Genomic DNA, 53898 nt, shown 5'->3' on the forward strand with positions numbered 1-53898 from the left:
TTTTCCCTCCTTGCAGTCTAAAGCCTGGTCCCCAGTCCCAGGTTTGGGGCCCAAGCTGTGGAATTGGAGGTTAGGAGGCAGAGACAGCTTTCCTTGATGCTCCACCTTCTTCTCTCAACAGTTGCCTGGTCAGGTATGGAACTATATCGCGGGGTTGCCCCCCCTCCACACAGCCGTGGGCTCAGGAGGCATTAGCTCACAAGCGCCTGGGAACTGTCATCCCTACTGTGCCCCCTCCTCACACCCTACCCCCCAAAGAGATTCTTTCCAGCTACAGAAAAGCTTCTCCATGAAGAGGAATTATGGGCCTCCCTGGTGATGCGGTGGGTTGAGCACAGCGCTGTCCACAGCCTCTGCAGTGCTGGTTCGATTCCCGGTCAGCCAGAGAGAAACCCACATGGCACAGCAGACCTCTCCTGTCTTGCCCGCTGCTCCCCTCAGCAGTGCTTTTGGTCAATCTGCCTGTTCTGCTCCCCACTCTGTCTCTGGTGAATCCTCTCACCCTTCTGCACCTCTGGTCTGTACCCCAGTTCTTATATACATAAATAAATAAATCTTTTTTTAAAAAAAGAGGAATTATGCCCTTTGCAAAAATATCCTGGCCTGCCTGTCCTTACAGAGCCACTTTTCTGATTCCCCTCTGGTATTAAAACCCTGGGCTTGAGGTTGAGCTATTCAAGTTTTGAAATCTGCCTCCAACCCCTCCTGTTCTTCATCCTGTCTCTTCTAGCTTTCCAGATCTTTTCTCCCTGTTTATAATATATTTACTGATTTGCAGGTTCAGAAAAATGGAATTTACAAACCGAGTAACCTTTGGCATTTCCTCATTTCCAAGGCTGATTCCACATGGTTTCTTGGTTTCTAGACTTCCCTCCCCAATCTTTTTTTTTTTTTCCTCCCTTCTAGTATACCCCTGATGAACAGAGACACAGAACTGCAGATTTCAAAGAGGAAAAAAAGCAAGTTTGTTGTTTGTAGGAGGGCATGAAGGGGACGATTCTTCACCTTCCCCAACATCTTGTATAGATGGAGCTGGGAGGCAATAGAAAAGGCAGTAGATGGGGGTGCATGCCCCACTCTGTACAATATAGAAGAATCTGATATAGATACTTTGTATAAAAGCCATTTGTCCATTTATGTCCTCTTGCTGGCTGGCTGGGTTGGGGGCCACTGGGGGACAAAGAAGCTGGAGTAGTGGGCCAGGACACAGGAACACCTCTTGGTCCTCATCCCCTGGCTGTCCCCCTGTGGGGTCACTTTGGATCCTTGGTGGGAGCATAGCAGAGTTCCAATGGCCGGGACACCTTCCAGAACTTCTCGTTCACCAGCTCCAGGGTCAGAGAGCCATTCAGTGTCTACAGGCGGGGGGAATGGAGAGGCGGAAGAAGAGGAAAGAAGAGTTGGAGAAGATGGCAGAGGAAATGAGTGAGAGGTAAAATGTGATGAAGGGAGAAGGAAAGAAAAAAATAATAAAAGAGATGGCGTTTGAAAAGTAGGGGCACAGGCAGTGATAGGAGAGGAGAAAGGAACAAGGAAGGGAGATGGGATATGCAGAGGGAAAAGAGGGTTGGTGGGTTAGGAGGGGGGGATCCTGAGTTCTCTGTGTCCCCAGGCAAGCCTCCCACCACACCCTCAGGCGCTCTCACCGTGAAAGCTCCGCCCCCAGGGGCAATGTAGATGGTGTACTGCTTTTCGCTGACACCTTCCAGACTGGGCAAAGCAGGCTCCTCAGGGCCGTCACCTCCTCCAGTGCCTCCACCCTCCCCACCACCCCCATCAGGTCCCCCAGCATCAGAGGCACCCCCTCCAGGCCCTCCTGGCTCCCCAGCCTCTTGCTGCTGCCTCCGCTCAAGGGCAATGCGCAGGGCCAGGTACTTGGAGAGATGATCCACCGTGGCATTCCCAGTTGTCTTCACATATCTGGAGTGGGAAAGAGGGCAGGTTTAGAGCACAGGAAGCCTCAACCAGAGAAGGGAAATAGGGGACTTTCCAAAAGGGCCTCTGGCTTAGGATTTCTTTCTGGGTTTGGGCGAAGCCCACTTCTGATGGAAGTCTAGGTGGTCTTTGTTTTCTCAGTGGTCTGGGGACAGACAGGACTCTCACCTAGTCTGGCAGTATTCTCCCTTCTCCACGAGCAGGGGGTGGGGCCGGAACACGAGCTCAATTTCTCCACCTGGCTCTGGGGGACTGGGGGCCCCAGGAGGGCTTGGGGGGCCCAAGGTTCCCCCTCCCAGGGTCCCACCCCTGTCACCAGAGTCTTCAGAACCAGCACCACCACCCACCCCGCCAGTGCCACCTCCCCCTGTCCCTACACTGCTCCCCCCTGCACCCCCAGGACGGGGTCGCTTGGGAGCAGGGCCTGGGGCAGAGTCAGGGGCAGAATCTGAGCTCACATCCTCTCCATCCCCCTCTCCCTCCCCAGGCTCTCCTTCCCCCCCACTCATCGTGGTGGTCTGATCTGACCCGGGCATCGGCCGCCTCACACGCTGGGCCCTGTAGAAGAAAACGGTCAAGGTTAGAAAGCACCAAGGATAAGGGGTTTAGATTTTAAACTTCAGAGACTAAGAGATCAGGGAAATCTTAATGATCACACCTAACATTTACTAAACTGCTAACTGTGCGCCAAGCACGCTGCTAAATGTTTTGCACTGATCGGCTCACATCACACAACTCCTAGAAACAGCTAATTACATTCTACTTTATGACTGAAAAACTGAAGTTTAGAGATGTTAAATAACTTGTTTGAGATCACAGTCCTTCACCTCTCAAATTATGATCTAAGAGCCGGTAGCATAGGTTTGTAGGGATGCAGAATCTTAGACTCAATTCTAGACTAACTGAATCACAATATGCACCTTTAACAATACCCTTTTAATAGGCATACAGATTAAAGACTGAGACAGGCTGGCCTAAGAGGTGATTTAATTCCCAGTGGTGTGAATCTAGAGTTTATGCTAAAAACCACTCAACTACTCTAATTTCGAGAAACTTAGAGGGTGAGCTATTTTTTAAGAATAACAGTGCCAGCAGCTAAGAAGCTGCAATTTACATCCATGACTACCAGGTCTGCCAATAAGGCTGGTGTGAGCTCTTAGGATGGTAAGGTAAAAAGCTGGCTGGCAGTAAAGGCAGCACCAAGAGTCTGACCCACAGATCTGTCCGATCAGCCCTGTTGCTGCCTCTCTCCCAGCCCCGAACCTGTGCATGGCCTGCATGCGCAGCCCCTCCTCAATGCTGGAGCTCAGCGCCTGCTGGTTGTGCAAGCGGCTGAGGCGGATGAGCACCCGATCTTGGTGGGCCTCATATTCCTCTCGGCTGGGATAGATCTTAGAGATCAGGGCATCAAAGTTGGGATCTGGTCGCAGAGACCGCTTGGATACCAGCTTCTTGCGGCAGGTAGGACACTCCTTGTTCCTGTGGTAGGAAAGAGGTATCCCTGAGCAGTCAGTCACTGAGGTTCCAACTCTGTGGCCTTCACCCCATCTCAAACACATCCCTCCTGTTACCCGCTCCTCAGGGCGGTGACAATGCAGTCGGAGCAGAATCGATGGAGGCACTCCTTGGTGGTCATTGTATTCTTCAGCATGTCCAGGCAGATGGGACACATGAGTTCTGAATGCAGTGAGCGAGGAGAAACCGCAATCTCTGTGCCATCCATGATGGCTTCCTGGAGGGCATTAGTGAGTGAGAAAGGGGTGGTAGGTTGGGGGGGGGGGCAGATTTTAGAAACAAGAAGTCTGTTATATGGGAGTTTTGGGAAATACTCCCATGTTGGCCACTTGGGGAAGATTGGAATTCTGAGATAGAGAGACTAATGACCCGGAGAGAATGGAGAACAGAATGGATTAGCGTCCACTGAGTAGGAGCTTTCCAATAGGAGGATCTGAGGTGTTGTGAGAGTTATGGGGATAGGGGAGGCACAGACAAGTGATTTAGGGAACTAATTCTACAGAATTTCTTCAAGTGTGGGCCTGGTACTATCTCTATCAGCATCCACTAGGATGCCTGTTCAAAATGCAGATTCTAGGACTTCCCATTACTTGTGTCAGAATGTGTGTGTTTAAGTGTGTGGGGGCTGAGAAACTCCACTTTACAGTAAACTCCCAAGGTGAGTCTGACATGCACTGACCTATACACTGAACTGAGAAAAAGAAGACAATTTCTGTCTGTTCACTGTCTTTCCAACGAGATAGTAATACTTGCTCTACCTCTCTGGCATGGCTGTTTTGAAGTAGATATGAAAAGGCTGAGGTGATTCAAGGGTAGGGCAAGGGAGTCTGTGAAGTCGGGCAAGGGTGGCAGAATGGGGCAAAAAATGGAAGAGGCTGCGAGATGGGGGGTCTGAGGCCTGAAGGGCCTGTGGAGACCGCGTAAGCTGTGGAGGGAGACTCCCTGTCACCTGCGGGGTCCGGTGCAGCTCATACAGACTCAGTTCCCACGTTTTGCTGGCATTCTGGGCATTCGCCGGCGTCGTCATGGTGACCGGGCACCGACCCCCCCACCAGGGCTCCACAGCCGCGGAGGAGAGGTAGGCTGGGGAGAGGGGAAGGGGGAAGGGGAGGAAGGGCGTTTAGGGGGGGCCGCCCCTCGCGCAGACCCCGCCCCTCCGGAGGCGCCCCTCTCAGCCCCCGCCCCCGCGCGGCCCCTCACCCGGCTCTGGCCGTCCGCGCTCCCGCGGTCGCGACGCCGCTCCCTGGGCCCAGATGCCCCGGCGGAGCTCGCTCGGTCGGCAGCCGCGGCTCAGACCGCAGCAGCTCCCGCCGCCGCCACCGCCATGGCCGGGCGCTGGGACCCTACGTCACTTCCGCCTGCCCCTGCACTCCACTCCCCCCGCCGGCGGAGACGTCACCCGCCACTCGCGGCGCGGGTGGGACGCGACGTGGACGCCCGGGTTCCCCCGCCCTCGGGACGCGCCCGCCCCCAGTGAGGAGCCGGCGTCGCCGGAGCCCCGCGCCACGTGGGGGCCGCGGTCTCCGCCCCCAGCCCGGCACCGCCGCGCCGCGTCACGCGGTCCCCGCTCCCCGCCGCGGCCCCCACCCGGGCCTCGGCTCCGGAGGGCGGGGCCTGGGGTCGCTCAGACCCCCGCGGGGACCCTGGCTGGGAAAAGGGCCGCCTCCCCCACTCCGGGTCCCCTAGCAACTCGGAGGGACGGCTTCCCCCGCCCCCCAGCGCAACTTGCTCGGGAACCCCAGGCCGGATTCCGGGGGGAAAACGCTGCCAAGGATCCACGGCCGCTGCACTTCTCCAGTCCTGTGGACGCGGCCAAGTCCCGGCGCGCCCGGGATGCCCGTCTCCGCCCGGGGGCTTGCTCCACCCTCCGCCTTGGCTCTCCCTTGACCCTCCGACCCGCTCTCCCCTCGAGGTTTGGAGGCAGCGGCTCGGGACGTCCAGACTCAACTCTCGGCCGGAGCCATAGACTCGAGAATTGCGTTTGGACAATCAAGAGCCGCGGCCCGGGGCGGGGGAGGGAGCGCACGGGAGGAACGGGGGAATGGAGACACCACGCGGAAGCAGGGACACACACAAGATGGGGCCCCTCTTGGGGAGGGGGTGAGCGCATGTGGAAGGGGCCGAATGTCTGGAGTGAGAAGCGGGCAGCAGCGTTCTCCAGGACTTTGCAGTAAAGGAAGGAGACAGGGAGGAAGAGAAGAGGAAGGGGCAGAGCGATCCCCATTGAGGACAGAAGATGAGAGGGGTGGGGTGGGGGGCAGAAACCCTGATGGGCGTGCTGTCTCCTCCAGCTTGAGCTGGGGCTCCGGGACGTGGGCTGTAGCTGCCAGGGGTGGCCAGTTTCTGGAACAAGGCAGCAGTGGGTCCCCTCGCCCCCTCCACCAGGTCCCCCCTACTTCCCTGTCCTCTCCTTCAGTCCGTGGCCAGTCCTTATGTGGGCTCCAGAGTCGATTAGCGCAGACCCCCTCCCCTTCCTCCTCCTCCTCCCAGCCCCCTCCCTTCTGCTCTCCTCCAGCCCCTTTCATCGGCGGGCCCATTCCCCTAATCCTGGCCCCCTCCCCTAATCCCCCCCATCCGACCCCTGGCCGGCTGCAGCTATTGTAAGGTGGAGAGAAAGGGGAGGGGGGAATTCAGAGAAAGGGGAGGGATGGGGGAGGGCCACCTGTTCCAAGACCCCCTCCCAAGGCCAGACAGGACACCGGGATGGGGCCATGAACAAATCACTCTTGAGGGCCATAAGGACTCAGGGAATTGGGGGGAGGGGACTGGGGCTGCGGGGCCAGAAGAAGGGGGTGGGGCAGAGACCCCCCCCCCCAAAAGACCTAGAGTGTCACGCATACACAGTGTCACACACTCTCTTCTCTCACACCCGGCGGCTGGGGTTGCCCTGGGAGACCAGGCAGTGAAAGGGAACAATCCTTAGGGAAAGGGAAGGGAGGGGGAGGTGGGGAAGGGTCTGAGGGCTTGGACACAAGAACTGGAGGTGGCAGGGAAGAGGATTTGGAATTTATTAGGGTCACAAGCACCCCTGCCTCCCGAATTCAGCATTCCTGAGTCATACACTGCAGCCCCTTTTGTTGCCTGGGAATTTTGAGTCCTCATCCACAGGAGGTCCAGCACAGTGGTGGGGGAGTGAGTACAATCCAGGGTCCTTGAGGCAGTTACATGAAAAGACCTCCTGGGAGGGGCAAAAACAATTGGATAGATGCATAGGAGGAGACACATGGGCTGGGGAGTGCCCACTTTAGTGCAACTTTTGCCCTTCCCTCAGTGACTCCAGTGGGTCCCACCTCTCTGCCATCTCCCACAATGGCCTCATACCAGTGACTTCCACTGAGGCCCCTGTGATGTATCCACTGTCTTCAGATGCCAAGAATGCAACCACATCTGCCACATCTATAGGAATGGTAGGGAGAGGGTGCCTTCTTACTTACTCCATGGGTCCAAATTGGCTGTCATCCACCACCAGGTACATTCCTCCCCCCAAACACAGACCCCCACCACCAATCCTTGTGAGACCCACTGAGATACCACAGACTTTGGGATCTCTTCATTCAGGCCCTCTCTCCAGGGCCTCCTTGCCATTCAGGCTTGCTCACCCTTAGGGTCCCCCATATGTCCCATCGGGATCAATCCAGTCACCTGTAAGAAAATACTCATGTGGGTGAAAATTTCTCTTATGGGTAATTTTTTTGAGACTAAGTCTCTGACCCTTATTTTGTCTTCATTTCTGGTACACTTACTGAATACCTACTATTAGCTAGGCACCATGCTCAGCAGTCTCTGTCTCTGAAGACCAGAGGTCACGTCTTTGAATGATTCTGCCCTTTGCCTTCCATCCACAGCTTCCTACCTTGTCCTGCACCTTCTGTGGCATCTTCTGGGTCATTGGTGTTGTAATGAACCCTGGGAGGACAGAGTTACAGCGGATTCCATGTCTGTGGAAGGACAGTGCCTGTTGACTCTAGGGACGTGTGAACACTGACCGTTGCCTCCCACCTCACACATGGTTCAGTAAAGCTCCCATCACCCCCCATGTGTCTGACCAACCGTCCAAGCTCACGGGCTGCAGTCTGGGTCAACCCAATCACACCAGCCTTGGATGCTGCATAGTTGGTCTGTCCCACGTTCCCCACCTATGGGTGAGTCAGAGATTCAGGATGAGTCAGGAATTCCAAAGAGGGCCTATACTCTATGCCCACTTGGCTGGCTGGCTGACTTGGTCCCACATCAAACTGACCTTCCCCACAATGCTACTGATGTTGATGATGGAGCCATGACAACCACTAGTCACCATGGCTTGGGCTGCAGCCTGAGTGACTAGAAAGATGCCCTAGGGGGAGAGAATAACAAGGCAAAAAGAATCAGCTGGGGTGATCGTCCTTCTCCAGCTTTCTCTCCAGGCTAGAGGGGCCAGAAGTCACAGGTTCAGGGGTCACCACCTTGAGGTTGACAGCTATGACTTTGTCCCAGTCATCTTCAGACATGTGGAGCAGAAATTCATCCCTTGTGATGCCCGCACAGGACACAACAACAGATGGTGGGCGAGAAAAGCAGGCCTGTGGGAGGGGAAGTCACACACCAATAAGCCACGAAGAGCCAGGAGAGTGGATGCAACCTTAGCGCTTTCAAGGGGGAGAGGTTATCTCCATTCACCTGCACTTGTTCAAGCAGGCGCCTGGCAGCCCCCGCCTCAGAAATGTCAGCCTGGAAGGCCGCGTGATCCCCACGGGGCGCCCCCTCTGCGCTCTCCGGACCGCCCAACAGCCGCACAGTCTCTCGTGCCGCTGCCCCGTCCAGGTCGCAAGCGGCCACGGCGGCTCCCTCTCCGGCCAGGCGCACACTGACCGCTCGGCCGATACCACTACCCGCACCTGAGGTGGGAGAGAACGCGCTGAGCGGACCCGGGGCCCCGTGGAGTGGGTAGGGGCCAGAGGTCAACAGGGCGCAAAGTCAGTACATTTGGAGCAGGAGCCAGAGGTGACAGCACCTGCAAAATCCTGCGTGGCCCTGACATGACTCGGGAAACCCAGCCCGCCCTAGGAGAGCAGCCCCTCAACCTGTGACCAGAGCCAGCGCGGAGCGGAGCCGGAGCTGGGACGCCATGGTGGGCGGTGGGCAGGCGGACGCCCCAGAAATAAGCCAATCCGAGAACAGAGGGGGCGTGGCGCGAGCACAGCCGGGCCAATCGAAGCCCGGCTAGCGTGGACAGCCAGAGGCGGCCGAAGGCGCAGGCCGCCCGCCGGCGCGGGGGCGGGGCCAGGCACCGCCGCGTGGGACGTCCGGCGCTTGGGACCCGGGGAGTGAGTAGTCTAGGATTCCCCAACCTCACCCCAAAAAGACAAAGACAGCACGTGGGGCGGGAAAATCTAACGTTTTTATTTCCGGTCATCACCCTCCCACTCGATTCAAACATTGATATAAAAAGAATAGAAACAAATAAAAAATTAGGCCATGAGATTAGCAACTAACGCCCCCTCCCCGCCAATCACTCCCAAATCAGGACGCACGATTGGTGTTTATCCCCACTGCTACCCGCTCGGTCCTGGGCTCTGATCTTCCTTGATGCTCAGCCAAGTGGGAGGAGCCTGTGTGTGCCGGCTTGGTCCTCTGAGAACAGGTGGTGTAGGGGACCACAGGTAGGCTGCCATGACCCCTCCCTCTTCTACTCTTCATGGCCCACTTAGCCCCACAAACCCAACAACATGGTCAGCACATGCCCAACATTATGGTCCCTCTGGCCTCTCAGTCTCACCTCTGAAGTCCCTTAAGTCTGGCAAACCTTGAAGGCCCTTTTGCCAAAGTCAACACTTCCCAAGAACAACTCCTTTCTTGGCAGATATCTCTAGTCAGGGCCCCCAAAATATCCACAGACCCCTGACCTGCAGGACTTGGGTTAGAGGTTTGGGGCCATGGTGGGGGGATTTATCCAATCTCTCACTCAAGGTGGGCAATCAGCACCATCATGAGGACTCCCCCCAGTAGGCCCAGCACCTCCAGAAGTGACTGTAAGGGTGAAGCCTCCCTTAACAGCTCAGGCAACACGGATACTGTTGCTACATAGATAAAGCCACCTGCAGTGAATGGCAGAACCCAGCCAGGACCTGCACCACCTGCAACTTCACTGCCCACTGCTCCTCCTTCAGTTAGGAGGGCACAGGCTGTGCCTGCCAGTGCCCCTATTGCTGTCAGGAGTTGTAGACGCATCGCCTAGTGAACAGAAAAGAGAGAGAGGTGGGATACAAGTGTATATATATGGGTAATGGGCATGTCTTTGCAAACGAAAAGAGTAAGGCAAAAAGAGGGGAGGTCTAGAATAGACATTTTCTGAAGAACCTTAGTAATCAAAGAGATCTTTACCACACATCATCTGATTCAGTAGGTCAGGACAGGGAGCAGTGAAAGACCCCACAAGCCATTTAGAGATGGCTTATGAATCTCAGTTCAAAAAATATTGAGTCACAGGACAAAGGACTTCTTCCCTTTCATTTCTATGGGATCTGTTACCAGTAACAGTGTGACTTGTGTGGAATTAATGAGAGGCAGTCTTGGGTTTGGGGTGGATGAACAGGGGTTAAAAGTTTGGGGCAACCATGTTTGGTGCACATCATCACTAACCTGCTTTTTGCTGCAGCCAGACTGGACCAAGATGGCAAAGTCCCCAACTTCATGGGGCACTTCATGTAGCAGGACAGTCATTGTGGTCAGGATCCCTAGCCCCCGACCCCCTCGAAATGAGGCACCAATGGCCAGACCATCAGTGAAGTTGTGTGCAAGGTCAGCAGCCAGATTCAGGTACCCCGATACACGTAGGTCTGGTAAAGGAAGATGATTAGAGACATCCATCACTCCTAGTCCCAGCAGTAGTCAGCCATAAGCATACTCCCAGACCACTTCACACCCAGCGCCTCCATGTTTCTCAGACACCTGCCATTACCGACAGTGCAAATTCCACGTGACTCACAACAACATCCTTCACCCAAGTGTATCACAGGCTCCAGCTCTCACCTGAACCTGCTTTTTCCTCTTCAGAATTCTGAGATCTTACTGGCCCATCTTTGGGCCCCATGTTTTCTCCTTTCCTCTTTTTTAACCCCCCTGCATCCTTTTCTTCTTCTTCTGAGCTCTGCTTCTCCTTCGAAGAATGCTCTGAGGAAACAAAGAAGTTGATAACAAATGTGCCCATATATCTTCAAAAGAGAAGTCCCTTCCCACGTAAAAGCCATATGATAAGAGGATTCTGAGGCAGGCAAAGAGACTTGTGTTCTTGGGCTTACCCCGTTTTCCATGCCCGTGACTTCCATGTGTGTGGCTGTGAGCATGTCCATGACTGTGTCCATGTCCTCCTTTCACATGTCTTACAAATTTCTCCACCACAAGAAAGGCGACAATTCCACCAAGGACCCACAGTCCAACAGACAGAATGGGGCCTTGGCCTGGGAATGAAGGCATTGAGATATTAAGGGAGATGGGGATTCCATACTCCTCTGCCACAAGTGCAGAAGAATAGGGAGGAATAAGCCTTCCTTAGCACCCCAACCCTCATCATCTTCTGTTCCTTCCTCACCACTGTGGGAGTGTCCATGTCCCTTTGGTTGCTCCAGAACATGGTGAGAATGAGGCTCTGGAAGAAGGGGGAGAAAAGGTCAGACATGGGCATACCGAACTCCATGTGTTATGTATTTGGGAGAAAATTGCAAATTAGGGATTACAAAAGGGGAAGAACCCTTTTGCTCAAAGAATAAAACATACTAAGATTTGAGGTAGAGGCAAGAGATCACTTACCCAGAGCATGAGGGATCAGGTGCAGGAAGGCATCACCCAAGAGCCCACCTGAAGCAAAACTGAGCAAGATCTGGAGCAAAGAGCGGTGCCGGGGGGAGTTTGACTCCACCGGGATAAGGAAGAGGACAAAAAATGGAGCTGCAGAGATCAGCACTGTGGCCCCCAGTGCCTATTGAGAGAGAGTCAGGGTCAAGTGGTGCTGGGTTTGCCAATAATCCAGAACCACCCTCTCTCCCCCATCCCTTGCGGACTCACATAGGCCCAGAGAGTGACAGTGTCCAGGTCTTGCTTGATGCCTGGAGCCCCAGACTCCCCATAGCCTCCATGGCTGTGCACATGGCTATGACCATGGTGCAAATCCTCATGTGAATGTCCATGGTCGTGACTGTGAGTATGCCCATGCCAGATGCTCTCGTGAGTGTGGCCATGGCCATGGGCATGGCTGTGTCCATGGTGGAAATCCTCATGTGAGTGCCTGTGGCTGTGGCCGTGGCCATGGAAGTCCTCGTGCGGGTCCTCGTGCAGCTCGCCATGACCCCCGTGTCCGGCCACTAGCAGCCCCAAGGCCGCCCAGGTCAGCAGTCCCACTGCCACCCTGTGGGGTGCCCCGAGGCCTCTGGCCATCACGCTGACCAGAGGGACAGAGAAAGTGACTCCACTTGACCCTCAACTCTATACTTATGCAGGGTCCGCTTTATTTCGCTCACGCCCTCCGTTCACTTCTATGGGTCGCGCCCCCCTTCCATACTGTTCCCACCCACATTGTTTCCAGGACCCGTTCTCTTTATCCCGTATCCCCTCCCGGATGTAGGGCCCCGGGGGGACACCGCTCTAGGCTTGGATCCCCCACTTTAGGGTCTCTCTGGGCCCTCGTCTCTATGACCCCCCAGGTGGAGAAAAAGGTCTAGAAAGGATGGTAGGGGAAAGCAGGGAGTTCTCACCGGCTCCGGGGTCCTCTCCTTTCCCGGTTAGGTCGGACGTGGCAGTCCCGCCTCCAGCTCCCGCGAGAGCAGGAAGTCCCGTTCTAGCCCCGTCCCAATACCTTTACCAACATGGAGAAACTCCGGTAGAGGCAAAGCGGCCTTGCCGTGGCGCGCGTGCGCGGACGCGGAGGTTATTTGAGGGGAGGCCGGGCGAGGCCGGCTACCAGGCCCGAGGAGACCGCCTCCTCCGTTTCCAACTAGACGAGGGGGCGGGAACTAGCGCGGAGACTTCCCGTCTATACCAAGATGGCTGCCACATCGGCGCTGTCATTTTGGTACAGGGCAGAGCGAAGCCCTTAATTCGAGCCGGTTCAGGCCAGAGTCTTTTTCTCTGGGGCGTCCTCGTGCTCAGCTAGTCCCCCGATCAGCCCTTGGGCATCCCTGGTATACCTCCTCGGCATCCCTACACTCAGGCAGGAATCATGTCTTGGGCTTCTCGCCCGCCCTTCCTCCCCCAGCGGCATGCCGCGGGGCAGTGTGGGCCGGTGGGGGTGCGAAAAGAAATGCATTGTGGGGTCGCGTCCCGGTGGCGGCGGCGACGGCCCTGGCTGGATCCCGCAGCAGCGGCGGCGGCGGCGGCAGCAGCGGCGGCAGCCGGAGAACAACAAACCCCGGAGCTGGAGCCGGGGGAGGCTGGACGGGACGGGATGGGCGACAGCGGGCGGGGTGAGTGTGCCATGGCCGACGGACTGGCGGGCCCGTGACCGCTTTATCAGCAGCCCCTCCCCCTCTCCCCCGGCGCTCTTTCCCGGCCGCTCCCGCCCCCTTGTTTGTAAACACGCGTCCCCTCCCTCGCGAGGGCCCCAGCGCCCTCCCCCCCGGGGCGGGGCGGGGAGGGGGAGCTTCCGCCTTCCTAGCGGCGGCCACTTGAGGCCTTGCGCACCCGAGGCTCCGGGCGTGGGACGCGGTCCCTCCAGCTTGAAGATTCTGGATGTTTGAAGGCAGGTCCTGCGTCCTAGGAGGGTCTCTTCCAACTCTCTCTGCCCCCTGCGCGCTCCAGCTACAAGCTGGGAGTGGAGGGCCTGGTTGCTCCCACCCCACGTGCTGCCTCACCCGCACGAGATGCCTCGGGCTCGGGGTGACCAGATGCATTGTTTGTTTTTTTTCTCACCTGCACAGCCCTTCTCTGTCATCTGCTACACCTCTCACCACAATTAGAAGTTAAACTGTTTTGTGATGACTTGGGGATGGATGAGGTCGGTGGGGTGGGGGGAAAGTGGGGGATCAGAGAGAATTAAAGTCTCTAGTTGAGTGATCAATTGAAGACTCATTTTCTCTTTTTGTCTCTCCTGTTTGTGTCTCTCTGTGCCTCTTTGTACCCCTCTCTCAGACTCCCGAAGCCCAGATAGTTCCTCCCCTAACCCCCTCCCCCAGGGTGCCCCTCCCCCTTCTCCTGGGCCACCCCTCCCCCCTTCAGCAGCCCCATCCCTTGGAGGCTCTGGGGCCCCACCCCCACCCCCGATGCCACCACCCCCACTGGGTTCCCCCTTCCCTGTCATCAGCTCTTCCATGGGGTCCCCTGGCCTGCCCCCTCCAGCTCCCCCTGGATTCTCCGGGCCTGTCAGCAGTCCCCAGGTGAGAGGTTGTGACCAATTTACTGCCTCTCTTCTTTCATTCCCTGTTTCCTTGTGACCCAAGATCCTTGTGTGAACTTCCCCATGGCTCACTGACTTTCTAGTACTCTAATCCTGGCAGGCCTGTGGTCCTTTGAGACCCCTTACCCTTCCTGAGGTGACTAATCTTTCAGTGCATGCTTCCTTAACAATCCTAGGAAAGAACCCTGATATTATTGATGTCCCTCTCATCTGTCAGTGATTTTCTGCCCTTTTTGTCCCATCTGCCCTTCTGAGATAAGTGCCCTTCAAGGCTACTGTGTTGCACAGTTTCAAGGGGAACTGTATGTCTATTTTCTTTGGGATTGTGCCTCAGAGGTGGTCCTTTACATAGACTGCAGTGTAAGTAATGTCCTCTGGAATGTGCAATGCAGGGCCCTGCCTGTGTGGTAGGGATTGATTTCTGTCACCCCCGAGAGATTCTCCTTCCCAATGAGTCCCTCTGTGACTCCCTATTTCCCCATCCCAGATTAATTCAACAGTGTCGCTCCCTGGGGGTGGTTCTGTCCCCCCTGAAGATGTGAAGCCACCGGTCTTAGGGGTCCGGGGCCTGCACTGTCCACCACCTCCCGGTGGCCCTGGGGCTGGCAAACGACTTTGTGCAATCTGCGGGGACCGAAGCTCAGGTATGGGACCTAGAGAAGAAAAAAGAGAATCTGCCTTTTACCATCACCTGTGGGGTTCCTGGGGACTCATGGGGTTTCTCTGGGGGAGTGAACTGGGGGGGGGGGGCCCAAAGAAAACTAAAGAACCTGAAGCTCAGATGTGGGAATGGGGTGGCCAAAGAGAAGTGGGGCCTGTTACAGGGTTTTTTAAAGTGAGGAAAGTGGGACTGAATCATCTCTCACATCCTGGTTCTTTCCTCTGTATTTGACACAGAATGAACTTACACCGAGTTGCTGAAGGGAAGTTGGCAAGGGATTTAAATGGCAAGGGGTCTACAAGCACCCTTGTTACTATTATTTCTCTCCCCCCACCACATCTCCAGGCAAACACTATGGGGTTTACAGCTGTGAGGGCTGCAAAGGCTTCTTTAAGCGCACCATCCGGAAAGATCTGACCTACTCGTGCCGCGACAACAAGGACTGCACTGTGGACAAGCGCCAGCGGAACCGCTGTCAGTACTGCCGCTATCAGAAGTGCCTGGCCACCGGCATGAAGAGGGAGGGTAAGGGCGTGCTCCTACCAGAATTCTCACTCTGAATCTATTGGGGGGTGGGGTAGAAGGACCCCTGAAACCCAGACTGTGCACCTCTCAGGACTGGACTGTTCCCTCCTCCAGAGGGCAGTGTTTGAGTTCTCTTCCCTCCTCATACTCTCTTCTCCTTGGTGCCCTTCTCCCAGGTCTGGTTGGTCCCTTGAGTTTCTGTCTTAATGATTCTGTCTTTGTGGCCCTCCCTGGTCTGGGAGTTTTCATTGGGCCTCCCCCAGTCCGCTCCCCCAGAGAAACCCAGGAACCCCACAGGTCTGGTGCTAGGGTAGGATAACTTGCCCTTCCCCAGGATGGCTTTCTGTCCCTCCCCTTTTAACACCTAATAGTCTTTTCTCTCTTTGACCCAATGCTTCCTCTCTGATCTGTTTCCTTGTTATCTGTGGTGTGTCCTGTGGGCTCTGACTTTACCTTCTTCTGCAGCAGACCTTTCTGAAGACCTTCCTTTTTTAATCTCTGTCTTACCTTCTCAAGTCCCATTCTGGAATTCTGAGCGAGAACCTTTTCTTGGTCAAAACCCTCATTTTAGAGATGCTGAGCCTGAGACCTGGCTTTCCTAAGGTCATGCAACACGAGAGTAGCAGGGGCGGGATCCCATCTCTAGAGACCCACCCAGGCCAGTGCTCCTTTCACCGCCTGTTTGTTTATTCAGAACACAAGAATTATAGTCAGGTGCTCTTGGATTCAAATGTATGATTTGCCATGTATTGTGTGAACTTGGCAAGCTAATTCACTTCTGATGTGAAGGCCCCAAATTCTTCATCTAAAAGAGGGGGTCCAAGAGCTCACAGAGTGCTTGTAAAAATTGGATGAATGTTAAAATATGTTTTACACATTTCTAAGCTTGTAGTGGGCCCTCAGTGGATATGTAAGCTTTCCCCCTAATTCTTTTACCCTCCCTCTTTCCTTTTCTTTCTTGGCTTATTTAATCTGACCTTGTGTAACCCCTGCTTCCAGACTGCACGCTCCCCTTCCCAATCCAGTGTTGTTTCTAGTGACTATAAATATCTCCTAAGGGCCATGAGTCCCTGATAAGGCCCTGAGGACATTTGGGAATCCCCTCATTGCTGGCTGCTGACTTTTCACTTTTTCTCCCCCTTTTGCCCCTCCCCCCAGCGGTACAGGAGGAGCGTCAGCGGGGAAAGGACAAGGATGGGGATGGGGAGGGGGCTGGGGGAGCCCCCGAGGAGATGCCTGTGGACAGGATCCTGGAGGCAGAGCTTGCGGTGGAACAGAAGAGTGACCAGGGCGTTGAGGGTCCTGGGGGAACCGGGGGTAGCGGAAGCAGCGTGAGTGATGGGGTTGATCCACTCTTCTTCCTGATGGGGGGTGGGAGCGGGAGTCTAGGTCTGTTCTACCTCCTCTCTCCTCCCTCCCCTCACAACCCTCCTAACATTGCCCGAGACTGGAAGAGCTGCCAAACAAGGTCTCTCAAACATCTGAGGTGGGTGTGCTAGCTTCCTCTGACCTCACCCCAAAGCAACCCACTGGCAGAACCACAGGCAGCTTCCAAATAATTGTTTTCATGAATGGTAGAAGAGAAGTCTGATTTATAGGGATTGGTTCAGATGGGACTTGGAGAGAGACTGCACCTAATGAGGGATGTCTAAAGCCTCTTACTACAAGGGGCGGGGGGCTCACAGTGTACCTCCAAATCTTCCATAACTCTTACTCCCTGTCCCCTGCAGCCAAATGACCCTGTGACTAACATCTGTCAGGCAGCTGACAAACAGCTGTTCACGCTTGTTGAGTGGGCGAAGAGGATCCCACACTTTTCCTCCTTGCCTCTGGATGACCAGGTCATATTGCTGCGGGCAGGTCAGTGACCTTGAATCCCTTTCACTTCTTGACAGTTGACCCCTCTTTGACTTCCTGACCTCCAGTGACCCCAGTGCATGCTGGCATACTCAGGGAGTTAAGCTCATTGACCTTGGTGCCTCTTCTCCTCTTCCCCGATCTGCTTTGAATCCCATGGCCTGCTCTCTGGCTCCTGACCCTTGCTGCTCCCCACCCAGGCTGGAACGAGCTCCTCATTGCTTCTTTCTCCCACCGATCCATTGATGTCCGAGATGGCATCCTCCTCGCTACAGGTCTTCATGTGCACCGCAACTCAGCCCATTCTGCAGGCGTGGGAGCCATCTTTGATCGGTCAGTGGCCCTCGGCTAGGCTGGCCTTAAGGCCTGTAGGTAGATGGGGTGGGGTTATAGGCTGGTCCGTGTCCAAGGCTGGCTGAGCTGTGACCTTTGAGTGACCTGCAGGTCCCTCTCCAGGGTGCTGACAGAGCTAGTGTCCAAAATGCGTGACATGAGGATGGACAAGACAGAGCTTGGCTGCCTGAGGGCAATCATTCTGTTCAATCCAGGTAAGAGGAAGATCACCCCTGTTTCTCGAGACCAAGGCAACCTTGGAGCCTCCTCTTCTCCGGAGACTCCTAAGTTACCCAACTATCCCCTCAGTAAGACCCTCAACCCAGCTGACCAAGAAAAGTCCGCATGTACTGATATATTCCCTTTTGGAGCCCATCCCAGAAACCCAACACATCCTGCTTCCCTTGCCAGTCATCTGGGGGGAAGGGGCTCAAAAGGAACATTGTGTGGGCCACATTTCTGTGTTTGTCCTCATTTGATTTGTCTTCCTTCCTCTTCCTCCTGTCTTCCCTGCCATCCCAGATGCCAAGGGCCTCTCCAACCCCAGTGAAGTGGAGGTGCTGCGGGAGAAAGTGTATGCGTCACTGGAGACCTATTGCAAACAGAAGTACCCTGAGCAGCAGGGACGGTGAGAGAGTTGTGGGGTGAAGGATTGTGGGAACCAAGGTCCCTTGGGGGTGTGGGGTGTGACAAGGGTATATTCAGGGTCCGTGTGAGTCCAGCTCTCACTTGTTTCTTCCCACCCCCAACTCAGGTTTGCCAAGCTGCTGCTACGTCTTCCTGCCCTCAGGTCCATCGGCCTTAAGTGTCTAGAGCATCTGTTTTTCTTCAAGCTCATTGGCGACACCCCCATCGACACCTTCCTCATGGAAATGCTTGAGGCTCCCCACCAGCTGGCCTGAGCCCAGACCCAGATGAGGTGCTCCTCACACTTGAGGAGTGAATGTCGGACAGGGACTCCGAGCCTTGGGGCAGGGTGGGGAGGGGCCGTGTTCCTAGAACCTTGGTGGGGTGAGGAGTACAGGGCATAACTGAGACTTCCGAGGGGCTTGTTGATATCCCAAGTCAGAGGGACCCCAGAATCCTGTGAGGGCTGGACCTCTCCAGTGGCCTTGAGTCTCTGAATTTGTCTGAGTTTCCCGTGATTTGGGGTGACTTCTTAGCCCCTACCTGGAGTAATCTCCTTCCCTCAGCACAAAGCACTGGCCTCGCTCCCAGGATTTTGCTTTCTCCTCATCTTGTCTCACCAAGATCCCTCTCTGAAGAGTGGAAATGGGAACTTCCCCAGAGATAGATTTGGGGGGCAGGCCCCCCAAATTGATGGACATGGGAGTAATGCTCTGACAGACCTTCCTCTAACCAAGCCCAGCAGATGGGGGCGACTCTGGAAGAGGAAAAGGGGGCCGTGCTGTCTCCTGTCCAGAGTCCCCGCTCACGCTTCACCTGCAATCGGACTGAAAAATACAAAGGTGGTGGGAGTTAAGGGGCAGGTGGAGATTTAAGACCCATCTGCTATTTTTAATTTCCTCTAAGGATAGAGACTTGCAGTTAGACTCAAAGAAGTACTGTACTTTCCCAGGCTGACTAAGAGATGCCAGGGGTGGAGGTGGTGTGGGGAAAGGCAGGGCCTTGAGGTGGTCTGTCCCCTCCCCTCCCCCATCTCTTTCTATCTAACTTGGAGAAGCGGCCCCGGCAGACGTGGCTGAGCCATTAGGGGATGGTTTGGCGTGTAGTCCTCAAGCCCTTCCCTTCACTGCTCTCCCCCGGCCCTGGGTACACACCGCGCAGGCTGGGCACACAGGATCCTGGCCTGAGTATTGAGGGGAGACGGCCGGCTCGCAGAGATGGGTGCCGGGGCTGCATGATTTTTGCCCTGCAGCTCTTCTCTCTGCAGTTCCCTTCCCCTCACTTTTACTCACACATAAAATCGCTTTCAAATTAAAATCGATGTTTTCTGTACCGAGGTGACTCTTGGGGGGGTCGGGGGCAGTGGGGTAGCGGCGCGGCGTTGCCCTGGGGGGGGGGGGTATCCGGTCGGGAGCCCTGGCCGCCGCGGTGGCCGCCGAGGTTCCCCGGGGCCGGGAGGCGGGCGCGGGGTGGGGGACACAAGGCGCGCTTTGTCGGGGCGGGGGGGAAGAGGGTGTGCCAGGCTGGGGGCGGGGCCGGCGGCCCGAGGAGGGGGCGGCTGCTTCTCAAAGGCGCCTTGTTCGCCAGCGCCCTCCCAGCGCCAGCGGGCGGCGGCGTCTCGGCTCGCGCGCGTCTTCTCTCCGGGCGCGCCGCGGGCTCCGGGCAGACCCGGCGCGGTGCCCGTTCGTGGGGGCGCGCTGGGCGCCGAGCACCGCGGACTCAGGCGTTGCCCGCCGGCTGGCGGCCGCTCGTCCCTGAATGACCCTCTTTCCCCGGGCTCCTCCGACTAGTGATGACTACTCATTTCTTCCTCGGGTCCCTTTCCACCTGGGCGCCCGCACCCCCTTACCTGGAAGCCCCATTTTCATCGCCTCGGGCCCCAGAAGCCAGTGGGTCTGTCTAGTCTCTGGCCTCTCTGCCTCTTCGCCGGCTCCTCTTGACTCCCTCCCCCCGCCCCCCGCTGCCGTCGAGTGGCGGGTCTCGAGTCGCTATCTATAGCCCGGTCTATAAATACCCCAGCCCCAGGCCCGGCTCTGTAATTTTACCGGGCGGGGCGAGGGGACGTAATTATGGAGATCTGGTGTGTGAGGGGGGCGCGGGGGAGAGTGGGGGGGGTGAGGTAGAGACCCTCAGGCCCGCCTCTCTCCACCCACTGACTGTGCCCGAAGTCCCGCCCAGGACTTTGCAAAAAGGGGGTTCTGGCCTCCCCAGAGGTGGTGAACTGGGGTGTGTGGGGGGACGTAACTGGACATCCGGGCCCTAGAAAAGGAAAGGGCTGGGGAAGAGGTATTGGGATTACCGAAAAGAGAATTTTAGGGTGCAGGACACTGATCCTCTGCGGAGAGCAGGGGCGAGCTGAACGAGGGTCAGCGAGGGAAGGTTGTCGCCCCGCCTCCCCAGGTGGAGATCGAGGGTGGGGTTTCCCCTCCGTGGCTGTGGGCGGGCGGCTGGAGGCGGGGGCTGGGCCGGGGGCGGGGGCGAGGTAGGGGCTCTGGGCTGCCGGGGTGGCCCGGGACACACAGGAGCGGCGGCCACCGAGGAGGGAGCAGCCCCGGAGCCCCGACGGCGCCTCGTTGCATGGAGCTGGGCGGCTGAGCGCTGTCACCACCCGACAGCCTTTGATCTCGGGACCCAGGCGTCCGCGGCTCACAGCCTGACTCTCCTGTCAGCCTCGAGGTGCCCGCAGCCTCAGGGCCCCTGGGACCCAGCGTTCCGGTAACCAGTTATGGAGCGGTGCAGCCGCTGCCATCGCCTGGTCCTGCTGGTGCCGCTGGTGTTGGGGCTGAGCACCGCCCGGGCCTGGGCAGGTAAGAGGTGTCCCGATGCTGGGGCTGCCAGAGTCCGACTGGAGCTCTGAGTGTCCCTGTGGTAGGAGACAGCCGATGCCTGAGGCGGAGATTCTGAGTCTCAAAAGGAGTATGGGGGAATGTCAAGGTTCCAGGCTGGAGGGCAGGACACCCTGGGTCCCTCAGAGCCAGGATGTGACTGGGGGAAGGCAGGTAAGGCTGGAGGTGGGAGTGCCTCTTAGTGCACCATGAGAGGACCTGGATGCTGGGGCCTTCTACTAGAACTTGAGATGGTCAGGGCGAGTGTGGTCCAGCACTGCTGGGGTGGGTGTGGGGTAGATGCCAGTGTCCACGGGTGCAGCGTATGTACATGTCTTCTGCGCTTTCTGTATATATCTCTCGTATAAGGGGGAAGCATCTGTGGGCCAGAGCAGGTCCCAGTAAGCAGAGAAAGGAGGGACACCTGAAATATTTGTCCACTGGCCCCCCCCAACAGAATCCCCTTCCCCCTCCCTGTGCCCTCGATGCTGCCACGCGGCTGGCTCTGGGGAGCACTGGGGCTGGCTGCCAACAGGACGGCCGCTGGACAGGCCGGGATCAGGTGTCTCAGGCGGGAGCCAACTCTCTGCATTCCTGCCCCACCCCTCCCCCTCTGGCCAACAGGGCTCCCGTGGGACCCTGGTGTCCACAACCCCAATCCTTTCCTTCTTTTTCCCAGGATCTATAAGGCCTAGCTCCTAGGAGAGGGAATTGATGTCAGAGAGAAGGGACTGGGAGCACTTAGGTCCTAGGTAGTTGGGGGAAAACCCCCCCCCCCCCCACTCCTGGAAATTCTGGTGGCTGATTAGCATATAACTTAACTTCTCATTTCTTCTCTGCTCTGGAGAGGAAATGGTCAGGATATCATCATAAAAACTTTAGATTACGGAAGGAAGAATTTCCAAGATGGAAGGACTCTGAGGTTCAGGGATAGGAAATTGAAGTCTGTAGACTGTAGGTGTCTTTCTGGGGGGAAGGAGACCCTCTAGCATGGAGGCAGGGGCATGGCTGAGATGATTGTCTCTTATTTGGGGGTTGAGTGGGCAGAGGGGGGGCGCCATAGGGAAATGGGTTAGTGTGAAATTCACAAGGGGCATTTGGCGGCCAGGGGTCTAGTATTGGGGGTGATGGGGTAGAGCCTGTGGGGCAGACCGGGGCTGGAGACAGAGGGGCACATAGGTGGAGTGAGTTGGGAAGCGGGTGGGCAGACTTGTGGGTAGGTTGTCTATAGGATGGAACTGTACTTTCCTGGGCTTTGGTGGAGCTCAGGGGCCTCTGAGGTCTCCTTGGCCTGGGGTCTCTGTGAGTCTCTGTGTCTCTGTCTCACTCACCCTTCGTCTTTCAAAGCGGCCCTTGTGTGTTGGTGTTTGCGGAGCTGCCACACGTGGGGGCCAGGCTAGTGAGGGGGGGCGGAGGGGCAAGGCCGTGGTTTCCCGGCTCCTGGACTCAAAGGGCCTTTTCTCTGCCTGCCCGCCCCACCTCACCCACTCCACCCAGCTCTGCTCTCCTGATCGCTCTGGCCCTTGCCCTACCCCACACTTCTATGAAAGTCTTGCTGGAACTTTCTTTGGGATTTTTCCAATCTGGAGCTGATGGTGTGAGTAGTGTGCGTGTTGGGGAAAATGTGAGGGGTGACTTTCATCTTCCTTGGAGTTTGAACCTTATGAAGCTGAATTCTAGGTGGACAGGGCTGGTGGGGGGCTGTGGGGCAGGGGAGAAGTTCCAGGTGCGGGGAGCTTGCCTGCATTTTGGGCAAGGATGCTGATGGGATCCACAGATGTGTGGCTGGAGGCCCTGGACCAGCTCTGGTTCCGCGTGGCAGCTTCAGTCTTCCCACCCCCCTGCTCATCACCTAAGCCTGGGGCACAGATTCCTGGGGGGTGACTTTGTCTTGTATCTACTTCCTCATCTGGTGCCCACCTCCCCAAATTCAAGAAGCAGGAAAGTTTGAAGCCGTTTCCCCATGGCCACACTGCCCCTGTGCTCCCTCCCTGGCGACGCCCCCCTGCTCCTCCTGTGCCCAGGGTGATCGATTGCCCAGATGTTGTTTGTGCTGGAGACACGGGACACGGGCCAGAGACTGAGAGACTGAGAGATAGGGAAAAGAAGTGAGAGAGCGGGAGAGAGACTGGGAAAGAAAAAGTTAGAGTGTGAGGACAGTGGGGGAGGACAGGGAGACAGGGAGACAGAAAAACCAACACAGAGACAAAGAGAGTAAGTGACACACAGAGGCGAGATCTGAGGAAAGCTGAGAGAGATGGCATGGAGTGAGTCCAGAGCAGGGCTGAGGGAGACCCTGGGAGGGGGAGGGGCAGGACGGGGCCTGGGACTGAATGTGGGGGCTGGGGGAGGCGGAGCACCACTGCTGCCTTTTCCCAGGTGACTCTGGTTTCCTTTCCTCTGTTCAGGGCCATTCCTGAGCAAGTAAGGAAGAGGTCATCTTTACCTCCCAGAGAGTTTGAGCCCCAGGAAACTGAGTTCTAGACCCCAAATGTGCCCTTTCTAGACTCACCTGAGGGTGTATCCCTTCCCCTGACCCCCTGGACTCCCCCAGGTACAGCCCCTGTGGATGTGCTCCGGGCCCTGAGGTTCCCCGCCCTCCCTGATGGTGTCCGGAAGGCGAGGGGCATCTGTCCAGCTGATGTGGCCTATCGAGTATCCCGACCTGCCCAGCTCAGTGCACCCACCCGCCAGCTCTTCCCAGGTATGGTTGATGTGGGAGATGAGGGGGAGCTGGAGGAGGTCATGGGGTGGGGTCTGGGACCAGACTCTAGAAGGGAAGGGGTTTATGGCTCTCTTTACCAAGATTCCACTGGTGTGTCTCTCTCGGGTACTAGGAGGCTTCCCCAAAGATTTCTCTCTGCTGGCTGCTGTCCGGACCCGCCCTGGACTGCAGGCTCCCCTCCTGACCCTCTACAGTGCCCAGGGCGTCCGACAGCTGGGCCTGGAGCTTGGCCGACCTGTCCGCTTCCTGTATGAGGACCAGACTGGACGGCCTCGACCCCCAGCTCAGCCGGTCTTCCGAGGCCTCAGCCTAGCAGATGGCAAGTAAGTCAGCTTGCTCCTCTGGTCTGCTTGGCCTACACTTTCAGGAGCTCTCTTCTGGATCCCATCCTCAGAACTCCCTCAACTAGGAAACCCTGCCAACCCTTTTGGTCACACTTCACCTACCCACTGCCCATACTATTTTGTTTCCTTCTAGCCCGAAGTCTGGACTTTATTTTTATTATTATTTTATAGATTTTTATTTATTTATGCATACAATACAAGAGCTGGTGTATAGGCCAGAGATGCGGGGGGTGAGAGGATCCACCAGAGACAGAGTGGGGAACAGAACAGGCAGACTGACTGAAATACACCGTTGAGGGGAGCAGCGGGGAAGACAGGAGAGGTCTGTCTTGCCATGTGGATTTCTCCCTGGCCGGCTAAGGATCGAACTCATGCTACAGAGGCTGTGGACTGCTTCATAGTGCAGTGCTTAACCCCTTGCGCCACCAGGGAGGCCCAGCCTAGACTTTAGATTTTAAATCTTTGCATGGAGGATTCTCTGTACCTTGGGCAAGTTACATGACTTTTTTTGAGCCTCAGTTTCTATGTCTTTAAAATAGGGATAATAGAATCTTGAAAATCAAATGGGAAAATTATCTCATGGTACCTGGTGCCTTGAAAGCACTAAAAAAGTGTCTTGTGATTGCTGCTGTATTTTTGGCTCCAAACTTTCCATCAACTGCACCCTAACCCTTTGACTTTTCCCCCTATGGTCAGTCACTTGAACCTCTCCCCCATGACAGGTGGCACCGGGTGGCTGTGGCTGTGAAGGGTCAGTCTGTCACCCTCATAGTTGACTGTAAGAAGCGAGTTACCCGCCCCCTTCCCCGAAGTGTTCGTCCGGTATTGGACACCCGTGGAGTGATAATCTTTGGTGCCCGTATCCTGGATGAAGAAGTCTTTGAGGTAACCAGAGCAATCTGAGAGTGGAGGGATTTCTGGTGCTATAATTTGTGTCCACTCAACTTTTGCCTCCAGTATTCCAACTTCCCATGGCCTAGTCCTTCATTTTTCCTGTATTTTATTTCTATTTTTTATCTTCAAGGTTAATTTTCTCTCTAGGAAAACTAGGGGTCCACTTATGGCAGGACCATCCATAGTCACGTAGTCTGTCACTCAGTCTTCATTAGTTCGTTTGTTTGTTTTTTTTAAGGTTTATTTATTTATGCATACAAGAGCTGGGGTATAGGCCAGAGGTGTGTGTGGGGGGGTGAGAGGACTCATCAGAGACAGAGTGGGGAACAGAACAGGCAGATTGACTGAAATACACTGCTGAGGGGAGCAGCGGGCGGGACAGGAGAGGTCTGCATCGCCATGTGGGTTGCTCCCTGGCCCACGGGGGATTGAACTCGTGCTGCAGAGGCTGTGGATTGCTTCATAGTGCGGTGCTTAACCCCTTGTGCCACCAGGGAGGCCCAGTCTTCATTATTTTGTCCATCCATCCATCTTTTCAACTGATCTATCTATCCACCAGTCCAGTTACCCATCACCAAGTCATAGCATCCATTTCACACTCACCCAGCATTCAGGCTTGTATCCACACACCTGCACACTCCCTCCCCGCCCTCCACCCCCACTCTGCCCCTCTCTACTTTATTTTTTAATTTTTTTTTGAAATTTCTTCAGTTTTATTTTATTTTATTTTTTAAAGATTTATTTATTTATTTATACAAGCACTGGGTACAGTCAGAAGTGCAGGAGGGTGAGAGAATTCACCAGAGACAGAGTGGGGAGCAGAACAGGCAGACTGATGAAGCACACTGCTGAGGGGAGCAGCGGGTGGCAGGAGAGGTCTGCGTGCCATGTAGGGCCCTCACCCAGTGGCCAGGGATTGAACCGGCACTGCAGAGGCTGCGGGCTGCCTCGCAACCCAGCACTCAACCGTTGCGCCACCCGGGAGCCCCTACTTTACTTTTTTAAAAGATATATTCATTTATTCATACAAGAACTGGGGTACAGGCCAGAGGTATGGAGGTGGGAGGATTCACCAGAGACAGAGTGGGGAACAGAACAGGCAGACTGACTGAAATACACTGCTGAGGGAAGCAGCAGGTGAGTCAGGAGAGGTCTGCAGCACCATGTGGGTATCTCCCTGGCCGGGGATTGAACTCATGCTGCAGGGGCTGCAGCTAGCTTTATAGAGTGGTGCTTAACCCCTTGTACCACCAGGGAGGCCCCCTCTCTTCTTTGAACAGCCCATCTAATCTTCTAAACCCTCCATCGTCTTTAACCCATCCCTCCATCTATCCACTCAACCATTCACCCACCTACTCCATCTACCCATGCGTGTAAGCGTTTATGTACCCGCCTGTCCATTCACCTTCCTATCTCCTCATTCACTGTCTCCCCATCCAACCATTCATTCACCCACAGTCACTTCCATCCACCTACCTACCAGTGTGTCTCCACTTACTCTCTGCCTTCCATTTATCTACCTACCAACCCACCCCTACATACATTCATTCAAAATCCAGTCAGTGTGTCCCTATTTATCCATCCATCCATCCATCCACCCATCCATCCACCCATCTACCTTCCCATCCATCCATCTATCCATCCATCCATCCATCCATCCACCAATCCACCCATCCACCCACCCATCTACTCATCCATCCATCCATCCATCTACCCATCCATCCATCCATCCATCCATCCATCCATCCATCCACCCACCCACCCATCCATCCACTCACCCATCCATCCATCTGTTCAGCCCACTCAGCCAGTCTACATTTACTGAATACCTGCTATGCCATTGCCATTGGGAACACAGAGTAACACAAGATCTCAATTAGCCCAAGGAGTTCCCAGTTTGACTCTGGAGATGAGGTAATATCCTAAAACTATAAAACAAGACAGGGTGTGCTAAGCACCATGTGTGGGCACAAATAAATGGAATTTGGAAGTGACTCCCTGGGCCCCCATTTCTAGAGGTCCTGAGAATTCTTATCATCTCTGCCAACTAAGCCTGGGCCTCTGTCTTCAGAAACTCCTGTGAGAAGGCTCATGCATGACCCACTAGGGCAGGAAAGAGGCAAAGTCTATTGAATTTAGAGTTGGAAGGCCTGAATTCTACCTACCACCGCAGGTGACCTTGGGCTAGTAATTGCTGCCTTAAGCATTTCAGAATAGACTATATCTGAAAAATGGACACAGAGATCCTTGTTGTATGGACTTTTCCAGTGGTGAGGGGCCAATGGGAGGATGAGTAAGAAGAGCCTTTGAAAGGGCAGGGCACATGGGGAGACTGATAATGACCTTCTCTCCTGATACAGTTTTACTTAGGATTGGACCCTACCTTTGTTCTAGCCTGTCCCTTTTGCCTCTGAAGGCCTCTTTGCCTCCTTCCATTGCTGTTTCTTCCTCATGTCTTTGCAGGGTGATGTCCAGGAGCTTGTCATTGTCCCGGGGGTGCAAGCTGCCTATGACTCCTGTGACCAGAAGGATCTGGAGTGTGAGGGGAGTTGGACGGAGAAACCTCAGAACCAACAATCTCGCAGAGCCCAGAGGTCTCCAAAGCAGCAACCATCCAGACTTCACAGGCCACAGAACCAGGAACCCCAGCGACAGGTGAGGGAGCCAGGAGAACCCTCAACTGCAGCACACCCCAGGGAGGGAGGACACCCAGACATCTCCCTAGGAGAATTCCTCCAATATTCCAGAGCTCCCCATCCTATTTTAGACTCCTGTTCTCCCTTCCCTGTCTCCCCTCCCCAAACATGCCTCCCAGCTCCCAGCTCTCTCCTCGCCCTCATTCATCAGCCTTTTTATTTTCATTTAAAAATAAAAAGAGTCATTATGAAGAATTCCTGGCTGGGGGCTGTGTCCCCTGCTTGTGTCTCCTCCTCTTCCAGTCTTCCTGGAATTGGGTTTCCCATCCCTTCCTTGAATTAAGAGATTGGTGGAGAGTGGGGATACAGACTTGGAGGCTGGGAGAGCAGAGTAGGGAGAGAGAGACAGGGAGAAAGCAGTTCAAATGGTAAGGCCTGGGGGAGAAATGGGGAAGAAGTGACAGAGGGAATCCCAAAGGAGCAGTGGGCTGAGGGGACTTGGGGGCTGGACTGTCTCTGGGCCCCTGCACTTGGAGGTGCAGGATAAGGTGGGAGGGAAGGAAAGGAGACTCTGAATAGGGTGAGGTCCAGATTTTTAGGTTGACAGATATGATCTGGGGTAAATGGTATGAAGGGGGGGGGCCAATCTCTTAATTGTGTCTGCTTTTGTCCCACATGCGGGGCCCACCCCTCCCCATCTCCCTCCTGACCCCCAACCTCTCCTTTGGTCCCCACCTCAACTCCCACCCTACCTCCTCATTTCCCTTTCCTCCCCTGCCCCCCCAATTCCCTTCCTACCTATCCCCACTGACCCCAGCCCACTGAGTCGGTCTACTATGACTACGAACCCCCCTATTATGATGAGATGACTGCGGGAACGACCCCTGATTATCAGGTAAACTTGAGGGACCCCTTCATTCCTCCCATTCCTCCCACCACACCTTGCAGACATCTGTGCCACCTTCCTCCCCTGGCATCAGCTGGGAGAGACGCTGTGCATTTAGGTTATGGGAGTTTCCTCACTGTCCCTTCTCATGTCTCTCTGCTGCAGCGCCCTCTAAGCCCCAAACACAGGGCTCCCCCTTCCCCCAGGGGGCGTCGGACCCCTCCCCGAAAGCCTACCCCACCTGCCAAGAGGTCAGCGGCCAGGCAGGCGTCCCCCTCATCAGGCCGGAGGCCCTCTCGAATTGGAGGTTCCCGCCCAGCACGGGGCCAGCCTCCCCCCTCCCGAAGCCCAGCTCGGAGGGCAGCTCCCTCCACTGCCCGGGCCCCCCCCAGGACCAGAGGCAGCGGTTACCGGCAGGTAGAGCCGGGGTATCCAGATCTCTGCCCCTAAATCTCTATCACCTTGGAGATTCACTGTCCCCCCTCCAAGGGACTGCAAGATCTGAGATTTCCCCCACCCCCCAGCACACACACTGTTCTCAGGGGATAACGAGGTGCTGCTTTGCCTCCCTTCCCGCTAACCTTTCTCCTTCCTCCCTGCCCCTTGCTATTCTTCTCCCCCTTCCACTTGGGGCTAGGACCCCATCCCAGGAGAAGAGGAAGGAATCCTGGAGTCAAGTCCTTTGCCACCCCCTGAGGAGGTAACTCCAACCCCACCCTCACCTCACTGGGAGCCGTGGGCATCTGTCACCCACTCCCCTGGCCCCTTGTCGTCTTGATGAGTCAGCCCCTCCTCTGGCCGGAGGGCTCTTCGTCATCCCCATCTGTGGCCTCCTGTCTTCTGGTCACTACAGGCCCCCTGGTCTGCTTGTTTCTCGGTACAGCCATTTTCTGTCAGTGTCTGTGTCTGCTTCCCTTGTCCTCTGATTCTGGAGTACCCTCCTCTCCATGTACTGGTGCCAAATGATTTTACTGTTCTATTTCTGTTCCCAGGAGTCATCTTTCTATCCAATGCTCACTTTTTTCTCCTCTCCCCATCTTCCCTTCCATTTCTTTGGTCATTCCCGGACCCCTTTGTCTCGCATGAGAGAGAAAGGGGTCCAGGACCATCTGGACCCCTTGGACTATATGCTCCATGTCCAGCCCTCCGGCCGCCCTTCTGTTCTTCATTTCTTTCTACTGAGCCCGTTTTCTGGACATCCCTCCTCATTTGAAGCCTTCCATGGTCATCCCCTTTCTAGGCAACCACTCCTTGCTCTTCTTGGGAGAAAATCTCCAGACCCAATTACCCTCAGAATCCTTTGGGCTAGAAATTGGCACACCCCGGGTCTCAGGGGAAACCTCCTCTCAGCCCTAATGCCCCTGTCTACCCCTCTCCCTACCCGTCCTCGGGAAGGAGCAGACAGATCTCCAGGTCCCCTCCACAGCCGACAGGTTCCTGACAGAGGAATATGGGGAGGGTGGCACAGACCCCCCAGCAGGGCCCTACGATTACGCCTATGGCTATGGGGACGATTATCGCGAGGAGACGGAGCTTGGCCCTGCCCTCTCTGCGGAGACAGCTCACTCAGGAGCCGTAAGTGAAAGAAGCTCCTCTGCCATCCTTGACCTGCAGAGAGAGCTAGAAGGGTCGCTTCCTGTTGTTTTCAAGTATTGTCTGTTGGCTGTGAGCTACTTCCCATTGGTGGTTTGTTATTTCTGTTCACGTGAAGTGTATGTGCTTGAAAAGATTACTTCCTGCCTTCCCTTGCCAAATGTCTTATGCTCTGACTCTTTCTGGGTCTTTCTGCCCAGGGCAATTTTTCTTTTTTAAAACTACGGTCACTTCCTGTCTTCTCGGCCACTTCCTGTCTCAATCAAGCTGATGTAATAAAGCTTTTAGTCAACAAGCCCCTCGTGTCCACTTTCAGTCTGTCACCATCATTTCTTCTTGGTCAAAACAATTTCTTATTCATGTTGCTGCTAAATGATCTGGCTTCCTATGTCACATTTTCTGACTTAGGTCTCTTTCTGTCTGTCCCTCTTGTCTTGTCTGTGCCAGCCGTGGTAGTCCATCTCGGTGACTGTGTCAGATTGGACTGAAAGAGACTTGTTATTTGTATCTTGGCTCTAGTTTATCATGCTGTCTGTGGCAGTTTCCTTTGATCTCACCCTCCTACCTCCTCCAATATTGGACAATTTCCTTTGATAATAAGCCATTTCCTGTGTGTCTCAGGTCATTCAAATCATAAAACTTCCATTGTGGACCTAGATATTATCATGGCCATTTCCTGTGTGCACTAGCCTTGATGTTTGTGTTTTCTGGAAGACTTGCATTTCATTGTCATAGTGCCTTTCCCCTTTCTGTCTGTTTTGTGAATTCCTTTTCTCTCTCGGTCCTGGTAGCCATGTTGCTGTTGAAAGTCCACTTCCCGGATCCTCTTTTCTTGGCTGCTTTCCTTCTGTCCCGCCACTTCCTGTTTGTCCAGTTCAATTTCTACCCATCTTGTTTAATTTTCCTTGGCCTTGGCATCATTCTTGCTTCTAAGTATTTGTCCCTTTGTTCTGTCTCTTTCGTGTGCCATGTCGTCAATCTCTTTCCTCGTCAGTTGAGATATTTCCTATCTACTCTATTTCATCTTTTGCCTGCCTTGCAGTTAGAGCTGCCTCCTTACCCTGCTGCTCCTCCTACATCTCCCTTCTCGCATCTCGCCACCCTTGACACTCTGCTGCCTTTCCTTTGTGCTGCTTTTTAGAAATTTGGAGCTGATCTGGGGCATGGGGGTGTTTGGGAATTGATCATTACTGTTTGATCAGGATGGCAGTGGAGGGGGGGGTTCTAAAGATCTTTGTTGGGAGAGTAGGGGTGGTCCTGAATGTCCTCCGTTCTCCTCGCCCTTACCTTGATTCTGGCCTTAGAGCTGGGGGTGGGCATCTGAGTGGAAGAGAGGGAGCTGGTGGGCTTGGAGGTGCCAAAGCAAGAATGGAGCAGCTTTGCTGGCAGAGAAACTGAGGGGACTTTAGGGAGGGTCTGCTCCAGGGTTTGAACAATAGCCCAAGAGCTGTATTTTTCCAAAAACTTGTTACAAAGTCTAAGTTTGGAAAATCAGTAGGGATTAACCTCCAAATCTACTTAGGGTATGGATGTTTAACCTCTGGAGAGGTTTTAACTTGTAAAACTCTTGAAAGTCTAAGCAAAATCCTATGTAGAAGGCATACAGTTTTTCTTTTCTGGAGAAAGTTTCCATAGATTGCATCAGATTCTCATATGGATCTATGCCTTCCCTCCAAGCCCAAATAAGAATCTACCCACTATCTTGGAAGAGATTCTTATTTGGTGAGTTGGGGTAAGGGTGAGGAAGTTAATGACTCCTTAAAGTTCTAAGGATTCCTGGGCTCAGAGGGAGTTTGGGGCCTAGGTGGGGTTCTTTAGAAGAGGATTTGGGAAGTTTGGGGTGTGGGTTGGAATCCCAGGGAGGATATGGAAAACTTTCTAAAAGAGGTTCTTGTGTAGATGAGATTTTGTTTGCTGAGATAGGCCGGGGAGGGGGGCCCTGAGGTTTCTTGTCTGACTGAGATCTGTTTTGGGAAGGAGCTGTTGGGGAGGGTGCCTTGGGGGTGGGCTGGGGATTTGGAAGTAGGGTCTGGGACATCTCCAGGGGACTTGGGAATGAAGGTGGGGGTTGTGGGGGTTGGGATGGGGCAGTCCTGGTGTCCTGGCTGCTCACTGGTCCCACTGGGGGTTACATGTGTGTCTCCCTCAGGCTGCCCATGGATCCCGGGGGCTGAAGGGAGAGAAGGGGGAGCCTGCAGTGCTGGAACCTGTAAGTCACACTGGTCAATGAGCTGAGAATGGTGGAAGGGAAGGAAGAAGTGTGTATGTGTGTGTGTGTGTGTGCGCGCACACGTGCGCACACTGCTCCTGTAGCCTCTGACTTTAAACCTTTGACTCCCCAGGGTATGCTAGTGGAGGGGCCCCCTGGCCCAGAAGGCCCTGCGGTGAGTCTAATGTGATATGTTAACCTCCATTCTTTTCTCCAGAGGCCTCTCCTACACACTCCCCTGTATCTTTCCCACATTCCCAGAACTTCTCAGAGCTCCTGAGCTCCTTCCAGACAAACTTTCCCAAATCCCTTATGTAGGCACCACCCCTCAGCCACATACCCTTTTCTGTCTGAACGCCTGCACCTGACTCCCACCTCTTTTGTCCCTCAGGGATTGACTGGTCCTCCTGGCATCCAGGGCAACCCAGGTCCAGTTGGGGACCCTGGAGAGAGGGTAAGGGATTATCCATGCATTTGGGGGAGGCCTACAGAAAAGCCACTAGTACCCAACACGGGTACCAAGTCAGTGATTCCTCATTAGCTAGCGATTAATGAATGAGGGGCTGGTGTGCTCCCTGGCAATCAGAATGAAGGGCAGAGGGGCTGGTTGGGGAGGGGAATAGTCTGGTGTCTTACCCTTATTTTTCTCCATGGAGGGGAGGGGGCTCCAGAAAGATCTAGGGAAATCTATATCTGTCCATTTGAGGAGACTTGCAAAACGATGCCAGGATTCCTATATCCCCCCATCTATCACCTCTCCTCCTTCTCTCCTTACTTCAGGGCCCCCCTGGCCGAGCAGGGCTCCCTGGATCTGATGGGGCCCCTGGCCCTCCCGGCACATCCCTCATGCTCCCAGTAAGTTGTCTTCCAGGCTTTGGAATGAACTGATGGGGAGGGCAGGGGGATGGTGCTGTGTCACCAAGAACTGGAAGGCCAGGATGCTAAGGCGTTGTCTCAAAGAGACTGATCTCTTTAGATTGGAGAGACTGGGCCTTTTGAAGTGACCTAGACCCAAACTTGGATCATTTAGAACCAAACTTGGATCATCAAAAACCAGATGGAAAATCTTTTATTTCAGGAGCTCAAGAACCAAGGGAGAGGCTTTTAGGAGAAGGAGGCTAGAAAGTAGGGGAAGAGGACAGGATTTGAACTTCTGAAAACCTCTGGGAAGGGCCCTGGAAGAGGGCATGGGTGTGACCTAGAACCTGGGGGATGGGGCAGAAATCTTGGATGACCCCTCTGGCCACAAGGGCCACTTGGATTTCCTGGAAGAGAATCTGAACCTTCTCTCCTTGCCCCTCAGTTCCGGTTTGGTAGTAGTGGGGGTGAGAAGGGCCCTGTTGTGGCAGCCCAGGAGGCCCAGGCCCAGGCAATTCTGCAGCAGGCACGGGTGAGTAGGGCTGGGGGCATCTTCGTGGAGAGGGGTGTGGCGGGGAAGGGTGGACTCTAGGAGGGGTTGGAAGGGCTGTTTGGAGTGAATATAGGGTAAGGGAAGGCCTGGGTTGGTTTGGGACTGAGAGGAAACGTGGAGAGAATATAGGGCAGTGGAACCAGGATTGAGTGCAGAGGTGAATTTGGAGTGTGTGTGTGTGTGTGTGTGTGTGTGTGTGTGTGTGTGTGGTGGGGAGTTCTCCAGCTGCCTTTTCCTCAGCTCTTTGTCTCCCCTGATTCCTAGCTGGCACTCCGTGGCCCCCCTGGTCCGATGGGATACACAGGCCGCCCTGGCCCCTTGGTGAGTGAGTGGGGTATTGGTTAGAGAATCCTGTGTTTATATGTGGGGGGGCATGGATAGTTCTGGAAAGAGATCAAATTGAAAATTATTTTGCTTCTTTGGGGAGGGATTTGAGGTTACTATCCGGTGCATGCTTCAACATCACTATCCTCTCTCTCACAGGGACAACCTGGGAGCCCTGGCCTGAAAGGAGAATCTGGAGACCTAGGACCTCAGGTGACACCCCTTTCCAGCTGATTCACAGATCAGTGGCTCCCCCTGAATCTCCATTAACGCACCCTTGACTCTCCCTCACAGGGCCCCAGAGGACCTCAGGGACTCACAGGCCCCCCTGGCAAGGCTGGGCGAAGGGTGAGTGAGCTGGGGGCGGGATGGGAGTGGGTAGGAGGCGGGTGTGGAGCTGGAAGGTGCTTCCGGTGCTTCCACTTGTGCTGACATTCCCTTGTCCCTGCAGGGCCGAGCAGGCGCTGACGGAGCCCGAGGAATGCCTGGGGAACCTGGAGTGAAGGTAACAGACGTGGCTTCCTCTCTGCTTCCCTGGTCCCACCTGAGCTCATTTGATTTATGGGGATGACCAGCTCCCCAGGTTCCCCCACGTAGCATTTCCTCCCCGTTCAGAATGCAGTGCAGAGGGGTGTGGTGGGAAGGGGCTGGGACCTCACTTGGGCTTCCCCCCTTCCCCTTAGGGTGACCGAGGTTTTGATGGACTCCCAGGTCTACCGGGGGAGAAGGGACACAGGGTGAGTATTGGAGGGTAGGGTATTGTGATGAGGGTGAGTACAGTGAAGGGGGGAGGGAAGGATGTCAAGGCAAGGGAGGGAGGCTGAGGGTCTCAGCAAGAGCCCATTAAATGAGGCTGGTTGGTTAATGGAAAGGGTCAGGCTGTGTCTGCCTGTGTTGGGGACTGAGTCCCATCTTTCCTGTTTGCCCATTTTCCAGGGTGATACTGGTGCGCAGGGCCTGTCTGGCCCCCCTGGTGAGGATGGAGAGCGGGTGAGTGTGGTCAGGGCAGAGGCTGGGGGTGGGAGGGGTCTGGAAGATGGCTTCTTTACCATGTCCTCCTCCTTTAGGGAGACGATGGGGAGATTGGGCCTCGGGGACTGCCTGGAGAATCGGTGAGTTTTCAGGGCTTCAGACTGGGAGCGGGGACTCTGAGGATGCCAGAGGAAGGATATGGGCATGAAAGGGACACATAGTTCTCTTACCCACGCATGCCATTCTCCCCCCACCCCACCTGAATGCAGGGACCACGAGGTCTCCTTGGCCCCAAAGGCCCACCTGGTATTCCTGGACCTCCGGTATGTGACTGCCTCTGACTTTTGACCTGACCTCTCTAATGCTCCACCCTTCCTCCTTCCCCATCCCCTCCCTTCCAGCTCCTCCTCCCTGGCTGCCCCCCACCCCCACACCCCCAGCCCTGCTTCAGTCTTCACCCCCTGGTGCCCTCTCAGGGCCTGGTGGTGCAGGGCACCAAAGGCTCTGGCCAGAGCCACAAAGAAGAAAGGAAAAATCCTCAAGGAAAATAAAACAAAACCCACAAACCCTCAGACCTACGCCCTGTGGATCTGGGACTGCTATGTTTGGTTACGTTAGGGATGAATTAGAGGTCTGACCCCTGCTCACCCTCTGGAATGGCTGGGCCTCCCAGAAACCACAGATCTCCCAGGGCCAGCCCTGCCCTGCTCACGCCCCGCTCATGTTTCAGGGAGTTCGAGGCATGGATGGTCCCAATGGTCCCAAAGGGAGCCTGGTGAGTGGGGGACAGGAGGGATGGTAGGGGAGTGACTCTCTGCCTCTTCTGGGTCCTGTCCTCTTGGTCCCTGCCAATGTGACTTGGCTCCCTGTCCTCTTTGTTCTATTACCACTTCCTTTTGACCCCTGCCTGGTGGCCTGTTTCTAGGGGCCCCAGGGAGAGCCAGGACCTCCTGGACAACAAGGTACTCCTGGCACTCAGGTGAGTGGTCCTGTCTGTCCCCTCCCCCAACCTCAGCAACTTCCCCTGGGCTTCCAAAGTCAGTCAGATCCCAGATAGAGATGGAAAATTAAGGGTCTCAAGACTTGACACATACTCTGAGTCGAGGGTGTGGGCTGGAGGAGAAACGGACTCATCCCACGAGGCCCCCGTAACTTCTCTCTCCTTGTATGTAGGGTCTTCCTGGGCCCCAGGGTGCCATTGGCCCCCATGGAGAGAAGGTAAGTGACTAGGTGATGTGGGGTCAGCGGATGTCTGAGAAGGGGTGTGGGGAGGGCCCTAAATGCCTGGTTGGGACTTTAGCCATGTTCAGAGCTGACACCTCTGTGACCCTGAGCCTCCTGTTTTCCCGTAGGGGCCTCGAGGAAAACCAGGGCTCCCTGGTATGCCTGGCTCTGATGGACCTCCGGTGAGTGGGTCCCTACTTCTTATTCCAACCCCCACCCTTGTCCCTCCGTGCTGGTGAGTGACCTTCAAGAGTCCTCACTGACTGTCCACACCGAGTCCCTTGCCCTGGGAGGTCACTGGTGGGGCCTGCCCACGGTCAGTCGGCTTGGTTATGTCACAGGGGGATTTGGGTTGAAGTTTGGGTGCAAAAAAGGCGATGGGGGCCTGTGGTCACATTCTCTTTCATCTGTCCCAAGGGTCACCCTGGGAAGGAAGGTCCCCCTGGAACCAAAGGAAACCAAGTAAGATCGCCATGCCTGCTCTCATCCCCTAATGGAAGCTCTGCCACCCTGGGCCCCACTCCCCTTGGGATTTTTGTCTCCTCATTCATGCGGCTCTGACATCTTAGCCCCAGGCCCTGTGGTCCTTGCCATTTCTCCCACCTCCTGCGGCCCCCGCAGTGACACCCTGAGACTCCTTCATGGATGCCTCTCTTTCTCCTTCCAGGGTCCATCTGGACCACAGGGTCCTCTGGGATACCCGGGACCTCGAGGTGTCAAGGTAAAGAAGGGCTGCGGTCAGGGGAGCTCAGCCCTTCCAACCCAAACGCCATTCCCTGATCTCTGTCTCTACACCCCCCCCCCAACTGTAGGGTGTGGATGGAATTCGGGGTCTGAAAGGTCATAAGGGTGAAAAGGTGAGTGGTGTGCTTTGACTCCCCAGCTGTCCAGCCCACGCCAGCCCTTCCGCCTTCCCTTTTCCTCACCGCCACCCTGTCCCGCCTCCCAACATCCACCCCTTCTACCCACCTTCTCTCAACTCCTCTGCTTTACCCTCCCTGGAGCTCTGTCATCTGTGGTGTCTTCTCGCCCCCATCTTTCTCAGGGCGAGGATGGCTTTCCTGGGTTCAAAGGTGACATGGGTGTGAAAGGTGACAGGGTGAGTAGAAACCCCCACACTGGCCTCCAACTCTGTGTCCCAGTGATCCTCCACGCTGGAGCCCCAATTGCCAGCCTACTTCCTTGACACCCCATCTCCCCATCTCCAGTGTGCTGCTCTCTGTAGAGACTGACCCCTGCAGCATGACGACCCCAGGGCCTGTGCCCTAACGGTCCTCCTGTCACAGCTCTCCCTGCAATAGCTCTAGCCCCCCCACCACTCCATGGGGATTCACTGGGGCCCACCTCTCCTCTTGGGGTCCAACCCCATGCCACATCCCCGACACTGACTTCTCCAATCCTCTCACCCAGGGCGAGGTCGGCGTCCCTGGGTCCAGGGGAGAGGATGGTCCTGAGGGGCCGAAAGGACGCACTGGACCCACTGGAGACCCTGGGCCCACTGGGCTCATGGGAGAGAAGGTGATGGGTGCTAAGGGGTCTGTGCCTGTGTGGAGGGCAAGAGGACCTGGGCACTGGGGCCAGGGTGGGCCTGGGGGCACCCACACCTGATGTCTGTAAGTCAAAGGTGACCATGCATTAATTATGCTCCTCTCTGTAGCTGGCACCTATGGACACTGGAGGGGTTGAGGGGGATATGTATACAGAAAATCCCTGTCATGAGTGTTTACTAGATGGATGGGGACAAGGCATGGAGGTCTCGGAGGGAAACTGTAGGTGCAGGGCAGAGTGAAATGTGCCCAGACTCAGAGCAGGAGGAGTAAGGAGGGTCCAAGAAGAGGTGAGGCTGAGACCCTCTGCGCTCTCACTGCACAAGCTCTGTGGGCTGCTGGCGACCTGGTCAGGGGAATGCTGTGGGGCAGGTCCTGTTACAGTCCCCCAGGTTAGGATGCTTGTTGCTGCACAGCCAATGAGGGACCCAGCCGAGGCTTGGGCCCAACTAGTCAGGCTGCAGAGTTCCTGCTCTCAACATCTGTTCCACATCTGTCTTGGAAAGACAGCCCCGAAGCACCTGGGGATAGGGGTGTAGGGGGTGCGTGCTGGGGAATTGGGTCTGTGTGGAGCATGAGCCAAGGGGCAGAGGTGGGCCTTGTGGTATGGAGGTCTATGAGGAACTGGCTGGTCTTGGGGAGCAGCAATGTGTGCTGGCGAAGAGGGGGCTGAGGTTGACACTTGGGGGCTGGGTGGAACTGCAAGACTTTAGTCTCCACACTCAGTGCTGGAGTCAGGAGAATTCCCTCAGGAAGGAGAGGTTACAAAAGTCAGGCAGCCCTGGGGCGGGAAATGAGGGCCAGGGCTGGGGGTTTGGTGGAAAGTAGAGCTGGGTGGGGACTGGCCCCAGTGCTGAGGGCTGAGGCCCCTGGGGAATCTGCCTCCTAATCATTCCCTCTTCTTCCACAGGGCAAGCTGGGTGTTCCTGGTCTGCCTGGCTACCCTGGACGCCAGGGTCCCAAGGTGATGTGAGGCCTCACTTGTGACCCCTCTTTTCCTTTCCCAGACCACTGGTTTCAGAAAGCACTGGACAGAGCAGTGGGGGACCTTGTGGGAGTTTAGCCTGCCCCCATTCCGCAGATGAGGGAACAGAGGTTCAGATGGCAGCAGGGGTTGGCCCAAGGCCAGAGCCCAGGTCTCCCACACCGCCTTCCTGCCCCTCCCCTGACCCCCCTGGCCCTTCCAGGCCTTTCCCATCCCTGACTTCTCAATGTTTCCCCTTCTCCATCCTCACCAGGGATCCCTGGGATTTCCTGGTTTTCCTGGAGCCGGTGGAGAGAAGGGAGCGCGGGTAAGCTGGGCAGGGAGAGGCTGTGAGGACAGGACGCCTCTGTGGGGGTCGCAGCCTGGGTGATGTGTGTTGTCTCTGCTTTGTCCCCACCAGGGCCTGTCGGGGAAATCCGGGCCTCGGGGAGAGAGGGGCCCCACGGTGAGTGCAGCAGGGAGGCATGTGTCTCAGGATCCAGAGTAGCATTGGGGTCTTTCTGACAATTCCCCACTTTCTCTCTAGGGTCCGCGGGGTCAGCGGGGACCTCGAGGTGCCACTGGGAAGTCTGGAGCTAAGGTTAGTGATCTTGGCAGCATTTCTGCCATATCTGCCCCTAAACCCAGGCCCCCCTCAACTCCTCCGACCTCCAGATACCAAGAAAATAACTCCTCTCACTCTGTTTCCCTCCACAGGGAACATCAGGTGGTGATGGCCCCCACGGCCCCCCCGGAGAGAGGGTGAGTGTGACTTCAGCCTCTTGTCCAAAGCACCCAAGGAGAAGAGCTGTGTCCCCTGCCTAGTGCCCCTCCCTATTCTCCTGACTCTCCCGTTTCTGTTTCTAGGGTCTCCCCGGACCTCAGGGCCCCAGCGGATTTCCTGGCCCCAAAGGACCGCCCGTAAGCTGACCTCTGACCTCTGACCCACCTTGGTTCTGTGAGTCCTTCTTTTCCATCCCCTTCTAGCCTAGAGTCCCCCTGACATCTGAACCTCTCCTAGGGACCCCCTGGGAAAGATGGGCTGCCGGGACACCCTGGCCAGAGAGGAGAAGTGGTAAGCGATGCCCTCACCCCTTCAGACCCTCAAACTCTAGAGCTGTCTGGAAGGTCCACCAGGGAGGTTGTCCTGGCAGGGTGGAGAGGATCCTGGCACTGTTCAGACCTGGGTCAGGGACATGGTGGTGACCCTGCCCTGCCTCTAGGAACCCTGGGACAATCTCACAAAGGCTGTGCCTGACTGTGTGTTGTGACTGCTCTGTCTTCTCTTGTCAGGGTTTCCAAGGGAAGACCGGCCCTCCTGGTCCTCCAGGGGTGGTGGGGCCTCAGGTACGCCTGCCCTCTGGAAAGAAAGGACCCCAGACCCTGGAGTCGTCCTACCGCCTTGTCCCTCTTCCCAGTGAAATGCCCTGCCTCTGCTTTGCCTCCCCTGTACCCCTGGGGTGGGGTAGGTGGTGGGGGTTGGGATTTAGAGAAGGGACTCCGAACTTAAGCCTGTTTCTTAGGCCAATTTCAATTTTCTCATGTCTCAAAGAAGAGGCAGTTCTTCAACAGGGACACAAGGTGGTGTAGTTCCTCCACATGGGCCTAAAATCGGCGTAGCTGCCTAGGAGAACCCCAGGATTTCCTAATAACTTTGGGACAGGGATAAAGGGGCTCTTGAGGGGTATTTTAGGATGGCCATGGTAGCATCTTGGGACAAACAGTAGCATGAGGCATCTGAAATTGGAGTCTCTCTGCTCTTTCCCAGGGAGCAGCAGGAGAATCTGGGCCCATGGGGGAGAGAGGTCACCCTGGCCCCCCAGGTCCCCCTGGAGAGCAGGGACTGACTGGAACAGCTGGCAAAGAAGGAACAAAGGTCAGTAAAGGGCTGGTCAGAGGAGACATGGGGGACCAGAGTTGGGGTATTGAAGGGAACAGATAATTAGGGACTTGGGGGGGGGGGTGGTCAGAGATGACTGCCCAATTTGGGAGCATGACTGTGCTTCATCACCTTTCATTTTCTTTTAGGGTGACCCTGGACCCCCAGGGGCACCGGGGAAGGATGGACCTGCTGGTCTGAGGGGCTTCCCAGGAGAGAGAGGCCTTCCAGGCACAGCTGTGAGTGTGACCCCAGCCCTCTGGTTATAAGAAGTCACTGCATTCTGGCACCCCTCAGAGACCCCACCCCCAACCCATCTCAGCCTGTCTCCTCTCAGTCTCCTCTGCACAGCCCTCTACTCCTGTCCTGTGGAGTCCCACCCTCCCATCTCACATCTGTTGCCCCACATCTCTGGTTCCTAGGGTGGATCCGGTTTGAAGGGAAATGAAGGTCCAGCTGGTCCTCCTGGCCCTGCAGTGAGTCTGGGGTCTCTTGAGGGAAGAGGGGAGGAACCAGGAAAGGGGTGAGAGAGGAAGGATGCAGAGTGGCATCTGGATGTAGGTGGGGCTGTGGGGCCAGCAGAGGGGGATAGGGCCAACTACAACCAACTCCCTTTGTGCTGTTCCCCTGGGAACTGCAGTTGGGGGGTCCTCTTGTGTGGGTGGGATGTTGTCGCCTCTTTGGGGTCTGACTCCATCTCCTGTCTCAGGGCTCCCCTGGGGAGCGAGGTGCAGCAGGATCAGGTGGACCCATTGGCCCCCCAGGGCGCCCAGGACCTCAGGGGCCCCCTGGAGCAGCTGGAGAAAAGGGTGTCCCGGTGAGTGCAGGGCCCTTGGGGAGATACTGGGGAGGGGCCTGCTGGGTCACAGAGGGTTTCCTGTGGGGGTTTTTGAGGGTCAGGGTTATCTCCAGGCCATCACTCTTTCTTTCACTTCCCACAGGGTGAGAAGGGTCCTATTGGTCCAACTGGCCGTGATGGGGTGCAGGGTCCTGTGGGGCTTCCTGGTCCCGCTGGGCCCCCAGGTGTGGCAGGAGAGGATGGAGACAAGGTGAGGGGTCCAACTACCCGGGACTGTCTTCTTTCCTGATGAGGCCACTGGGCTGGCATGGCGCCCCGCCTGTCCCATTACTCGCCCCGCTCTGCCCAGCTCCTGTCTCTAATAGCTCATCTGGCTTCTCCCCCAGGGTGAGGTGGGAGATCCCGGACAGAAGGGCACCAAAGGGAACAAGGGTGAACACGTAAGTGTCCATGACTGATTTCTGACCTCTGACCTTAACTTCGCTCCCACCACGCTTCTCTCTCCATCCTGACGTCCTGACATCTCTGACTCTCCTCTCTCTCCCCAGGGCCCTCCTGGACCCCCTGGACCCATTGGTCCTGTGGGGCAGCCTGGAGCAGCGGTGAGTGACGTGCTATTCCCCTCTGCCTTGAGGGGAATAGGGTGGGAGTTAGGGGTTCTGGGCCTGCTGCCGGCTCTGTGGGGGGTTTGTGGACAGAGAACACCTGACCTGGGGCCATCTCTGTGTCCCATCCCTGCCCTCCCTCCACCTCAGGGAGCTGATGGGGAGCCCGGAGCTCGGGGACCCCAGGGACACTTTGGAGCCAAAGGTGATGAAGGAACAAGAGGATTCAATGGGCCCCCAGGACCCATTGGCCTACAGGTAAGGCGGGGTGGAGGGTCTTGTGAGTTGAGGTGGAGCCAGGGGCTGAGGAGGTGGGGTTAGGCCAGGGCTGATGTCTGCCCCAGACCCCGACCTCTGGTGATGAAGACTGGGGAGCTGGGAGGAATAGGAGTGCATGTGCCATTTGAGGGGAAGGGAATTGGGGGGCTTGGGGCTGGGCTTTGGGTAGGTGGGTCACCTGGGTCTGTGCTGTGTGTGCTACACAGGGTTTGCCAGGCCCCTCGGGGGAGAAGGGAGAAACAGGCGATGTGGGCCCTATGGTGAGTGTGACCCCAGTGATGGTGTGTGACCTCTCCTGACCCCAGCCCTACCTACTGTCATCCCTCCCCATCCAGCCCCACCCCAACACCCCACCACCATTGACAGAGGGTGAGGTGAGGTCCCCCACCACTCCTCTACCCTGGCTGCCCCTCTTCCTTCATGCCTGACCCAACCCCTGCCATTTGCCATTCACACGTGGCCATCATGCTTTCTCTCCTCCCCTTCCGCATCACGGCTGTATCTACTTCTCCCCAGGGACCACCTGGCCCCCCAGGACCTCGAGGCCCAGCTGGACCCAATGGAGCTGACGTGAGTCCTCTTGGCCCCTGTCCCTTCAGATCGGCGTGGCCAGTCCTCTGCCTCCTTTTCCCCAGACTATCAGCTCTAGTCCTTTCTCAGATGAAGGGCAAGCCCTGGCCTGGGGCGATTCCCTGGGCCCTCAGGCAGGCTCCACCTATGTCCAGGCACCTCCTAAGCTGTGATCCCTATGTCTGTTCCTCTTCCAGGGTCCACAAGGTCCCCCAGGAGGTGTTGGGAACCTGGGCCCCCCAGGAGAGAAGGTAACTGTGACTGGGAAGGGGGTGAATGGTCTTGTGGGGATAAGGGTTGAACTTATACCAATTTTGGTTGGGGCAGGGAGAAAAGAGTATGAGATTTGGGGAATATCAGGATTTGGGGGCAGAGGAGGTTTTTGACCCCAATCTCCTTGCAGGGGGAGCCGGGAGAGTCAGGATCTCCAGGGGTCCAGGGCGAGCCAGGTGTCAAGGTGAGTGGTAACTGTGAGGCCCCATTCTGAAGTCCCCTTTGTCCCCCTCAACTCCACTCCACTTTTCCCGTGCCCTCCTTGAGCTGGTGCTCCTCCGCAGCCCAGGAGTCTGTGCCCCCAGCCGTGCTCTGAGGCCTGGTCTCCCTCTGGGAGCCCTGCCCGCCTTGCCTGAAGGGAAGAGGGCCCTGCACTCCCCTGTGGGCTGGACTCTGTGTGCCTCCCGCTGTCTCTGAGGGGATGAGGAGGAGGCCGAAGCTGCATCCTTGATCTTCAAGACCCCTTTGGGGCCGTCTGTACCCTCTGCACACCCTCCAGGGTCCACGCGGGGAGCGCGGGGAGAAAGGAGAGTCTGGGCAGCCGGGAGAGGCAGGACCACCAGGGCCTAAAGGTCCCACTGGAGATGACGGCCCCAAAGGGAACCCTGTAAGTTTGGGGGACCGACCTGAGAGAAGGGCCCTGTGAACAGGAGACCTGGGAATATGGGTGTGTGTGAGTGAGGACTTTGGAGTGAGGGGAGCCCAAAGCAGGGGGATACGTGGGAGGAAGTCTCTGGGGATGGGGTCTTCTGGTAGGGAGGTATAGGGCCCAGGATCCAGAGAATGATAAAGTAGAGGTGCCCTCTGGTAAATACCCTAAAAGATAAGAAGGCATGAGGTGGGGGAAAACGGGTTCAAGAAACCCTCTTGCCAGGGTGATATAGGTGGGTTCTGCCTATAGAATGGCATGTGCCCTTGGGGGTCTGTGTTGGCCCTGGATGGGCTTAGGGAGCTGTGACCCTGAATTTTGATCTCCCCTGGATTAGGGTCCTGTTGGTTTTCCTGGTGACCCTGGCCCTCCTGGAGAAGGTGGCCCTCGGGTGAGTCTGATCCAGAGGGGGACAGGGCAAGGAGGGGCCCTCTACGGAGGCCTCCGTGGGGCTGACAGGCTTGGGGGAGGGGAGGCAGGGGAGGCAGAGGGGAGGAGGGTTGGCAGTTTTGGGGTGATGCCAGTCAAGTGGGGCCTCACCTGACCTTGCATCATCCTTGCAGGGCCAGGATGGTGCTAAAGGCGATCGTGGAGAGGATGGCGAGCCAGGACAGCCTGTGAGTGACCTGTATCCCCTCCCCCACCACTGAGCCCCAGCCTTCAGACCTCTCACCCTACTTCTGTCTCCAATCCTGGGGGGTCCTTTGGCTTCTGACTAAACAGCCACTCCTGTTCTTCCCTCTCTAGGGATCCCCTGGTCCCACTGGGGAGAATGGGCCCCCTGGACCACTTGGAAAGCGGGTAAGCAGGCTGGACACCTGGGATCTTGAGGGGCAGTCCCTGGGCAGGGTACATGGAGGATGGGGCAGTGGCAGATGCCTGGTATTGGGCTGTCCCCGTATACATGTGTGGGCAGGTGTGTTTATAAGTATGCTGCACAGATGTGAGTGTTTGTTCCTGGGCTTTGGCATGTATTTCGAGCCAGGGGTGGTGGTGTGTGCTGACCAATCAGAATGGACACTGGAGGAAAGAGCTGGCTTTCCTGGAGGCTCTGGCAGGGCCAGGCTTTAACGCTTTAGTTGCTGGTGTTCACACAAGTGGCTGTTCTCCAAATGCACAGAGCTACTCCATGTCTCAGCTGCTGGTGCAGCTACACCGGCTCTCACCATCACCACTCGGCCTCCACTACTGGGCCTGGGCCTGGGCCGGTGTGTGTGTCTGCATGTACTGAGCCTGGCCACCTCCTGCCTCATCTACTCTTCTTTCTGCCTCCACCTGCAGGGGCCTGCTGGCACGCCTGGTCCTGAGGGGCGACAAGGAGAGAAGGGAGCCAAGGTGAGGGAAAGGCTGCTCTGGATGCTGGAACATTCCTCTGTCTTCCCACCCCTCTTGTTCCTGAGATGCCTTTCCCCATGTCCACCCCCACCCATTGTGTACCCCTTTTGGGGATGGGGTCTCCTACCTTTGTTCCTGCTCTGGGGCTGTTGAGGTTTGGCCCCACCCCCCGCCGCACCCTTTTTGTCTTGGACTCTCTATGTCCACCCACCTGCCCCCCCTCTTCCCTTTAGGACATTCTCCTTGTGTGTGTTTCAGGGGGATCCTGGTGCTGTGGGTGCCCCAGGGAAGACAGGTGCCGTGGGTCCTGCAGGCCCAGCAGGAAAGCCTGGCCCTGATGGTCTGAGGGGGCTTCCAGGCTCAGTGGTGAGTCATGGAACTTGGCTGGGGTGGGAGGGGTATGGTCTGGGAACACCCCTGATCTCTGTGGTCCCCTCAAATTTTCAGGGTCAACAAGGCCGTCCTGGGGCTACAGGCCAGGCTGGGCCTCCAGGTCCTGTGGTGAGTGACTGGAATGGGTGGGCCCTCTGGGATAGTAGCCTATGAATTGAAGCCCTGGAGGAAGTTGGGGAGAGCTTGATCCCATCTCTTCCTGTCTCCTAACAGGGACCCCCAGGGCTTCCTGGCCTCAGAGGAGATGCTGGAGCCAAGGGAGAGAAGGTGAGTGACACCAGATATGTCTCCAGCTGTCTTCCCTCATCTTTACCCCTGAAACCTATGGGGGCCTCGAGTGCCCACTGCTGTGCCCCAGGCCTCCAGCACCCCAGTTTTGGGGTGAGATCTTGTTCGGTGATAGCTGTTCACAGTCCTGCTCTGGCCTGAGGCCCTCTCTGGGCTCCTTCTGCATCCACATGTCATCTCTCTGCATCTGCTGACCACTGTGCCTTCTCTAGGGTCACCCAGGTCTCATTGGACTGATCGGCCCTCCTGGGGAACAGGGAGAGAAGGGTGATCGGGGACTTCCTGGCCCTCAGGGCTCCGCTGGACAGAAGGGAGAGACAGTGAGTAGAGGAGGGTGCTGGGAGGTCTGCGGGGATGGGGGTAGGGATTCAGATTGGGTGGAGAGTCGGCTGTGGGTTGAGGTGGGAGTGAGGAGGAGGACCCCACTGAAGCAGGCCCCTCTCCTTCCTAGGGTATTCCAGGAGCATCTGGCCCCATTGGTCCTGGAGGTCCCCCTGGCCTCCCTGTGAGTACCCCATCTGTTCCCTGGTTAAATCTCCTAAGCCCTACAGCTCTCCCCTCCATAATCCCCTAATGGTTTCCATGGCAACCTTGATCTGAAGGAGCTCAGGCCCTGGAAACCCCTTGAGTCCTTAGACCTGCAGCATTTCCTGTTCCTCCTTCCAGGGCCTTCCCATCACCCCCATGTCCCCTCTGGCCTGTCCCTCCTGTAGTAGCTCCTGTTACTTGTGTGGACTCAGCATCTTGCCTCTCATTCCTCCATGTCCTGACCTCCCCCTGTGGTGACCACCTTATCTCTTCCTTGTTCCTCATTTCACAGGGACCTGCTGGCCCCAAAGGAGCCAAAGGAGCCACAGTAAGTGACGCGGCCATCTCTGAGCTCTGCCCCTCTCCCCGGCTGGACTTGACACTGTCTCTCCAGAACAAACATTCTCTCCCAGGGAGCCCCTCAGCTTATCCTAGAGGCTGACTTGACCCCGATATGAACTTGATCACATGACTCCTTAACTCCTTCATGACCGCATTTACTCCTTTGCAGGGCCCAGCTGGACCCAAGGGAGAGAAGGGTGTCCAGGGCCCTCCAGGACACCCGGTAAGTTATGAGTCAGGGCCTGCTTTTCTGACAGCCCCCCTCTGCCCTGCTGTTTTCTGCGTCACCCTCACACTCACCTCTCTTCCTTTCTATCTGTCCCTCCTCCCAGGGCCCTCCAGGCGAGGTGATCCAGCCCCTGCCCATCCAGATGCCCAAGAAGACTCGGCGCTCAGTCGACGGTAGCCGTCTGATGCAAGAAGATGAGGCCATGCCGACTGGGGGGGCCCCGGGCAGTCCTGGGGGGCTGGAGGAAATCTTTGGCTCCCTGGACTCCCTGCGGGAAGAAATTGAGCAGATGAGACGGCCGACAGGGACACAGGACAGCCCTGCTCGCACCTGCCAGGACCTGAAACTCTGCCACCCGGAGCTGCCCGACGGTCAGTGCTGGCCGCAGGGATGGAGCAGAATGGGCAAGCAGAATGCATGTTGGTGGGGCCTTGGGGAAGGTGTTGAGATAGGGGTGAGGGTTGAGGGGCTTGGAACAGTTGTTTTTTACCAACCAGGTCAGAAGAATTTCAGTACTTTAGCTACTGTATGGTCCTACCAGCACATCTACTGGACTAGATAAACATACACATTGGAACACACGAGTGTGCATTTACACAGCTGGACACATGTGCCAACTATCTGCATGCACTGCTCCAGTATGACGTGTCAGTGTCCCTGTCTTTTCCCATGAGGAGCCTGGGGTTCCTGTTGGGACAGGGACATCAGAGATAGGGCAGGGGTGTAATGTGATGAGGGAAACTGAGGGAGGGTGGTCTGTATCATGGGGCTCAGGTGGGAGAGCGGAAAGATTGGGAGACAGCATTGTGGGGAGGGCTGGGTGGGCTTAGAGCAATGGGGGGGGGGTGTAGGAACATGGGTGCAAAGAACATCTGGGTCTGAGACCTGGGGGCCCTGATGTTCCCCTCTCTCTGGCCCAACAGGAGATTACTGGGTGGACCCCAACCAGGGCTGTGCTCGGGACGCCTTCCGGGTTTTCTGCAACTTTACAGCAGGAGGGGAAACCTGTGTGACACCCAGGGATGATGTCACGCAAGTGAGAGCTGACCCCTGACTGCCCTCTACCCTGCCCCACGCTGTACCCCATCAAGGCCTAGTGGTTTCTGGCTCCTGCAACAAGTACAGAGCCTGCTGACCTGTCTCCATTCCTTGCTCCCTTTCCTTCCCTTGACAACCCAAGATAAGTTTGCCTGTTGTTGACCCCCAGGCCCCTGGCTCCCACTCTGGCCCATCCTCCTACCCCTTCCTTGCTCGTGACCCTGGCTCAGCCGCCCCATTCTGTAGATGCTCCGGAGCTCTCTGCCCTGACACAGACTCTTTCCTGCCAGTTCTCTTATGTGGACTCAGAAGGCTCCCCCGTCGGCGTGGTCCAGCTCACCTTCCTGCGGCTGCTCAGTGTCTCAGCTCACCAGGATGTCTCCTACCCCTGCACTGGGGTGGCCCGGGATGGCCCCCTGAGGCTCCGGGGGGCCAATGAGGATGAGCTGAGCCCAGAGACTAGCCCCTATGTCAAGGAATTCAGAGATGGCTGTCAGGTGGGCACCAGGAAGAGCTGGGTAGGGGTGGGCCCCAGAATCAGGCTGAGGAAGACCCTTTGGGTATGGGCATCCAAGGGGAGCTTCCCAGTGCATGATATGCCTGTGGGAGCTAAAATGGGGGTAAAGCGGGTGGGAAGGATAGAAGCTAGTGTGCCCCTGTGCACGCAGCTATATCACCCAGTATCATATGGGCTCAGAAGAGGCATATGGGGGTACAAATATCCTCCATAAAGGCACAGGGACACACCAACACCCCCAATCTGTACATTCCTAGAGTTGCCTGGACAGAGCCACACAGGTATACACACATATGGAATCATGTCAGCTGTCATCACAGTTACACCCACAAAGGTGCACAGACTCCTACAGCTGCCACATGCAGATCATCTCAAGGACAAACCCAAAGCTACATGGACTGGCTCACAAGCACATGTGTGCATGCATATGTGCACACACACACACACACATGCACACACTCCACCTTCCCAGCTTTACCAATCCTGACTCTCTGGAAGAAGTTTTAGCAAGACTGACCATGTGAAAAATTGGGGGATTAGCATCTCGGGTGCTCAGAGGAGAGGTGAGCCTGGCCTCAGGTCAGGGGAACTGTGGGGTGTGCGCGCTTCCACCGTGCTCACTGCCTCTCCATCTCTCTCTTAAGACACAGCAGGGCCGGACGGTGCTGGAAGTGCGAACCCCTGTGCTGGAGCAGCTGCCTGTGTTGGACGCTTCCTTCTCAGATCTGGGGGCTCCCACAAGGCGGGGAGGGGTGCTGCTGGGGCCTGTTTGCTTCATGGGCTAGGACTTCTCTGAGCCTGTCCATCAAATCCAGGCCCACCTGGAATCCCACAGCATCATCTCCGTGCCACCTCCAAGAGGGCTCCTCACCATCTAGGGGGCCTTGGGCCAGGGCACTGAGAGCCCCCTGTTAGGGGCAGTCCAGGGAGGGGTGAAGTGGGTGCCAGGAAACCCCGGGGGGTGGCATCTGGGGCTCTTGGCCCTCCCCCCTGGAGCCTGTGACCTGTTAAGACAGCTGAAATCCTTATTTAAAACTCATCTCCCAGTCACCCCAAACAAGAGGAAGAGAAGAGAAAGGACACTGTGTATTTTGTATTTAAAAGTAATTATATTAATTATTTAAAGAGTGGAAAACAAAATAACAAAAAAGATAAAGAGAAATGCCAACAAAATTCTGCGAACTTTGGAGGCTGCACTCTCCAGGGGTGAGCCCCGCACCCTCATCCTGGCCTCATGGTTTTTCTCAGTGACTATGTGGGGGGTTTTCTGGCTGAACCCCAGCTCCCCCCCACCCCACCTGTACTACCCACTGTGAATGCTGGAATATAATGGTCTCCTTCGACTCAGGGCTGTGACTGCCCAGAGTGGGGCACCTTGTCCCTACCTACTGGGTGCCGACTCCCTGACCCACACACCTGCTGTCTTTCACTTGGTCTGGGGCTTGCAGGAACTGCCTGCTGTGTGGGGACCGGCCAGGTCCCCCAGGGGGGAAATGCAATAGTGAGGGATATGTGTGGGGCCTGTTTTCACAGACTGTTGAAATATTGAAAATATCATTAGCTGGGAAATCACGAGGGCCCTGAACACCCTGAGTATTCCATTGCCATCCTGGCCACCCCAGTCCCTCCCCTGGCACCCCTCATGTCCCCTGATCCTGCAGTTGAAGGGTTAATGTGTGGCATGTGGATGAAGGGACTCCCAGGACCTGTTTAGCCCTATGACCAGCGACCATTCTGACTGATGGTTAAATAATGTGATTGTCTCCTCGCGGGGTGTGTGTGTGTGGTGCTTGTGTTGTTATTTCAATCTCCACCCAGCCCCATGGTCTGTCTTGGCTGAGCTGTTGCCAGAAAGGATGGCTTATTCCCTCTTCCCTGGCGGTCCTGTCCAGTTGGGGTGTTCGGGCCCCATAACGCTGACAGGGTGTCATAACGCTGACAAGGACAGAATTACAAACAAATCCCCAGTGGCATCTGGTGGGAACGAGGCGCTGGCGCTGGACTGGCTCTGGGTGATTCCCAGATTCCTCCTTCAACACGAGCTCCAGGCTCCCCCTTCCCTGGAGGAGCCTCAGATGGGGGGGTCTAAACTGTCTGCAAGGTGCAGGTGACTGAGGTGACAAGGCTCATAGCACCTGGACCTCTGGTCACCTCATCCCTGTCAGGTTTGTGACGTCCTGTCATAAAAAGCCAGCGCTGGGGCCCTGCCCCCACTCCTGTGTACTTTGGCGTCAACACCCTTTCCAGGCTGTTTGCTGTGTCTAGACAGTCCTCGCTGTCTCCTCCACTCTGTGCGGTCCCCACTGACTCCTGCAGTGGCCCCACTCAGCCGTGCTCAGCGGGTCCTCCGGGCCAGGCGTCCGGGCCAGTCCCTGGGCCCAGGACAGGGTCTCTCGGCCGGGCTCCCTCCCGCCTCTTCTGGGACTTTCCATCCTCGCGCTGCGTTTCCAGGATCTCACCCGTTCTGGGGCGGAATTAACTGTACCCCGCGGGCCTGGAGACGCGCGGCGCACCGGCGGTGGGTGGGAGGTGGGTGGCGCCCCCTCCCCGCGGGGTGAGAGCCCCTCCTCCGCGCCGGCGCCCCGGCTGCGCCGCCCGCGCCCTCTGCTGCCCCCTGGTGCCCGCGGAGGCCGCGCCCCGCGGAGGGGCGAGCGGAGCCAGACGACGGGTCGCGCCCGCCCTCTCGCCCGCCAGACCCTCGCGGCCGCTGCGCCCAGCCCCGGAGGAGGCCAGACTGAAGGGACGCCCCTGACCTAGTGCTTTTGGGGTCAGGCAATGGATGAGGCTTCTGGGATCGCCATGCCCTCCGTCTCAGTCTCCAAGTTTCAAGGCTCCAGACCCCAGCCGGGCCTCCTTGCCGGCCCCAGCTGAAGAGCCTGGCCGGCCGGCGCGCCTCCTCCCCCACCCGCTGCCGGCCGCGCCCGCCGGCTGAGATTTCTCTGGGGCTTTCTCCGCAGTTGCAGCCGCACCCCGAGGTCGGCCGCAGAGCACAAAGAGGAGTGTCCCCAAGGTCACTTTTGGTCAGATGCTCTGAGCTCACAGGGCTTTTCTCCATGGAAACAACCCCACACTTTCATTCAGATAATATTTATACACGGCGGTTAGTTCTCAGGCCAACCCACAGAAGCCCATTCAATTACTATGCCAACCAACCCACAGAACAGTTTCACAGGCCGTCTGTGCCAAGCTGCCGCCGAGGACGCCAGCACCACAGCCCTCTCCTGAGGGAGGATCTTCTCCCTCCCTGGGGCAAGCCCGGGTCTGGCTCCAAGTTCGGGGTGGGGTGGGGCGTGGGTAGTGAACGTGCCCTGTCATATGTGTGCTGGTCCCAGTGACTTGTGGGCAGCGGGGGTGGGGAGGAAATAAAAGAGAGAGAGGCAGAGATTTGGGGAGCTACTTTGGGTTTGATTGGATCAGAACACAGACTCTTATGAGAGGGGCTGGGTTCCCACTTGTCTTTATTGCCTCTCAAAGAAGTTAAACTTGAACCCAATAATGAAGAGGAATCACTGACATGTCTGAAAGGTAAGTGATATGGTGGGGTTGTGTGCCACATATACGGAGTGATGTGATGAGGGTTTGAAGGGCCTGAACAAGACACACACTGACAGCAGGTTGGACGCTTAGGGGAGAAGACTGGGAGGGGACAGTCAGTGAGATTATAGGGCCAAGGCTGTGGGGATGGGGCCTTTAGCCTATCAGTCACATCCTTGCAGCTGCTTTTTAGCTTTGGGCTGATATTTTTGGTGCCTGTGTCTTATAGTCAAAAACCAATGTGTAACATTTGGGCCACTTAGATCACTGTCCCTGGGAGCATTGGTATCTCATAAGACAGAGGACTGCATATCCCCATAGTCACCCCTCCATTGGTTGCTTGGCATGCTGGGATTTGTAGTTTCTGAGTGGATCAGGGTGGGTGGAGACAGGTGGGGAGGGAAGTGGATCAAAGCAAGGTTCTAGATGCCTCAGAAGTAAGTTCTTGTGTGGGAGGGAATGGTGACTCCAGTCCCTATTCCTGCAAGCTTGGCATGATCAGCAGGGAGTGAGTGTCAGGACACAGCCTAGCTTCTTGACCAGCTGTACTGCTCACGGAGCATGCCCGTGCATAAGCTGCCATGATGTTTCCCAGCACAAATCTGTTGAAGTGAGTAGAAGTCACCCTTGGGTGTTGCAGTTGGCTTTCTCTTACCTTTTTGCTCATCTTCAAGGTAGTTTCGTGGGAACTGGCCCTGTCAGCAGACTGCCTTCTCAGTAGAGAAGACCTGTCCCAATAGTCCTTGAATGAAGACCAGGGACATTCTTTGGGGTACCTCCTTTAGGGTACCCCCCGCCCCCAAACAGCTCACATGATAGAATCGGCCTGAGTGAGAGCCAGCTCATCACACGGCCTTCCCTCAGGTGACTGGAGCATGGCCATCCATTTGTTTACTTTGCTCTGACCTCTCTTTCTCTTAGTAATAGCTCACTTCCAGGTGGAAGGTCTTTTGATTCCCAGGAAAGACTAATGGTTTTCGAATGTTTCACAGATAAAAGCCACATTGGACACAGTGGCTGCCGGTAGAAAGATCATGTTCCAGATCTCACCATTTCATTTACAAAGGACTTACACTCCAGGGCAACTTGGGCTGAAGTATTTGGGTCATTGTGGTATGTTTACACGTTGTGACCATGTCTCCCCGGGATCTGGGCTATTGTGCTGGGTCAGGTACTAGGTCAGTTCTTCTCACTAAATAAGATATACCTATGATTCTATCTTATGACTCTGCAACTTTCTAGCTGTATTTATTTTTATTAATGCCTCAAGATTTTCTTTATTGTTCAAAATTGAAAATCTACTGAAGCAAATAAGTAAAGACTAAGAAACATGTTTAGGAGATATTAGGTTTAGGGAGCAGATGGCAAATAATACATTTAGTTGGAGCCCTGGTGATAGAGAGCTCCTGTAGTGAAAAAGCTTATAGTGGCGACAGTCTAGGTTAGGGAGGGCTGAGCAGACTTAGGGCCAAGAGTGAGTGGTTCGGATGTTGGCTGGCGAGAGGCCTCTCCATGTTCCTAACAAGGGCTTCTTCATTTAGCTTGCCAGTGGTGCTTTGCTTATTTAATATGAGCATCAGGTTTCTCGTCCACAAAAGGGGATAGTACTTACTCTGCAAGGGAGTAATTTCCCCTTTAATGACAGTCTTTGCCTTGGAAAGAGAAGGGAGGGCATTTGCCTTGGTTCCATCTCGCCGAGTTGATCACTGTGACACACTGTCATCTGGGGCACACTGCTCCCCATTACCCTTCTGATCTTGGAACTGTCATGGCGCCATTCTTCTTAAGCTTCTTTTAGTTACAAGCAGCACAATCTGATCAATATATTTAGTCTGATGTTAAAAAGCTTTGTTTTTTCTCTTTTGCTTTATCTGGTTTATTTATGCCTACCATCTGTTTTTAGAAGTTTGTGTTATAGAAAACTTTAAACATACAAACATGCAGAGAATAATAAATGAATTTTTTGGTATCTATACATCATGAGTTGATCAACATTTTCAACTTGTTTCCATCTCATTCACTTGCTTCATTTCTACTTCACTTGCTCCTTCCTCATCATCTGGATTCTTTTGAAATAGTTTCAGATAGCATAAGATTTCATCTGCAAACGTTTTTAGTATATAATCCTAAAAGATAAGGACTCTTAAAAATACAATCACTAGGGCCTCCCCTGGGGGTGCAGGCGGTTGAGCCCCGCACAGTGAAGCTGTCCGCAGCCTCTGCAGCACCGGCCAGCTGGCGAGGGTCCCACATGGCGCGGCAGACCTCTC

At 55.9% G+C, this 53898-nt stretch overlaps 5 protein-coding genes across 6 annotated transcripts; 2 read left to right on the top strand and 3 right to left on the bottom strand.

Annotated features, from left to right (window-relative positions):
* Window positions 1–1048: 1048 nt before the first annotated feature.
* On the bottom strand, window positions 1049–4477 carry RING1 (ring finger protein 1; the record flags this gene model as incomplete). Its single annotated transcript, XM_084228158.1, has 6 exons — window positions 1049–1355; window positions 1647–1920; window positions 2104–2493; window positions 3199–3414; window positions 3507–3667; window positions 4400–4477. The coding sequence occupies 6 exons, from the start codon at window positions 4475–4477 to the stop codon at window positions 1254–1256; spliced, it is 1221 nt and encodes a 406-aa protein (XP_084084284.1). The 3' UTR covers window positions 1049–1253.
* Window positions 4478–6313: 1836 nt separating this feature from the next.
* On the bottom strand, window positions 6314–8556 carry HSD17B8 (hydroxysteroid 17-beta dehydrogenase 8; the record flags this gene model as incomplete). The annotated part of the gene is made up of 9 exons (XM_084259315.1): window positions 6314–6368; window positions 6741–6846; window positions 7050–7092; window positions 7304–7388; window positions 7501–7586; window positions 7691–7783; window positions 7893–8009; window positions 8107–8324; window positions 8511–8556. 9 exons carry the CDS (start codon window positions 8554–8556, stop codon window positions 6314–6316), a joined length of 849 nt encoding a protein of 282 aa, XP_084115441.1.
* Window positions 8557–9387: 831 nt separating this feature from the next.
* Window positions 9388–11863, bottom strand: SLC39A7 (solute carrier family 39 member 7; the record flags this gene model as incomplete). Its single annotated transcript, XM_084228632.1, has 7 exons — window positions 11491–11863; window positions 11236–11404; window positions 11018–11074; window positions 10728–10886; window positions 10459–10599; window positions 10069–10265; window positions 9388–9660 (listed from the first exon to the last, which is right to left on the bottom strand). The coding sequence occupies exons 1-7, from the start codon at window positions 11857–11859 to the stop codon at window positions 9388–9390; spliced, it is 1365 nt and encodes a 454-aa protein (XP_084084758.1). The 5' UTR covers window positions 11860–11863.
* A 777-nt stretch (window positions 11864–12640) lies between these two features.
* On the top strand, window positions 12641–18091 carry RXRB (retinoid X receptor beta; the record flags this gene model as incomplete). 2 transcript variants are annotated; one of them, XM_084228887.1, is made up of 10 exons in its annotated part: window positions 12641–12884; window positions 13549–13793; window positions 14301–14457; window positions 14820–14999; window positions 16158–16330; window positions 16730–16859; window positions 17057–17189; window positions 17301–17404; window positions 17712–17817; window positions 17944–18091. In XM_084228887.1, 10 exons carry the CDS (start codon window positions 12641–12643, stop codon window positions 18089–18091), a joined length of 1620 nt encoding a protein of 539 aa, XP_084085013.1. The 2 variants fall into 2 exon arrangements, with proteins under 2 accessions (XP_084085013.1, XP_084085014.1); XM_084228888.1 differs by having other exon boundaries at window positions 17313–17404.
* A 2219-nt stretch (window positions 18092–20310) lies between these two features.
* COL11A2 (collagen type XI alpha 2 chain) lies at window positions 20311–48879 on the top strand (the record flags this gene model as incomplete). Its single annotated transcript, XM_084257626.1, is given in 67 exon segments — window positions 20311–20600; window positions 20602–20630; window positions 23202–23345; window positions 23479–23689; window positions 24433–24595; window positions 27068–27259; window positions 28058–28135; window positions 28764–28826; window positions 29522–29701; window positions 31869–31928; window positions 32062–32103; window positions 32320–32382; window positions 32709–32783; window positions 33232–33318; window positions 33604–33660; window positions 33823–33876; window positions 33958–34011; window positions 34115–34168; window positions 34347–34400; window positions 34600–34653; window positions 34731–34775; window positions 34905–34958; window positions 35366–35410; window positions 35561–35614; window positions 35809–35853; window positions 35988–36041; window positions 36277–36321; window positions 36527–36580; window positions 36672–36716; window positions 36905–36958; window positions 37270–37377; window positions 38317–38370; window positions 38645–38698; window positions 38792–38836; window positions 38918–38971; window positions 39088–39132; window positions 39238–39291; window positions 39392–39445; window positions 39664–39717; window positions 40139–40246; window positions 40399–40488; window positions 40672–40725; window positions 40959–41066; window positions 41191–41298; window positions 41435–41488; window positions 41597–41650; window positions 41804–41911; window positions 42139–42192; window positions 42449–42502; window positions 42700–42753; window positions 42906–42959; window positions 43275–43382; window positions 43762–43815; window positions 43988–44041; window positions 44172–44225; window positions 44706–44759; window positions 45018–45125; window positions 45207–45260; window positions 45366–45419; window positions 45653–45760; window positions 45892–45945; window positions 46261–46296; window positions 46480–46533; window positions 46643–46910; window positions 47463–47575; window positions 47868–48074; window positions 48739–48879. Coding segments are annotated over 67 exon segments (5211 nt in total). The 5' UTR covers window positions 20311–20541.
* Between the last annotated feature and the right edge of the window lie 5019 nt (window positions 48880–53898).

Source organism: Talpa europaea (genome assembly GCF_964194135.1).
Source record: "Talpa europaea genome assembly, chromosome: 2".
NCBI classification, from domain to species: domain Eukaryota; kingdom Metazoa; phylum Chordata; class Mammalia; order Eulipotyphla; family Talpidae; genus Talpa; species Talpa europaea.